The sequence below is a fragment of the Quercus robur genome, chromosome 3 (genome assembly GCF_932294415.1).
Source record: "Quercus robur chromosome 3, dhQueRobu3.1, whole genome shotgun sequence".
Classification (NCBI taxonomy): Eukaryota; Viridiplantae; Streptophyta; class Magnoliopsida; order Fagales; family Fagaceae; genus Quercus; species Quercus robur.
This window is the reverse complement of record NC_065536.1, coordinates 52738636-52809639: the sequence shown is the minus strand read 5'-3', so window position 1 is coordinate 52809639 and position 71004 is coordinate 52738636. Positions and strand designations below refer to the sequence as shown.

The 71004-nt window shown below is 35.8% G+C and overlaps 6 protein-coding genes across 6 annotated transcripts in view; 3 read left to right on the top strand and 3 right to left on the bottom strand.

The window, feature by feature from the left end:
- Positions 1-14543: 14543 nt before the first annotated feature.
- Positions 14544-15632, top strand: LOC126719765 (uncharacterized). Its single transcript, XM_050422285.1, has 3 exons — positions 14544-14768; positions 14848-15073; positions 15178-15632. Exons 1-3 carry the CDS (start codon positions 14544-14546, stop codon positions 15630-15632), a joined length of 906 nt encoding a protein of 301 aa, XP_050278242.1.
- Positions 15633-21330: 5698 nt separating this feature from the next.
- Positions 21331-24584, bottom strand: LOC126718325 (protein terminal ear1 homolog). The gene is made up of 5 exons (XM_050420455.1): positions 23600-24584; positions 22771-23491; positions 22514-22633; positions 22242-22383; positions 21331-22125 (listed from the first exon to the last, which is right to left on the bottom strand). Exons 1-5 carry the CDS (start codon positions 24360-24362, stop codon positions 21709-21711), a joined length of 2163 nt encoding a protein of 720 aa, XP_050276412.1. The 5' UTR covers positions 24363-24584; the 3' UTR covers positions 21331-21708.
- Positions 24585-36725: 12141 nt separating this feature from the next.
- Positions 36726-45835, bottom strand: LOC126718326 (D-cysteine desulfhydrase 2, mitochondrial). Its single transcript, XM_050420456.1, has 7 exons — positions 45689-45835; positions 44480-44806; positions 43794-43836; positions 43321-43665; positions 42669-42798; positions 38519-38695; positions 36726-37210 (listed from the first exon to the last, which is right to left on the bottom strand). Exons 1-7 carry the CDS (start codon positions 45782-45784, stop codon positions 36967-36969), a joined length of 1362 nt encoding a protein of 453 aa, XP_050276413.1. The 5' UTR covers positions 45785-45835; the 3' UTR covers positions 36726-36966.
- A 1892-nt stretch (positions 45836-47727) lies between these two features.
- LOC126718328 (eukaryotic peptide chain release factor subunit 1-1-like) lies at positions 47728-49485 on the top strand. The gene has a single exon (XM_050420459.1). It carries the CDS (start codon positions 47728-47730, stop codon positions 48301-48303), a length of 576 nt encoding a protein of 191 aa, XP_050276416.1. The 3' UTR covers positions 48304-49485.
- Positions 48466-49485, top strand: LOC126718327 (eukaryotic peptide chain release factor subunit 1-3-like). Its single transcript, XM_050420458.1, has one exon. It carries the CDS (start codon positions 48466-48468, stop codon positions 49183-49185), a length of 720 nt encoding a protein of 239 aa, XP_050276415.1. The 3' UTR covers positions 49186-49485.
- Positions 49486-70030: 20545 nt separating this feature from the next.
- The window catches only part of LOC126718324 (oxysterol-binding protein-related protein 1D), a 10201-nt gene continuing 9227 nt past the window's right edge, over positions 70031-71004 (bottom strand). The window contains exons 7-8 of the mRNA XM_050420454.1: positions 70848-71004; positions 70031-70428 (exon numbers count right to left, since the gene is read on the bottom strand). The exon at positions 70848-71004 is cut by the window's right edge and continues 188 nt beyond it. Coding sequence (XP_050276411.1) covers positions 70255-70428; positions 70848-71004 — 331 coding nt within the window. The 3' untranslated portion in view covers positions 70031-70254. The remainder of the gene's footprint in view (positions 70429-70847) is intronic.

Sequence of the window (71004 nt, the reverse complement as noted above, 5' to 3'; positions counted from 1 at the left end):
GTTAGGGACCAAATTAACATTCAGCCCAAAGGTTAAGGACCAAATGTGTAATTTACCCAATTTTTTTTTTTTTTTTTTTTGGGAGAAAAAAATACACACATGCACACAAGGAACAAGAATGGGATTCTAATACAAAGGCAAACCATATATCTAATCAACTTATTTGAAAATAGGTAGATAAGATTTTAAAAACCTCATAATGAATTTGCCTTGAGCACTCTAAAAAAGAAATTTTGTCCTGTTAATGTCCCTAATTTCTGCAAGCTTCTCAATTTGAATTATAGATTGAAGGAGAGAAAGACCTTGGCTTGGCTGCTGATCAGTTTGACTGTGATCTATGATTGGCCCAGGTAGAGTCTTTCTGTTAGATTTCTTTCTTTTTCTAGACCGGCCAAGCTGAATGACTTCGTCTAGGTTTAATTCTTATATAATCGAAAATCATAGGTCATTTGCATTTTTTTTTTTTTTTAAGTGAAACATGAAACACATAACTGTTGGAATTGTTTGTTTTGTTAATAAAAGGGAATTTTGCCTTTTATTTTAGAAGGGGCCGTTGCTTATTCCTTACAACCAAATAATAAAAATAAGCCTCTTCTATTCCCCATTTTCCTCTTTCACTCTTTTATTTATTTATTTTTTTTGTTGAGAATTCAATAATTTAAGAAAATTAATATAAATCATGAACGGTTTCATTGGAAACACCAAAAGATACCAATTAAGCTACAAAAATTGTGAAGATCAAGAATAATTTGCACAATCTCTATAATGTACATTAGGAAACTGGTTTCAAAATAATTTATTACCATATGAAGTCCCTATTTTTGAGGGCACTACCATATGAAAGTATAATCCAAATTATTCGTAATATAGCATCTACATATCTCTCTAGATTCCATATACGTAAGATTTATACACAAGTGAGTGGACTTTCTATAATCACATTATTTATTTTAAGAATAATTACCTTAATTTATAGCAGGCTATTTTTGCTCTATAATTCTATTTGGCGAATAAATTGACCGAAATAGCAATGTTTCAAACTTATTTTAAAAAATGATCCCTTTTGGAAACTCGACCCATGGAATATTACCGATATTAATTAATAAGAAGACTGTAGTATTAATGGTGGAGTTTTGAAAATGACAAAGTTTAACTAATTAGTTGCAGCATAAGATTACAATCTTATTCAATAAAATAAATATTACTATATATTTTGAGGGAAATTATTGTGTATTCCCGGAGTACCATAAATGCGTACTCCATTCTCTCACATGAATAGTGGGTCCCACTAATTAAATTCATGGTGAGAACCACCATTCATGTGAGAGGAGGGAGTACGCATTTATGGTACTCCGGGAGTACATAATAATTTTCCATATTTTGAAAGAGAGGTACTATGTCCACAATATTTTTACAACAAATCATAGGTGGTTGAATCCAAATCTTTTATCCCACTTTTCCTGCTCCACTCTATACTCCACCAATAAAAACTTGTCACGTATTCACCTAATTAATTAAATATTATCATTAATCAATAATGATAATATTAATAAGTCAATAATGATAGTATTTAATTAATTATGTTAACATGTGACAAATTTTTATTGGTGAAATATAGAGTGGAGCAGGAAAAGTGGGACAGGAGATTTGGATTCCTTTTTTAATACACATGTCAAATTTTGTGTTAATCAGATATTATTTACTATATGATTTATAAGCTTATATAAATATTTTATACATAATTTTAAACTACAAAAACTTGCAATTTAAACAATTTATTGATGACGTAGCTATTGATTTTTAATTTTCTAGAAATTTTGCAAGCATGGAGAATATAAGAAGAAAACGTAATCTAATAATAGATTTGTCAAAATTTACCTCTAATAAAAAGATATTGAGTAAGGTTGTAACCTTAAATTATAATTAATTTTGTAGTTAAACTTTCTCCTAAAAAAAATCGTGAGCCATGATTAACCTTCACAATATATATATAGGGTTGGGTTCAAGTTACACCTAGTGTAACTCTAAGTAATGTTACACCACCCAATAACTTGTTATTTAATTAATATTTTGAAAATCTAACCGTTGAATTATATATTCTATATGTTCTTAACATGCATGCCAATTTTTATATCAATCAGATGTTATTTACAGTTTGATCCATAAACTCATCTTTTATGCATTATTTTAAATTACAAAAACTTGAATTTTAACAATTAATTGATGACATTACTATTAATCTTTGATCACCTTAAAATTTTGCAAGTATAGAGAATATATGAAAATAATGTAATCTAACAGTGGATTTGTCAATATTCGAATTCAATTAAAAAATATTGAGTAGTGTAACTGTAACTTGAACCCAACCCATATATATATATATATATATATATATATTTGTTATAAATTGAATCTAATTAACCTACATCTGAAAAGAATAAAATTAGGCTAAAATGCAAATTGCACTATCTAAGCTTGATTAAAATTTATTTAAGTCTTTTAACTTTACTTTCATTCAATTGAATTCTTTAAGTTTCAAATTTATTCAATTCAGGTCTTTCGTCCAATTTTATTAAAAAATTGCCTCTAAAAATGTATTTTTCTCACATGAAAAAAAAATCTATAAAACTAATAAAAATATTTTTATGTGAATTTTTTTAAAATATTTTTTCATTTAATTGCATACTTAATGGAAACTTTTAAACTAAATTGGACGAAATGACTCAATTAAATAAATTTGAAATTTAGAAAACTTAATTGTATGAAAATAATTAAAGTTAGAGGTTTGAAATGAATTTTAATAAAACTTAGAGGGTATAATTTGCATTTTAACCATAAAATTATTTTAAAATTTTAAGAGAGAACAATGATCATAATTCACAAAAAGATAAGAGATTATTTTTGTCAAAATAAAGTTTATTTTAAAATAAACATATTAAACGGTATGATTTATTACATTACTTAAATTTTTTATATACATACATACATACATATATATATATAAATATATTCTTATTCTTACACAATAATTTTTTTTTAATAATTAAATGGTCACAATAAAAAAATAAAGTAGAATGTGCATTTTATTTTTATTTTTTTCCATGAATAGGAGATTTTGGATTGCTTTAAATACGAAATAATTTAAAAAGTTTTTTAAAATTTATTTTTTATTTTTAAATGTAATTTAAGATAATTATGTGTGTGTGTATTTTTCCAATTTCATGTCATATGCTCAATGATTTATAAGACATATGAATATATATGAAAAGTTTTCTTTAAAATTTTAAACATATTGGACCGAGAATGTAATAAAATCAACCTTAAATCGTAGAGACATGATCAAAAAAATTGAAAAATTTCACATAATTTGAAAAGAATCGAAGTCGGAGATATACTATTATATTTTACACAAAAACACTTCTACTAAACTCATAACCTCTATATAAAATTTTATGGAAGGGTTATTACTTAATTCATTTGGTTATTGCTTATAAATATACTTACAATAAAAAAAATAGAAGGGTTCAAGTGCCATATATTCTAAGGACCACTTGTAAATATAATTAGGATAAATTACCCCAACCTTCCTTGAGGTTCATCAAAATTACACTCTTCTAAAAGTTTATACAAATGATATTATGTTTATACATTCTCACATTATTACCTACCTAATTAATAATGTGTGTGTATATATATATATATATATATATTCAAGAGAAACTCCTATAATTTATTCATATATCTATATGGAGAACTAAAAATAAATATAAATAAAATGAGAAATTGGAGCGATGGCCCCTTTGCATTGCACGTATGATCTACATGTGTTTTCGCCACAGGACTCAGGACTCAGGAGGACTGGCTGGGGATTATTATGACTGGCTGGGTATTATTATGGCAGTAAGCACTCTTTGCATTGGATGCTGGATGCAAACGTAATAGCAATAATAATGTTATGATTTTGTTACAGTAACATTCCTTTTACCATTTTTTAGGGCTGAGGTTTTTAGCATGGTTTTTTTTAATTTTATCTCTTCCCAGACACTCCGCACCTGAAAAAGAAGTTATATCTCTTACTAGTTTCTAGTTTCTACAGCATATATAGCTAGTTAACAGTGATTACACAAGTAGCAAAATCTCACTATGTAGCTATATACAGAGGCTGTCCCACAAAATTGGAATTCTGGGTCCTTTTAATTTGGCAATTTTACTTTGAAAATTTCATGGAACTTAATTTGGTACAAATCATGCATAAGAGCACTCATGAGGAGACTGAATATTTTTGTCTTTGCATGATGAATTGGCCACATACAATAATAATTGTCAGGTAATGGACACCACAGCCACAATACGAGGTTTGAGTCGGGGCAAAGCAAAACACAAAAACCAGCATCATGGTTCGACAATGGCTTGGCAGTTGGCACAAATCTAGCCGGCCACGTGTCAAAACCCCAGACCATCAAAACAAGAGCAGAGAGAAATGAAAGATGCTGATGCTGACGCTGACAGAACAGGAAAAAGAAAAGCTACAGAACAAAGCATTAACTGTGTAAAAATGAGAAAGAAAGAAAATAAGATAGTGGGGAAGACTGTGCACTGTAGAGAGTAGTGGAGGAGCGTCATGGGCCACATAGTTTAGGCTTGGATGGGCCCAGAAATGGACAGAGAGTGAGACAAACAAAAAGACTTGTTTATTAATGTATATGTACACTGGTGAAGCCATGACCATGAGGTGGATGAGCGAGAAAAGTCACTGTGCAAAGAGAGGAATAGAGGGATGGTAAAGGAGCTTTCAAAGCCTTAAAGAGGGTTTTCAGCCTCTGCAGCCATGGTGATTTCAGAGGAGTGCGTGGGGTCGGAGATCAGGGTCAAAGCTTCTTCTACAGCCACAACTGCTCCCACATCAGCTTATTTTCTTACGTGGCATTAGATTCTTACTTGTCAGCAATCACGTGGCTTCTTGGACCTCTTCCACTCTAACTAAGAGAGAATAGAAAAGTCTGTACTAAAATGCTCTTCTTTTCATATTGGAGAATTAAAAATACTCTTTTTAATGACTTGAAAGTGATTAAACTTTTTAAGAAGAGATGGAAAAGAACCAGAATGTGAGTACACTAAAAAAAAAAAAAAAAAAGTACCAGAATGTGAGTAAGAGCATTACAGCATTCGCATTGAAAATTTTCAATTCTACTCTATTTTACCATTTTTAAAAGTCACTTTATTATTATACCATCCCATTTTATAATACCTCCGACATTCCAAAACTCTATTTTTATTAAAATATTATTTTTTAATCTTTCTTTATTATTTCTTTCCAACCATCACTTTTTTTCAGACTTGGTTTTCCTAGGCTTTCTAACAATCATTTTTTTTCCTCTCTTTCTCCCTCAACCTCTAGCACCGGTTCAACACACAGAGCCACACACATAGACCCATGATACACCGATCAACCTATCCAAACCCCTCACCACACACACAGAGCCATACACACACACACAAACATAAACCATCAAACCATCAACAAAGCCACACACACAAACACAAACCATCAACAGAGCCACACACACACAAACTATCAAACCAGTTGGAGCCAACAACGGCCACCACACCCACCACCCAAGCCACCAATCAGCAAACCCAAGCCACCGATCAGAAACCCACGCCGCCGATTTGAAACCCACCGGAGCAAACCCATTCAAAAAAAATCATCACCGAAGCCACCATCGGAACTACCGATGATCAACCCAACCGATCCACCCACCGATCAACAGATCCACTGTTTCAAACCCACCATCAACTGATCCAAACCCAGCTTGCCGATCCACAATGAGAGATGTGAGAGAGACCGTGTGAAGCTTTGCCGATCCACGACCAACAACCCACTTTAGCCACAACCCACTTTGGCCATAACCCAACCACGACCTAAACATCGGACCCAACCACAACCCACAACCCCTTTAAGCACCGGTCACAGCCCAAAAAAAAAAAAAACCACAACCACCACAGTGACCCATGCCAAAAACCACAACCACCACTGACCCACGTCGTCACCCACGCAACCAAAAAAAAAAAAAAGCAACCACAGAACTCGCCAGATCGTAACCCACCAGAAAAAATGAGCCACTGCAATGTGTGATGTTAATGTTGGAAGGAGAATGGTGTTTGGGTCTGAAGAGAGGAGAGAGCAGATGGAGAAACAGAGAAACAGAGAAGGAAGAGAAAGAAGAGAACTGAAATAATGAGACAGAGGAGAGAAATTTCGGGGGGAAAAGTGAATAAAATATTATAATTTTTTTTAGAATACTGTTACAGTACAATTCTAACTTTAGAATTGTACTGTAACAGTATTGCAAAAAAATTTGCAATAGTTGGGTTTACCATTCTCTGATGCAAAGTATTTTGAGGCTTAAAATGCCAAATGTAAGGGTCATTTGCCATTTGTAGCCCCAAAAACTCTTGCATCAGAGAATTGTAAACAGCAGTATTGCAAATTTTTTTGCAATACTGCTACAGTGCAATTCTAAACATAGAATTGTACTGTAGCATGTATTGTAAAAAATATATATATATTTTATGATGTTTTCCCCCCGAAACTTCTCTCTCATCAACACATTCTGCGTGGTCTCTTCTCTCTCTTCCTTCTCTGTTTCTCCATCTGCTCTCTCATCTCTGAAGCTTCATCGCCATCTTCGAAATTTCTCACCCATCTCCATCTCCAAAATTTCTCACCTGATTCACCCTCACCCATCTCCATTGCTGAAGCTTCACCGATTCGCCCTCACCCATTCACCCTAACCGATTCACCCTCACCCTCACCCATTCTCAAGGGTTTTTGGGTTTGGGTTAAGATTTTGCAAAAACGAAGCTCCGTCGGTGTTGGTGCTGACTATAAGGTGGGTTTTGATCAATGTATTAGAGTTTTTATGTTTGTGTTTCTTTTCTCTCTCTGCAAGAAAAAGAGGGATTCAGCTTGTGTTTGTGTTTGGCTTTTGATCAAAGAATTGTTGTTAATGTTTGCAGAGGTGATGATTTTTTTTGAATAGGTTTGCTCCGGTGATGATTTTTTTGATCAGTGGCCTAGGTTTCAAATCGGCGGCGTGGGTTTCTAATCGGTGGCTTGGGTTTACTGATTGGTGGCTTGGGTGATGGGTGTGGTGGCCGTTGTTGGCTCCAACTAGTTTGATGGTTTGTGTGTGTGTGGCTCTATTGATGGTTTGTGTTTGTGTGTGTGTGGCTCTGTGTGTGTGGTGATGGGTTTGGATAGGTTGATCGGTGTATCATGGGTTAGTATGTGTGTGTGTGGGGCTCTGTGCGTTGAACCGATGCTAGAGGTTGAGGGAGAAAGAGAGGAAAAAAAAATATTGTTGGAAAGCCAGGAAAATGTGACTGAAAAACGGTTGGAAAGAAATAATAAAGAAAGATTAAAAAATAATATTTTAATAAAAATAGAGTTTTGGGATGCTGGAGGTATTGTAAAATGGTATGGTATAATGATAAAATGGCTTTTTGGAATGGTAAAATAGAGTAGAATTGAAATTTCCCAATGCTAATGCTCTAAAGGGTTTTTATAGTTGTCAATGAGGTCTTGCCAATGCCTCCCCCACCCTTTTTTTTTCCCACAACAGTGGGTGAAAATGAAGAATTCAAAAACTCAAACCCCATGCATGTATAATCTACCCCCCAAAAAAAAGTGAGAGAGAAAAAAGTGGATGGCTCTTATTACAACTTTCATATATAGAATGGTCTTACACATGTTTATGTTTATTTTTGTTTGTTAATATGGGAAAACATTTTTTCCATTGACCAAGGCTTTCAATTGTGTTTGATGATGCAGTTGGTTGCACATCTAGCTCAAAGAATATTCTTGTAAAAATAGGAAAAGAATTTAAGACACCGATGTGATATCAACGTTGATACTTAAGAGTATGTTTGGATGCAAAAAAAAAAAAAAAAAAAAAAAGGGAGAATATAAAATTGATGAAGGACATGGCAACAACACTTAAACATATATTCAAGAGGTCCCAGAGTTTTAATAAGTATCAAGTTTCAACGATAATTTCATAATTTTTTAGATTTTAGGGATGGGATATGCTAATAGTCCATGAGTTTAATTACTTAATTTGGATTTAGTAGTAAAGCCAAAGGAGTCGAAGTCTACATCTTATTAGAAATTTCAAGAAGTCTTATTTTCAATAAAAATATTAGTCTTCAATTTAAAGGGATGTAATATTTTCAATTCAAAGAAGAATAAGTTTTATGATTCTTAGAAAAGCTACAAAGCTTATTTGACATTTGTATGATGCTACTTTCTTCATGATTTTATGCCATAGACTAATTCTCAATAAAAAGTCCTTGAAGTTTTTGTTTCCTTTTCCGTTTTAAATTCCCAACAACTTACACCATTGAAAATACACTAGATTTGTCACTTTTTAAAACTCTAAAATCCAAAACTACAAAACCCTAAAGAACCCATCAATCAAATAACCCTCAAACATCCCACAACAACCCTATCATTGTTCACAACATAGGAATGACAACTTAAATTTTTGGCTTTTCTCCTTTATTTCACCCTCAAATCCTATTATTCCTTCCCTCCATTAGAAGCCTTGAGCAATAGCAATCGGTGTGTAAAACTCCCTAAATTGCTATTTTAGCAACACACATGCTCAAATTGATACCCGAGTGTGTATTGCAACCATGAACAATAAGTTTGTTAAACATAAAAGTAAACATAAACGTAAACATAAAAGTATATAAAAGCACATAAAAGATTGAAGAGAGAGATGGGAGAGAAGAGAGAGAGTGAGTTGTTATATTAGTTTATATTATTTTGACGAACTGTATGTGAAAATAAATATTAGGATGTTGTGTAAGTTGTAAAATGGGTTGATAAAATTGATAAAATAGCTTCTTCTTTTTTGTAGTAAAATAGATATTTTTTTACAAACTCGGATGTGAATGCTTATAACCATTATTATTTTCCAACCTTTTCCCCACCAAACCCTTATCCTAATTCCTAAAAATTCAAGCTGTCTAAGTACTACTAGATCTAGCAAGAAATTATAAATCCAATTTTTCCCCCTTGTCTTATGTCAATTTTGGTATCATAGTGAGGTGTTGCATTAAGTCTACAAGAGTGAGGAGACATTTAGGGGGAAATTGAATGATGGTGATCTTGGTGATGTTCTTTTTCAAATCTTGGGACAACTTAATGGATTAAACCTTCAATTGAATGATATAGAGAGAGTTTAATTGCTAAATCTAATGGTCAAGCGCTGCTGGTCAAAAGGGGAAACATCTGAAGCCAATGATGGTGAGAATGATAAGAATGAAGAGAAACAATCAACAAATCACGTTGTTAACACTCATCAAGGGTCTAACTCGAAGAGTATCATGCCGAAGGAGTGCCACAAGATCCAATTCTTAAGTTGACTAGAGAAACTTTAGAAAGAATGCAATACAAACCCATCCATCTCGTGATATCACAAAGAAAGTTAGGATGAAAGTTCCACATGTTATTGATTCACATCAATTTCGATTTGGGCTTTTTTTGTCATGAAGCCATTTATCTAATATTTACGTACATGTGGAGTAGTATTTGAGCTCAACTATACTAAGCACCAAGGTTTTCGGATGATAATGTGAAATATTAAACAGGGTTAGATGTGTGGAACCAATTAAAAAGTAACACAATTAATAAATAAAAATAATTTATTTATTAAAATTCAAATGAATGTATTTAATTTGTTGAATTAAAAAATCTAAATAAATTTAGACAACTTTTAAAATAGATTTCATGATTTGTATAAGGTTAATAGAAAATGAAAAGGCATAAAAATTTTGTTTAATAATCCTTCAAAATAGAAAGCATTATAATTTAAAATAAACAACCATTTTTAAAATAATTTAGTAAATAGCACATTCACATGTAAAAGTATAATTCTTAAATTCTTAAAGAAAAAAAATTAGTAATATTTAATATATATATATATATATATATATATATATAGAGAGAGAGAGAGAGAGAGAGAGAGAGAGAGGTAATATAATCAAATAAAAAAAATTAAATATTGATAATTTAAAATTAAAAGAAATATAATAGTAGTTTAAAATATATCCCGCCGATGCCAATAAATATATTTAGTTTTAATGCAAGACATTATATTGAAGGCAAGGTCTTTGGTTCAATACCCCACGTCCTCCCTTTTCACCATCTTAAACTAATTAAATCGACAGATTGTTGCCAAAGGCCTTGTAACTGAATTGGCACCTCCCCATGTACAAAGTGCTTGGGGGTCTAAGTGGGAAAGGGTTCAAGCTGTCGGGTTAGCAGCATGTTGTAATTATTTCTCAAAAAAAAAATTTGACAGATTGTTCATCTGTTGGTTTAGGGGTCCTTAGGTTGCTAACCGACAAAGATTAAGGGAAGAGAGATGCAAACACAAGGACAACACAACAATGTGTTATCGAAGAGGAAACCGAAGCCCTCGACGTAAAACCTCTCTGCCGCCCTCCAAGCGGTAAATAATCCACTAAAGAATGTAGTTGGGATACATGAACCTATTTCTTCTTTAGCTTACCGGATTCCACTATAGCCCATAGCATCAACCAATATGAAATTGGTCCCTTCCTAGCTGCTTCCCAAGCATCAAATGGCCTTCTCACATATGTGGGTATGGTAAGAAAAGGTTTTGGTAATGTACCTCTCAATGATGTAACAATGGAGAGGGTGAGAGTAGAGGAATTTGAAGAGTCACTATGTGAAGATTGGGGATGAGTCAATCTTGTTTTTCTCTAAGGTTTTTCTCTCAAAATTCTCTCTGGAAGCTCTCTACATTTCGTGGGTATAAGGGGTATATATACTAGGGTGAGAGTGGAATGCGAAGAGTTAGTTTTTCAAAACAGAGCTGGCTGGCGGCTTGGCCTCGCGACTTGACCAAGCCATGAGTTCCAACTGCGAGGTAACTGAATGGCAAGACTAGATTTTTTGTCCTGTAGTGCTACAGCTGGCATGACGGTTCAGCTTTTCTGCATGCTTGGTACGTGTGCAACTTCTAGCGGCTTGTAAGCTGCGAGCTACCCGCGAGATCCAGTCATGAGTCCCTGCTTCTTTGCACAATCTTGAGCATTTCTTCACACTCTCACATACTACCCTTACATGATTCCCACCTAAATACAGGGTTACTAATTGCTAAAATACAAGCAAATTCGGCACGGAATTAGCCAACAAGATGATTGATAAAATTCAACCTTACAAGAGCAAATTCTCACCCTTGAGCATTCTCCTTGTGAATTCTTCTCAAAGTTTCGCATTCAAACCAAAAAAGTTTTTACCCTTACTTAAGACATCATTGGTGTATCACTCCATAGAGTTCTATGGACTAGAGGAGTTCTAGTAGTTGCAGATGAGTTTGTTCATATTGATTATTTTACTTAATTAGGGCAACCTAGACTATTGTTGCTGAAGGCTTATCATAAACTTGTCCCCAGGATATAACCAAATTGTTGAGTTCTACAAATAGCAATTTTGGAGAATGACCACAAGATTTTTTGTATTTCTTTGTAACTTACTATTTTGGGGAGATAGATATTTTTCAAGTGAACATAAGCCACTATTTATACCCATAGGGTTATATTTCACCAAAAGGCACGTATAGAGAGTTAAAATGTTTCATAAAACCATTCTCGATGCTTGAAACATTTTCAAACGTTCAGAACAGTGACCGAAAATTATGTAGAAAATTCAGTTTTACGAGTCTCTATCGATCGAGAGTTCCTTTTAATCGATCAAATGCTCTTTTCGATCAATTGAACAAGAATCGAGCATCGATCGAAATAGACAGAGACTTCAAGATAGATTTCCTTATCATTTCGATCGATCAAGCAAAAGTTTCGACTGATTAAAAATATTAAATTTCGAATTTTCACTTAGAAAATTTCAGAACTTGAATTTTCACTTTATCAACTTTATGAAACAATGTTCTCTAAACTCAAATATCACTATTACAGCCTATCCATGTATATACCTATATATACAACATGAAGTTGTGTGAAGATTAAGACAAAGGGATTAAAGGCTTGTTGTTTAGCTGTGATAACAACAAAGGCATGCCTAACTACAAGGACCCAATAATGTCATACGTGGTAGCAGAATAAGCAGCAGAATACACACAAAAGTGCAAAGAAGAGCATGTTATCACAGAGTGCACCCTTGGCCATGTTGTTAAAAATGCCCCATTAAAGCAACCAAGAAAGGTAAGAGGCCCCCCTCAAAAGAAAGTTAAGAGGCTTTGGCATTACATGATGCCCAACTCAGCCACCGAAGTGTCAACCATGCAGGGAATGGTGTAGCGATAAATAAGCCACTCTACTTAGCCTATAAAAGGAGAAAGATTAACCTCCATGCACAACACAATCGAGAGCCAGAGGGCAATCCACTCACTTCATTACGGTTCATTATTCTCCAAAGAATACAATAACTAGAAGAAGATCTCCCTCTACTCTGAACTTTGGTTTGTTCACCTCCTGTCAAGGCAAAGGAGTTTAATTTCCACATCAAATCAATGTGTTCCTTGTGTTCTATTTATTAACGCCTTAAGCACACCAGTAGCAATAGTGTAATTCACCGTCGATTCATTTCAATGACACCAAACGTAGTTAAGGGTGCGTTTGAATCGGCTTCAAACCAATTCCAGAAATCAATTTCCGGAAAATTCATGCGTTTGGCTGTCACGGAAAATATTATTTTCCGGAAAATGAATTCCTGTTGACCGAAAATGAGCCTTTGACCACGGAAAATGAATTCTGCCTTCATTTTCACTTCAATTCATTTCTGTGGCTTGTAAAACGCAGAGAGAGAGAGAGAAAAAACAGAGAACACAACACGAGAGCGAGAGAGAAAGAACAAAAAAAAAAAACAATCGAAGAACACAACGATCCAACGAGCGAGATCAAGTGCGGAATAGATCAAGCCAACGAACGAGATCGAAGCCAACGAACGAGATCGAAGCCAACGAGCGAGATCGAAGCCAACGAAGTGCGAGAGCTCCGATTGATCCAGCCACCCAGAGCTCCGATCCGGCCAACGAGCGAAGTTATTATTGAACGAGAGCCAACGATCCACAAACCCCAATCGATCCAGCCACCCAGAGCTCCGATCCGGCCAACCAAACACAGAAAGAACGAGAGCCAACGATCCACGAACCCCGATCGATCCAGCCACCCAGAGCTCCGATCCGGCCAACCAAACACAGAAAGAACGAGAGCCAACGATCCACGAACCGACACCGATCTACCTCACACCGGTCACGCCGAGCTCTGCCAGACGACCACCGCGCCAAACGCCACAGACCCACGGTGAGAAAATGACCTGCTCAAACTCACACCGATCCGCCACACACTCACCTCACCTCCAACCCACACGTCCGATCCACACACTCACTCACCTCCGATCCACTCACCTCACCGGTCCAGCCCATCCTCCCGATCCGATCTCTGAAATATATATATATATATATATATATTTATTTATTTATTTAGTTGTTTATTTATATAAATATTTATATAATTATTTATATGTTTTTATTTATTAATTTTTGTATTATACATTGTTTATAACTGTGTATTTGTCGGTAATGTATATCAAAATTTTGGGACTTTTCTGATTGCAGGTTATTTATTAATTTTTTCAATTATTCATTGTCGATTAAACTGTGTATTTGTGGATTATGCATATGAAATTTTGGGGCTTTTCTGATTGCAGGTTATTTATCAATTTTTTTAATTATCCATTGTTTATGAAACTGTGTATTTATGGGTGATGCATATATCAATTTTGGGGCTTTTCTGATTGCAGGTTATTCCCAATTGGTTTGTGGTCTGAATTTTTTTTTTAGAATTTTGGGGCTTGACTGCTTATGCATGATTGGTTTTTGCTGTGATTTTTATTAGAATTTGGTTAGTTGGGTTATGTGTAGAAATTTTGGGGCTTCACCCATGCTTGGTGTTATTATGTTCTTGCAGACCAATATGTGTGTGTTTAAACCTTCATTGAAGGTGCTTTGGGTATATAGGTGATTATAAATAGAATGTAATGTGATGGTATTGTACTATATCAATGTGCAGTTATCAATGTGATGGTATTGTTATAGTGTAAATAGAATGCAATGTGATGGTTTGGATGTTATATGTTTGTGGCTGATTTTATTTATGGTGTAATCAATAGCATACTTGTTTACATACCTCTTAGACTACAATGTTTGTGATTTTGTTAGATGAAGAAAAAAACCAAAGCCGCAATTCTTGCCTCAGTTGCATCTGTCCTCCTTGTGGGGGTTGCATTGTTAAAGAAATTACGACGTAGACGTAGAGAACTGCCTAGGGCGCCTCATGTTAACCATGCCGCCGAGAGAAAGGAATACATAAATAGTGTTTTGCATGGAAGTGAGAGACATTGTGTGAATCAACTTAGGATGAAGCCTATAGCTTTCCACCACTTATGTCACACCCTCACTGAGGGGGAGCACGTACGTCCGACTGTTCACATGTCTGTTACAGAGCAAGTGTTCATTTTCTTGCACATTATTGGTCATAATGTGAGGTTTCGTGTAATGGGTGGTCGGATCTATAGATCAACTGAGACTGTTCATAGATACTTCAAGGTTGTCCTTAGGGGGGTCCTGAAATTATATAGAGCTCTAATAAGACTGCATAGTGAAGATACACCTCCAGAGATAAGGAATAGCAGAAGATTTTACCCATATTTTAAGGTAAATATTGCGACTTGTGTGTTTTTGTAAATTGTGAAGATTTATGTAATTTTAAACCATTATGTTTGTCGAAAATTAGGATTGTGTTGGAGCAATAGATGGTACACATGTTCGTGCATCTGTGCCACCTGAAATACAAGGAAGATTTCGTGGTCGCAAAGATGGAACCACGCAAAATGTGTTAGCTGCCATTAGTTTTGACTTAAAGTTCACTTATGTGTTAGCTGGATGGGAAGGCAGTGCACATGATTCACGTGTATTAAATGATGCATTTGCTAGGCCAGGGGGATTTTCAATTCCCAATGGTATTACACGATTACTTCACCCTTTTGGTTTGTTAGTTTAATAAATATTATGTGTTTTCCTAAACATAGTAGTGATTTGGTTTTTTTTTTTTTAATATATGTAGGTAAATTTTATCTTGGTGATGCTGGGTATGGTAATAAAAATGGAATATTGTCACCGTATCGAAGTGTACGATATCACTTGAAAGAGTTTAGTGATCGTCCTCCTGAGAATGCGCAAGAATTGTTCAACCTCCGACACTCTTCATTGAGAACTACCATTGAGCGAGGGTTTGGAGTGGTGAAAAAACGTTTTCGAGTGTTGGATGCAGAACCATATTGGTCTTTCCCAACCCAAGTGAAAGTAGTGTTAGCGTGTTGTGTGGTTCATAATCACATTATGGGGGTTGAACCAAATGACCATATTATGGAAGATGCAATGAACCAAGTAGAGTTTAGTGACCACCAACAAGAAACACAATCCCGTCGGGAGTCCGTCGAAGATAGTAGATCATGGAATGCTAAGAGAGATGAGATATGCCAAGCCATGTGGTCTGATTATGTCAGGAGTGGAGAGTAGTACTTTATTTAGATTTCTATGATTGTAATGTGTTTTTTCTTTTTGTTTTTTTGTAAAGACAATGTATGTAATATAGACTTTTGGTGATGTAATGAAAAAGTATTTTTAGCATTACATTGTTATTTGATGGTATTACATTATCATTTCCATAGTTAGCATGTTCCATTCTGTTGTGCACATTCATAAGCGTGGTTGTATGTGTGTTTGATTTGTTATTCATGTTCCGAGCGTAATTACTAAATGCTACTCTCACTATACTATTTTCATATGCAGTAATGTCAAAGGGTAAAGAAAAAGTTAGCGGCAGCAAGCAATTTAGGTGGCTGCCACCTATGCATGAGATGATGCTAAAGATACTTACAGAGGAGGCTGGAAAGGGCAATAAGCCCTCTAATACTTTTAGGGCCGGCTCCTTTGCTCTTGTAGCGAAGGAGATAACGGCCCATTTCGGGGTTGAGTGCCACCCTGTATTTGTGGAGAACCGGATGCGGACTCTAAGGTCCATGTGGGCAACTATTCAAGAGCTTAGAAAGAAGAGTGGATTCGGTTGGGATGAAAATCTGAAAATGATTACTTGTGACGGTAAAACATACCAAGAAGAAGTTATGGTATGGCTTCCAACTATATTTTCTTAATATAGATAATAATATATGTTTTTGCCTTTTATATGAAATTTATAGTGTCATTCTTTTTAGGATTCCATTGCTTTTATAAGGTTTTTCAAACATAACTTTCATGTCACCTTACCTATGTATTATATCTATACATATCTATGCGTTTTCATATATCTATATGTGTATATGTGTCTGAGCTACAATTTTATTTGGTTCTCGGTTTGGTTGCTAATAAAATGTTGGGAAAGTAAATAAAAGATTGATACTTTCTTTTTAAGGTGATTCTTTTAATGGGTTTTTTTTCAGCTATGACTTGGGAATAATAGGAAATTAAGGATCCACTGTTTTCTTTGATCTTTCTATTTGGTTGCTAGGAAGAAGTGAATGAAAGAAAACAAAGTTTTTAACCAAAAGATTTGTGCTTGCTGTTCTAATTTTTTTTTTCTTTTTTTTTTTAATTGGGCTCTCTTAGCAGTGAAGTGTGCATAATAGTAGTGTGGGGTCCAATAATTAACGGGCCAGGCCCATTTGCTAATGAAGGGTCCAAAGGCCTAAGCCGAAAAAGGTCATGGCCAGAGTTCAAGAGTAGTATGGCCCAATTGGCCCGGAGAAGCAGCCGAGGACAGTGCAGTCCTCGGCTGACCCAAGAACAAGGGCCGAAAGGTAAAGGGACGTGCTTGAAGGGAAATCTAAAATATCTAAGAAAGGCTTCCTTTGCCACCTTCCCCATGCATATCTCTGTGCCTAACAGATCCTTATCCGTTAACTTTATCAACAACTCTCAACGACTTAGGTCTAGGACTGATGGGACAAGTATCAGTCTTGGAAAGGTCGACCCTACACGTGGACGAAAGAAATTGAACGCATGCTAATATAAAAGAAAAAATATGTAACCTAAAAAGGGGATTTTTTTTCAAAAGGTGAATACACCTGAACCAGGTATGAAAAGCTTAACAAAACCACCACCGGGTGAACACGATTTAGCCTTTCGATCCCACTCTCTACAAATGATATTGTATGGGCACACTCACGTCCTGACCCAACTACAATTTCGGTTCGTTCTGGAACGTGACCCTACAAGTAGCATAATGTATTGACTTGTTTCATCCTTAATTTTTGCATTACTTGTTTGATTACTGAGAAAATGTAGGAAAAAGTATGGAGTATTTGCTTTAATTGTTATTGCATAGTCTTTTATATTGAATTTATGAGTGAAGTTATTATTGCATTATTATATACGTTCTTTTCTCCCTTACAGGCACATCGGAAGCATGCCGAGTATCTGAACAAAAAAATTGAGTTTTACGATGAATTAGCGATTGTGGTGGGGAAGGACACAGCCACAGGTGCCTTTGCTAAGTCCGGAGTGGATATCAAAAATGAGCCAGATAATGGGGATAATGGGGATAGTGCAGAGTTTGTTGCAGATAATGTGGATGAATGTGTGGTTGAAAAGGGGAAGAACACAAATGAATCATCCACCACTGGGTCGAGAATTTCCAAGTCCCGCAAAAGAGGGCGTGCAGCTTCTAATGCTGATGATAGTGTGCTGACTGATCTGTCTGATCAGCTGAAGGAAATAGCTGTCGCTCTGAAAGAAATTAATCGGGGCCCGGTAGATTACACAACTTTGTATAATGAGGTAATAGCTATGATGGCGGATGGATATAGCGAAGATATGCTCGCTACTGCCTTCGACCATCTTTGTGAGAATGAGAAGACGGCACGTGGATTTTTAGCCAAGAATGCTACATTGAGGAAGCTGTGGTTAGATGGTTATTTTTTCTCACAAATTTGATTTGCTTATTTCATGTTGACTGTGATGGTAGATTTAGGAATTAACTTTTGTTGTAGTATTAATATTGACCTATCAATATATTATATATGTACTCTTTTGTATTATTGGGACGATACAATTGCCCAAATTATGTATTTGTACTGTTCAGATACCACAAATAGGTATCATTTTTGTATGCCATTGAGGTGTAATGCCAATGGTGAACGATTGATGTGGCTGTTTTTATATAAATATTATGGGTATATTCGAATGATTATGTTTGACGTTGAACCAAATGACCATAATTTTTGTATTGTTACAGATATGTATAGGGAATGCAGGTTCTTGAATTTTATCTATAAGAGCAAAATATAGCATTGATCTTCTCCAATTCGTCCAAAACTTCATTCAAGGATGGACGATTTTTTAGGGCCAGATTCTAGATCATTTTCCGTAAAATGATCCAAATTATTTTCCGTAAAGTATTTTCCGAACCAAACATGGGAAAACGTTTTCCGTAAAGTATTTTCCGTAAAATATTTGGACGAACCAAACACCGGAATTAATTTTCCGTAAAACGATTTCCATAAAATATTTGGACGAATCAAACACCGGAATTGATTTTCCGTAAAACGATTTCCGAGACAACCAAACACCCGAATACATTTTCCTTTTCCGGAAATTAGCATTTCCGGAAAGTATGTATTTTCCGGAAAACATTTTCCAGCAACCAAACACAGCCTAATTTACTAACCTAAAATCAATGCCAATTAAATTCTTAAAGGCCTAACTATCAAAATGATACACAAGATTAGATTAATTAAAACTAGATTTGAATTTTTTTTTTTAAATAAATTAATTTTCATGATTTTCGTAATCAACCTTTCAACCTTTAATATGCTACATATATGTTTAATCAGAGTAATTTTTAAGTATTCTTAAAGTAAAATAATATAATAGCTCATCTTTTTATATTTATGGTGAATCTCACTCATCAAATTCATTATTAAATTCACTATGAATATAAGAAAAATAAACATATCATTGTATTTTGATAGCACTTAATTACTTTATGTTCAATCAACTATCCCCACCATAGTTTTAAAAACTAGACTAAACTGACATATTCAATCGAAAACCAAACCATAATTCAGTTCAATAAAAATTGGGAACTGGACCCTTTTCTGATTATTTGGCTGTTTTATTTTTAAAACCATGTTCACTAGTTGAACTTAGATTACCAGATAAAATAAAGTAATATTTTAAAAATAATCACTAGTTGAACCAAAAGATGTCAACCTACCCGTACACCATGCCTACATTTTTTTTATCATCATAAACCAGGGCCTACGGCCTTCCACAAAATACATCAGATATGCATATATCTGCAAGTACCAATATGTATGTTTTGTTCATTGTTTCAATTGTTTGCTAGGATGATGAATTCTTTATGTAATTAATGGCGTACAATCTTACACAGATTCTGGTACATACTAATAATTAATCACGCAGAACTGAAGTACAGAATTTTCGAGAAACCTGGAAAATAAAGAAAATGGTAATGCATATATGGTTAATATAAAATGTATAAAGGTCATATTTGCAAAGATAGTGCGAGTTAATTAGACCAAAAGGCAAAAGAAAGTGGCAATGTGCACTAGGGAAGTAAAAAAGGGCGAGCCTCGAGAGCTAAAACATGACTGGCAAGGTGTTACTGACACTTTTGATAGAAATAGAAAATAGTGACGTACAAATACGGCTTTGACAGCCACCTGCCCAATCATGTATCGGCCGTAGAGGGTGGCTTCTCTTTACCCATTGGACTCTCCATCTCCCTCATACACAAAAAATAGACTATACATCAACGTCTAACTCACCAACAAACATCAAATTCAAACTCGTCCAACGTGTATAAAAGGTCTAAAATAAAAAAACTAAAATGTAAAACCCATTCTCTAATTTTATTAAGGCTGTGTTTGTTTCGATGATAAAGAAAATCAGGAAAACGTTTTACACCCTTAAGGGTGTTTGGGTGCGTATGAAAATTCAGTCAAATTGAAAATGAATTTCAGTTGACCGTAAAATAAAGAGCCTCACGCATGAAAACCAATTACAGTTGTATTTTTACCTTTAAATGATTTCCAGACTCACAAACACCTGAAGAGAGAGAGAGAAAGAGCAAGAAGAGAGAGTACAGAGAAAGAAGACATGGGTCCCACCGAGCAAGAAGACCCATCCTCGCTGAACTCACACCCAGAGAAAGAAGACCCATCCCTCAAGCCGAGCAAGGAGAGGGTACTTCACCGACCCATCCCTCATCCTCACCAACCCATTCCACTCTGCCGACCCATTCCTCATCGTCACCAACCCAGTGAACGACCCACCCCTAAGCCAATCGGATCGCCAAGAGCAACCCACCCCAGAGCCAATTTGTCCACCGTGTGAACAACCCACTCCTAGATCGGACCACCCAATGAGCGACCCACTCCTAAATCGAGCCGCCACCTTTAGATCGACCCACCATGTCCAAGTCGCCACTATCGTTGCCGCCACCAAGTCACCCACGAACCGATCTCTCTCTCTCTCTCTCTCACGATTGGTCTTGGGATTTTGATTTTTTTGTTTTGATTTTTGTTTCTTTGATTGTTTATATATTTTGATTCTCCGTAATAATATTTGTTTAGATCCTAAGAAAATGTGAGAAACATGATAAAAATGAATTTTCTAGAGCATTTTCAAGAACCAACCAAACACTAAAAAATATTTTTCAAAACATTTTTTGAAATATAACCAAACACTTGAAAATATTTTCCCCTAAATTTTATTTTACACTCGGAATTCGATTTACATCAAACCAAACGCAGCCTAAAAAATATTTTCCCCTGAATTTATTTTACACTCGGAATTCGATTTACATCGAACCAAACGCAGCCTAAAAAAAATTCATTCGCATTTTCTCACTTTTAAGTATATATTTAAGGATCTTCCATCAACTTTATTAATTTTTAAATTTTTAAAAAAATTTTAATATTAAAAAAATTCAGTTAATGATTAAAAAATATTTTATAATTTTTTTTTTCAACAAAAAATTGATAGAAAGACAATAAATCTGAAACTTAATTAATTAAAATGAAAAAATCTAAAAACTTGAAATTAATTTTGAAAAAACTTATTTTGCATTTTAACCTAAATTAAATAATCTTCAACGTTTTCAATATATGTGCATTTTTTAATCAAAACATTGAAGAAAACTTAAAACAAGATCATGATAAACAATCTTGGAAAAATATATATAATCTTACACTTGCTACGAATTTTTTTTTTTCTTTTTTCTTTTTTTATAACGAATTACAAACACTACAACTTTGGTACCAAAAAAAGTGAAGAAAATGTACACTAAAACATGCCTATTTTGCAAAAAGTACCAAGAGAAACATTAATAGAACACCAAACACCATCAAGAAAGAGAGAGTAAATGGAAGTGATGGTGGTCAGGTCTGGTTATGTCAGCGAACCTGATTAGCTGGGAATGACACACAGGCTTAGGCAAAAGAGATGGGTGTAGCCTATATATTATAGGGGAGAGGAGAGCTCGGTGCTCAACGATTACCTATTGGTTCGGTGCAGCCAGTTTTTTCTGCAGCTAATATTATGAGAGAGATATGATATTGATTTCTATGAAATTTTATTTTCTTTCTTCTCTACCTCGATCCTCGTCAACATCAATATCATCATCTTCATCACCATTAACGCCGCCATTTGGGTAGCTGTTACTGCTGCTGCAGCTGTTACTGTAATCCAAGAGTACATCGTGTTGGTCAACGTCAAAGTCATCACTGCCACCACCACCATCTTCTTCTTCTTCTTCTTCTTCGTCTTCTAGCCTATCTTGACCGTCCATCTCATCATCATCATCATCCTCAACAGAAGCTTTTGAGCTATGGAGACCGGTGGAGATGGGATGCTTATTGTGGCCAACAATGGGGAAAGGCTCCGTCAGTTGCTTACCCTCTCGAGGTGGCGAAAACACCACTGGCAAATAGTGGTCCATTTCGCACGGGAACTTCGAGTTCTTGAAGTGCTCTTTCAATGCTTCCAACCCCTTTTGTTTTTTTTTTTCCACATACGTACAATTATATAGTTTAATTAGGACAAAGTACTACAATTTTTTTTAGATATAAAATAAGACCAAAGTTCAAGAAAAGAAAAAAAAAATACCTGAACTCTAGCATAAGTTACTTCACAAATTTTCCTTGAGTTGAAGACTTCCCAATGTTGAAGATGAAACGCCTTGTAGAGCCTCCATGTTGCTTGTGGAGATGTCATGTTCACGAATCCATATCCCACATTGCACTTGTTGCTATTTTTCATAAAAAAATTTCAAACAAATTATACTACTATAGAAACAAAATCTTCATTAAAAAATTAAACTAATATGGAAATCAAAGGGTCAAATATACGCATTAAAGGCATAATAGTCAGAAAATCACTTGAAATCAATGGGAAGATATACGAAATCATAGGAGGACAAAGGCTGGTCATCGCCGTCGCCAATCTGCTCGTTGCAGTGAATACAGTGGTTGTCCAACATATTCAATAGCAGCTTCTGACTACAATAAGTTAAAAAATATAGAATTTATATACATATTCCCGAAAATAATTACTCCAAAAATACAGAAAGCGAGTATTTTTGGTGTGTTAAAAGGTGGGGAAGAAGAATTTCGAGAGAAGAAAGCAGAAGGCGAACCTGTACTTATTGGGTATGTTTTTTATCATGACAGTGGTCCTGGAATCTCTGCCATTACTGGAATCTTCGTTTATTAGAAAACGGGTATCAAACTTCTTTGCTTGTCTACCTTTCCATGGCCTATTGCTACTACTACTCCTTCCCAGCTTTGTCGTAGTGACTATTATAGCCGTATTGCTGCTTTGGCTCTTCTTTGCACCGTTCCTCTTCGTGGGCCCATTCATTTCCTTCTCTTCAATTCCATTCCCAAGATTCAAACTTGTCATCATTTTAGCCTCAAGTGAACCTTCAGAATTTGCACTACCCTTAGGGCTTCCCTTGCTGAAATTCGATTTCTTGGAAGAAAAAGGCGTTTGAGAGAGCTGTGGACGAGGGCGCACATTGGGACTGAACCGCCCCGAGAATTTACGAGGAGGAGGCGGAGGCGGAGGCGGAGGTGGTGGCAGTGAAGGGTATTTTGGAGATTTTATGTGATAATTAATGCTGGTGGAGTTAATCACTGGAACGTTGGCTGAGATTGCTGCTGGGTTAGCCGAAGTGAACGTATTGAAAAACTTCCTACTATGACCACCGGGGCGACTAAATTCTATAACAACAGCTTTTCCGCTTATTTCTTTCCCATTCATCTCTTTAAGCGCCTTGGCCGCATCTCTAACATCATAGAACTCCACGAACCTTTGGTGTTTCTTCGATGGTGTTTCTCTCAATTCCTTTACCGGACCTATAAATAAAATAAATTACAAGAAAATGTGAAGCGACAAAAAAATTGTAACAACTTTTAGATCTCAAGACAAAGAAACAAACAAAAAGAGCAAAATATTTATCATACCAAAAGCGTCGAAGATTTCTTTAAGACTGGTTTTGGAGACTTGAGAGTCCAAATTGAAAATGACAATCGTGCCCTGGTTGTGACCGTCGGGGAAGGCGTGAGCGAACGGAATGACGAAGTGGGCCCAGACGGGTCGACCCGCGATGAGTCCACGGGCACCGAAATTGTCCATGTGGGTCCCAGAATTGGTGCCCAAAAACGAACCGGTAGTAGTAGTACTAGGACAGTAGTGGTTTCTGAGCCTGGCTTGGTGTTGCATGTGCTGGTCCCGAATCTCTCTCAAGGCCTTGTCTGCATGTCTCAGATCGTAGAAATGAACGGTCACGATTCCCTCTTGGATTCGCTCCATCTCTATTGCTCTCACTTCTCCAAACGATTCCAGTTCCCGCCTCACCAACCCCTCGCCCACGTCACTCGGGACCGAGCTCAGGACCAGCGTCCGCGTCGCCGCCGCCGACGGTGGCAGAACTGGCGCCACCTGTACCACGTGGCTGCTAACGTACGCGGGGTGGGGGTGCTGCTGCTGCGGCGCATGGATATATCCTACACCCGCTTCGCAAAACGGCACCACTTGGAGTTCAGTCGCTGAAAACGGCGTCGTGTAAGGGTAGTACAGTGGTTGTGGTGGTTGTGGAAAGAGGCAGAGTTGGGCTTGGTGGTGGTGGTGGTGCAGGTGCTGGTATTGATTTGGGTTTCCGGGTCTAAACTCTTGAGCCCTAGGGTCTAGGTTTCCCGGAAACCGGCCAATACCGGTTTCTCCCATGGTCGGAAAACCACAAAAAAAAATTATGAGAAACTAAAATATAATAACTGGGTTTTTCCGGTCAGGTAGTGATTGGTGGTTAAATTCCCAGCTATTTTTCACTTCCCAAGTCTAGTCCTAGTAATACTTTTTTTTTCTCTCTCTCTCTCTCTGTGTTTCTATCTCTATCAAAGTCCAGTGGAAAGGCGCAAATGGTTTGGCTGTTTCCTTTTTTTCCCCTACTTTCTTTTCAAGCCCAGGTTGCCAAAAATGTCATTTGCCTTCTTATTATTAATGTTTGGGTAAAATGACGGGATTGCCCCCCTGTTGTCCTTGAAACTTGTTATTATCTTTTTGGTACGGTTTGATTGGGGAGAGGAAGGGGTGTGGGGTTCGTCCAAGTTAGATGGGTTTAGTGGTTAGCGATGTGGGCCGTACACGTGGCGATAAGAGTGAATTGTAGTAATAAAACTATATTAAAAAGTCTAGAATAAGATTTTTCTGCCAACAGCTTATTTTACTAAAAATTTAAAATGATAAATAAAAATTTAAAAAATAAATATGTGATTTATGTAAGACTCACAAATAAAGGAAAAATAAATAATAAGTCGGTTTAAAGCATCTTCAATCGGAGAGCTAAACACGAAATACCCTCTACTTTAGAGAGTAAACCCACAAAATAGGTTATTGTTCATTTTTCAATGGACTCTTTATATCCTGAATTTTTTTTGGCTCATGAACAGTAGCTTATCAAGTTTGATGAGCTACTGTTCATTCTTCAAATAATTTTTTCTATTATAATAATAAGACATTGAATAAAAAAATGTTAGAAGAAGTGTAGTTATTAAAAAAAAAATGAATGAAGAAATAATATTTAAATAAGATAGAAAATCTGTTGGAATATTTATTTAAAAAAATTAATAGTTAAAAGGTAAAAGTCATAGTACATTTTTCAAATGGTATAAAAATTTACCTATTTTATTGAAGATGCTCTTATAATTGGAGTAATACAAGTTAAGGTAAAAAAAACCTATACACAGCCAAATACTGGAAAAAGTAAGGGAAAGACAACTTGAATGTACAGCACCCCATACGGCATGATCCTCATCAACAGCTCAACAAGCAGGGTCTTGGTCTACTCCTGATATCTCATGGTACAAAATAAATTTTGACGGAGCTATTTTTGAAAAGGATAATTGTGCAGGACTCGAGGTTATTATAAGAAATTTAGTGGGTTTGGTAATGGCTTCACTGCACAACGTACTGATACCTTTACATTTCTCGTCATTGAGGTCGAAGCCTTGGCAGCAAGGAAAGCACTTGAACTTGTTTTGTAGATTGGGATTGGTAGAAATATTTTGGAGGGAAATTGAGAAGTCCTTGTTCACACCTTGAAGATTGGTGTCAGACCTCTCTCTCAAATTGGTCATCTCACAAATGATATTTTGTACCTTGCCTCACATTTCACAGCTATAAAGTATTTTCATGTACGTAGGTACTGTAAAAGGGTTGTTCGCTCACTTATTAGAGATGGTGACAGTTCGTGTTCACGAGTCGAATTTGTATTGTGTCAAGTCATGAGTATTCTGTTATATGGATTGACTCAAATTTAACTTGTTTAATAAACGTAACCCTAACCTAATTTATTATCAATTTTTATATATCTAAAATTAAAATATAATTACAACCATATATAGTAAAAAATATATAATTACAACAACAAATTAAGCAATAATAAAAAAATTTTAATACCTTTATAATCTATACAAGTCAAATGGGTTAGACTAATTCACATGTTGAATACGAACACAACCTGTTTATTAAACAGGTCAATTATGTCGACCCAAATATAACCCGAATTTATTTAACCTCAATCCTTGATCTATTTATAAACGAATTAGTCGTATCAGGTCCGCAAGTCATGTCAGATTTTGTCACCCTTACTTACTAGGCAAGCAACTTTTCCCTCCTTTATCAATCTGGATAGAAGATATATCACTAGATGTACCAACAACCTCCCTTAATAACATGTTTAGACTTTATTCTAAAACAAAAAATGGCTTATAAATGCATCACAAACAGATACTCACACATTTTACCACAACTTAGATATATGACAAATTGTGATTGAATTACTTTTTTTAATTTTATATTTTTTTAAAATTTACTTTTTACTAAATACCGGTGGTGATGATTACTAAATGATGTAATTTAATCGCAAATGGACACTAACACAAGTTATGGCACAACATATAACCAAGGTATCAGGTGCATATAAGGTCCTAAAATAAGTCAAATTGTAGAAGAGAACGTACAGTTGCTCGCAGGGTTTTTGCTATAACCGGATGGCAATAATTGCCCTGAGTGGCTGGTGCATGATGTACCTTTTTTTGGTGTTGGTATTTTGACTACTCACAATGGCCTCTATGTGTGCACTCCTCACCTCATTAATTAGTTTTTTTGTCCGACTCTTCCTCTTCTCTTCCTCTCCATTCTCGACTTCTCAACTGGACCCCAAAATTTTTAAACGTTGTAAATCTTCTTGTTTTGTTTGGCAGATATGGATTTTTCTTGCTCATACTAATTTGTGAAAGTCGTTTATCAGCTATCAAGTTTAGCAAAGCGACAATATACATAACGTAAAGTCTGAGTTTTGTGAATTGAAAATTTTTTTAGAGTTCTTTTTTTGGTTAATTTTTATTCCCTTTGATTGCGCGTATGTATAATTCCTTTCTTTATGTAAGATAATTTTTTTTTTTTTTTTTTTGGGAGGTGGGGTGGGAATAAATTAATCTTTTTACCACCTAACACATGAATTTACCACAAACTGCAAATTAATTTTTTTTTTTTTTTCAATAGGTCATGTGTTAGGTGGCTAGCAATTTGGATTTTGGCAAGTGTTGTGAAATTTTCTTAAATTTGTGGGTTCCAGTTAACTCAACTGATAAAGTCTCTAATGGTTGAATAAGAAATCCAGAGTTCAATCTCCACCTATATTAAAAACCAATTAATGTCTTGGTCTGATGATAAAGAGTATTATCAGAAACGGACGTCATAAATTAAAACTTTCTTAAAAAAAAAAAAAATCTTAAATTTTTGTTATGTTTATAAGTGGACTCTTTGAATCCATTTTAATTCAAATATCCACCCTTGCTATTACTTACATAGAGAAAGAGAAGACAATGTTTGAATTGAAAATGACTTAAAAGTTAAATATTTAGTTTGTAACTTATTAATCTATATGGTTTAATTTGAAACCTACCTAAACTACAAGATTCAAAATAAATTTTTAAAGGTTAAATCGTCTATTCTCTCTTTCTTCCTATTCAACCATTTTTGTTAAATGAGAAAAATAAATAAAATCTTTATGCAATTTTCCTATAAAACACAAAATTCTTGAAGTTTTAAGTCTATAACACTTAATCCCATGTTATATTGTATTATTTTATGTGTAAATTATATTAATTATATAACACTTAACTCCCAAAATTAATCTCAGCAATGTTTTATGTGAATATAATATGGATGAAAGTCATCCTATAAGCAATTTAGGGCTTGTTTAATAATGTTATTCTAGTAACGTTGTTTAAGTATTGTGGAAATATATGTAAGTGAAAAAATGTTGTAGAAATACGTGTTATATTGTTTAAACAACGAAAACTATTGTTTAAATACCACTACCAAACACCCCCTATTATTTGTTATCTTGGAAGTTTTAATGATTTATACATAAAATAATACTACTTTGAATTAAGTGTTTTACTCAAATTTAATAGATTTCCATGTTTTACCGGAAAACAACAGTAGTGGGGTTTTATGTACTCCTGTAGTTAATTTCAACAAACATCTCCTCAAAAAAACAATTAACAAAACCTTTATTGGAAGCAGTGGGTAAAATTACGAAAAAGCAAAAACCGACGAGCTGATTTATCCAAGCAAAAAAAAAAAAAAAAAAAAAAGGAGTATTTATGATTATTTTTTTGTTAAGTAAAGGAAAAACTGGCATGATTTTTAAACTCATATGGTGCTTAATTAGATGATTTTGCGTTAATGCCCCCACTAGTCTTCGTAAAGTTTGCAGTCAACTACAATCAACAGTCTTTATCATCTGTTTATACTTTATGGTCAGTCACAGTTTGTGGAAGAGAAAATGGAAGTGTTCGGAGAAATTTCCTATGCTCCACATGGATATTTCCTATTCAAACACTTCTCTTGACATTCATAGCAACACTAATTATGCTAGGGAAAAGGGGAGAGCGGGAGAGGGGGTATTTGGAGATCTTTTCCTTGAGATGAAAGATTTCCCCTTTTTTTTCTTCTCCATTTTTAGCTAATTTATCAAGTTCATAAATTTTCTTTTCCCTTTGATATATATTATTAAATTATTAATGGCCTAACCTTATTCAATTTATTCATTTCATAATAAATTAATACAATTTTGAAAAACTTCACTAGAATTGTGTATAAGATAATTCACATTAGTCTCCTCAAATATTTAGCTAAACTAATCTAAAAAACTCTACTTTTGCTAGTTTAGTTATATGTTATTTTTATACACATACATTAACCTCAATACTTTATCAACATTGAATTTAATGTAGCAAGGATAGAGGCGCACTAGTCACTACATGTAGAGATGAGACTATCCTCTTTAAAAACTTTAGTTAATTTAGTGAGGCTGATACACGTTTGTTTTAATTGAGTTTAGATAAATTTTTGCTGAAATACTAAATAGGTGAGATTAATGTGAATGCTCTAAGAACTCTAAAAAGATGAAAATTGACAAATATACCGAGTAGGAAATATAGTCTTAGATAGGGGGGCAACAAATTGTACTTAGTGAATGTCCTATTGGAAGTTTTGGAGTGAGTTTAGGATTTTTTTTTTTTTCCCTTTTTTTATGTGAGAAGATTATTTTATTCTCTACATTTTGGGTTATTGACAATTTAATATTTACATTTTGGAAATAGTCAATTTGATTCATGTTAATTTTTCTGTTAACTTACTAGCGAAAATCAAGTTTAAAATAACATGAACTAACCCTTTCATTTGTTTTGAAATAAAATATTTTTTGGGAAATCTTTTCTCATTTTCAGATGTTTGTTTGCATGTAAAACTAAGTCAAACTTATAAAATATTTTTTGTTGACTGTGAAATATTTTACAAAAAATTGTAAAACTTTTTACCTTTAAAATTTTGGTAAAAATTTTACAAAAACACATAGTGGCCTCCCCTCACCCCATTTGGTTGCTAGGTCACTAGTTAGGTGGCCTGAACTGTTACTCCAACAACTGGTACTGGCAGGAGAGGAGCCAAGAATTTTTATTTGGAGGGCCAAGTTACGTCATTAATATATTTATCAATACAACTCCCTCCCCCCCCCCCCCCCCCTCACACACACACATATACACACACACACTTTTTTTATTATATACACATGCTTTTTTATTTGATAAGTTATATATATACACACCCAACAAAAAGAAGAGTTTAATATTTTCAATCAAAATTATGTTTGATGTGAACTTTCATAAAATAAAATTCATTTTTACTATTTTCATGGTGAAATTCTTAAAAAGTTGCGTTTTCAATAAAAATCATCAAATTTTATACCAAAGTAAAAAATATTTCAATTGAACTAATAAAATTTTCAAAATCATGAATGATCCAAAACATGGAGGAATAAGTTATGCTCCAAACATATTTGAAGTTATCTTACTCTAACCCATTACGTGGTAACAAAAGAGACATTTCATGTATAGTTTTCGTGACAAGATTTTTTTTAATGAGTCAATGACTTGTTAATCGCCACATGACGGGTTAAAAAAGATAAATCCAAACATGTTTAATGCCAAACTTTATCAAATATTTAATAGATATAAGAGTACATTTTATAATAAAAAATAAAATTGTGAAAAATAAAGTTGTCTCTAAAACTATTAGACCAATTTTTTTTTTTTTTAAGAGCATCATTGGACTAATTCAAATATTTGAAGAGTCCAACTCTTATTTTTGTAAGCTAAATTTTGAAAACATTAAAATAAATATATATATATATATATATTAAGAAATTTTTCAAAATTTTGGGAGGGCCATGGCCCCATCCAAGTACATGCATGGCTCCACCCCTGGGTATCAGGGGTTTGATCACTAGAGTTGTCATTCCACTGACTGGTGTCGACAATCAAATCATCGGAGACACAGTTCTAACAACCAGTGCTAGAGGTCTAATAACTAAAGATGTCATTCCAACAATCAATTTTAGCAATTCGGTCACTAAAGACACCGGTCTAACAGTGGTCGCCAAAGCCACCTTTTTGATTGTCAATTCCAACAAATACAATCATCAAACCTCTAACACCAATAATGTAAAATGTTTACATATAAAATATTTTTCTTCAAAACAAACGGAGTGTTATATGCAGAGACTAACTAGACATTGAACTTAAAAGGTAAGAATCAAAATGATTTTTTCTTTTTCTTTTTGTTGAATTAAGGAGTGAGTTTAGGCTTATGAAGGGAGAAAAATAAAAGTGAATGTCATGATTAGCAATAAAGCTATCTAAATAATAACACATATAATTAGTTGATCACCCGTCAAAAAAAAAAGAAACTGTAGAAAGGGTTACGAGTCAAGACCAGCACACGTGCGCCGGAGTTTCCAGTCTAAGGTCCAACACGAGACTTCCAATGACTGAACCACCTTAATCAAAGTATATATTTAGTTTATGTCTTCGATACTTTGCATGCTATTGTCTCCTCTTCCACGTCTTCCATTGTCTATATTTTTATCGAAGTGTTTTGAGTTTTCCTTGGGTACCACATTCAAACCTTTTGATACTTCCTTATTGACAATTAAGTATGCCCTTTTTGATTTTGGTCTCTCTACTTTCCATTAACTCCTCCTCTACGTTTTAGTATTGCCATTTACTTAAAAAGAAAAAGACTTAGCAATGACCTAGTAAACTTCATCTAATCCAAATTAATGTTTCTTGCAATTTTTTATTATTATTTTCAATCTCTACATCCTATTAAATACAATTTTTTTGAAATAATACCCTTGACCATATTGTAGAAATTATGTCTTAATTGGTATAGAGTGGTTTAAGTCTTCAATTTAAGTACTAGAATATAAAAGATTCTCAAAAAAAAAAAAAAAAAAAAAAGTACTAGAATATAAAAAAGTAAACTTTAAATTGGTTTAAGTAGGATAGGAAATCCTGTAGTTTATATATTTGTTGAATAAACCGGTTCTGTTTTGCCTGCTAAAAGCCTAAAACATGTGAATGCCCATGAATTGAAATTCTTTGCACTTGAGCGAGTTAGACATAAAGCCAATATTATTACTGCAATGTGGGCTTGATTGATGGGTAAAACATCATATTCCACTACTATCAAAATCAATTTGATAATTTTATAGTTGTCACATATCACAAACTTTATATTTTATACCTAGTAGCATAAATGCACCATAGGTTCTGCTGTTGTGTTCCCCATTTTCTTCACATGATTCATGGGCCACCTCTCTCTCTCTCTCTCTCTCTCTCTGTGTATGTAAATGGATTCGCTTTTGTTTTGTGACCTCAAAAAGTAAGTGAAAGGGATGGTTTCCCTGCTCTCCACCAACCCTATATTAAGGAGGTTACTATATTGGGTTCCAAGCACACGGAGACATTCCATATGGCATATGTTGGTGACTACTTAATTCCAGACTAGCCTTTTTGTAAATTCGTAATAGTGCGGCATTGAGCAATCATATATTCCCCTATTCAAATCAAATCAAAAATATATATATTCCCCTATTAACTCATCAGGAAAATGAAATGCAAGCAGTTCAACTTCAAAATGTTACGAGTATTCTAGCATTCATAATCACATCAGGCTTATCAGCCAAGAGAATTGGATTTTTTTTTTTACCCAAAATCTTAAGTAAACCAAGTGTTGAGGACTCTTTTTTGGGTCTTTCGTCAAGCAGAAATTCTATATTGGACAATAAAATAATAAGCAATTATTGGGTATGGAATATTGGGCTCAAACAAGCACTAACCCATTTATTTTTCTTCATTAGCTATTACGTTTTTGGGTCACATTGGACGATTATCACATATTTTCTTTGCCACATGGGTTGAATTTCAAGGTTCATCAAGACACTACTCTTTTTTCTTTCTTTCTTTCTTCTTCTTTATTTTTTTTTTTTAATAATCAATAAACATTTAAACAAAGGAAATGTTAGGACTATTTTGATCCAGTGCAATAATAGTTAGGATTATTGCACCTTATAGTTACCACTTTTAAAATTTAGACCTTATTAACTTTTACGTTTTATAAACAATGTTCAAACGAAGCCTATAAACAATGTTCAAGCGTGAACTCTTCAAAAAGGTCCAAAAGCTTAAGCTCAACTTGGTTCAACTTAATTCATTAGCCAAGTCAAGGTCAAGCTCTATATCAAGTTCTTGAACTCGAAATCCAATAAAAGTACATTATTAAGCCCATATCAAGCTTATTATTGAGCCCATTTGGTATGGACGAGCGGGTTCCAACTGCTAATCAATTAAAGTTTTAGTAAGAAATGAGTTTATTTGTCAAGCCCATTTCTAGCTTCTTACCAAGTCCAAAAACGAGCCTAGACTCAACTTGTCTTTTATTAAGCTCTATTGTTCACGAGCCTATTCATGAAAATTTTTGTTTAGGTTTCACTCATTGATTAAACAAGCCTAAAATTAAGACTTGAACTTGGCTTGTTTATAAATAAACAAACATGAACAAATTATTTATCAAGCCAAACCCAACTATTTATGAACAACATGATTCATTCACAACCCTAATTGTATCACTATTTATTGATACCTATTTTCGAGACACATTTTTTACAAGCCCAATTCATGTATTGTAATTTTTTTTTTTTTTTTTTAAAGCATGGCCCAAGCCCCTGTAACATAAGGAGAATTTGAGGGAGTGTGGTTTGGAAGGTACGAGTATATTTTTTAAGGCCTTTTGCATGAGCCTATGCCATGCATTTTGCAAAGTGGGTTGGGGACACTTGCAACACCTAGAGCTCATGAAAAGGGTTTTGGTACCCAAAATTTTCACTCAACCAAAAATATACCGCTCTTGTTATATGTGGTTGAAGTTTACTGACTAGCCCATTTTAGCCTCTAAAGCCTTGCTAGCCTCCTTGGCCAGCTGCCCACTAAAAGCAACTTCCTAATGTTTTGAATTAGCTAGGGAAGAGCAATCAATGAGTTTTGGTCGAAGCTTTCCCTTATTGATGCTAAAAGTAAGCCAATCTTATCCAGACAAAAGCAAGCTCAACCAAAACATAATTTTAGCATGTTGGTAGTCAAAAGCTTCAGCCATTAGCTAAAAACCACTCCCTAAGGATGTACCAAGCTTGATTTAAAACTTTCAATCAGATCAAACACAACCAATTAACGGTTTGCCTCTAAAACCACAACTTCAGAGCAAAAACCATCTCAGTCACTTAAGATTTACAACATTTTGAAGTTTAAAGGTGAAAATAGTAGTACCAATGAGTCTTCTCTCTCTCCCTCACCACCTCTCCCAAATTCCTCCCCATGCTATATATGTAAACAGTTTTAGACTTAGTATATTATGCATATTTTCCATCTCTTAGTTGGTTTGCACTTTAATTTTGTTCTTGCGATACATCACTAGTCTCTATTTATGGAATACTAGAATTTTGGGCTTGAATTTCTCTGTTTAATCTCACTTTAAAGAACCCAAATAGAATTTTGAGCTTATTCTAATGGCCTTTTTTGCCAAAGAGAATAATTTTAGGAAAAATTTAGGAGAAAGGCATCCAACCAAACTTATTTAGTTCTGTAACACTTTTTTTAAACTCAAGTTTAAGTTCCAAGTATTATGTTTGATCAAATTGTCATATTGCTTAGAACTCAAGTTCCAAGCGAAACTCAAGTTTCACTTGGAACTCGAGTTTGACAAATTCAAATTCCAAAAAAATGCTACATAATTAAATAAGTTTTTTTTTTTTTAAAGAGAGTTTCAACTTATAGCGTCCACTCCTAATGATAGCTCTTTATCATCTTATCATCAAACCAAAACACCAATCAATTTTTGGTGTAGGCCGAGATTGAACCTCAAATCTCTTATACATCCATAAGAGATTTTACCAGTTAAACTAACTAGAACCCATAATAATTAAATAAGTTATTCTCCTAAATTTTTCTTCAAATTATATTATTTAACAAAATTAGCCCTTATTCTAACATTTTGGCCCTTGTCGGCCAAAACGTGCCTGCACTATTTTTATGAGATAAGGTAGACCAGGTAAATGGTGTTGTGGGTTGCCTTTTCTTATATTTTATTTTAGATCCGGTTAATGTGTGTCCTTAGGTTATCCATTTTTAGAAATATTTTGTCGGAAATTGAAAAAACTATCAATTGACAGTTTTTTCAATTTTCGGAAAAAAATTTTTCAAAAAATGAAAATTATTGTATACCCTCAAGGCACATATTAACAAAATCCTTTTATTTTTCAAATTATAATGTCATAATTCGTACTTATCTAGTAAGAAAAACATTTGGTTAGCTTGCAAGTTCGGTCGAAACAAGTGGACCATCCATTCTCAATGCTTTTTTCCCTTGTTACCCGGAGTGCCTTTTCCCTTGGCCAATAACCAAACCAAAACCAAGATACAGGTAAGGGAGTGACCCCAATATATGTTTTGGTTTAACAAGGAACTAATCTTATCTCGAAAAGCGTGAGCGCAATGCGGACCCATGTCGTCGTGTCTTGTCACCGTGGCGAATCGTTTCACAATTGCAACATGTGTTGAGAAAAGCAGAGATTTCCTAGACAATGGGCATTTTCGTATCTGGGTGGGAATGAGATTCTAGGTACCTTCAATTATATCTTGTGCTAACCCCACCCTTTTTTTTAATCAAACTTAACACTGTCATCAAGAATGTTAAATATATATTAACTATGCTTAGAAGCAACCCCATGTGAATATTATATTACTTCTTATTTCTTAACCATCCTGATTACAGACTCAGAGAGAGAGAGAGAGAGAGATTATATATATACAATTGATTAACACAAAATAGTTGTGCTTGAAGGCTGTAGCATTACTATAGCAGTCACACCTAGACGGAGTCAGAATCTTTAGACCAAAAATTGATCATTGGAGATGGCTATTGCAACCATGATTTTTCTCAGTTTCTGCCATGCGATGTGACATAGATGCATAGGGATACCTTTGTACAGAGAGTTCCGGGCTAAAATGGGTAAATACACTGAATCTTAAAAATATGCAATAAAATACCACTCTTTTCAAAGTATTTAATAAAAAATCTTTATTTTTTGAATTCGATTTGGTTAAAAATGAGTTATAAATGGAACTCAACATTAGTAATATCAAGATCTATGTATATTTTATCATTAAAATTTTTCAAAAATTTAAGTGAAACTCGATATTACTAATGTCGAGCTCTACTTAAAAATACACATTAAAACTTGATTATGAGAATATTAAATTTTACATGAAATTCAATTTTATTAAAATTGAATTTCAAAGCAGAAGCATCTCACTAAATACTTTGAAAATATGAGTATTTTATTACATGGTTTTAAATTAAAAGTATTTATGCATTTTAGCCGTAGTCTGATTGTGGGCCAGGTTATATGTTCAGGTCTGGGTTGTTTTTAGAAGATGCACAGCCCAAAACTGAGCAACAATCACATCCTAGCCAGCAATTAGTTTATTCTCAAAAATCAGTGTTCGTATGTACAATTTGAACACCACCAATGGTTACCTTACACAATGCACATGTCAGTCCACAGATGAATCAGTGGGCTTAATAGGATTTGAACTTGAAGCGACTGCTGTGATACACTCTTTATCATAACACCAAAATACCAATTGATTTTTTTTTTTTTTTTTAATCTGGATTTGAACTTGTAACTACAACTTCATAATACACTCTTTATCATAACACCAAAATACCAATTGATTTTATTTTTTAGGTCTAGATTTGAACTTGTAACAACCACTTCATGATACATTCTTTACCATAATGCCAAAATATCAATTGATTTTATTTTTTAGGTCGAATCTAATCTATTATTCGATGACTCATACAATTACGGGCACCATCAAACTCAGTTGGCTCACACTCATGAAAATTCCAGCATCAATCTTGGCTGTCATCAATACTATTTTTTTGTTTGTTAATCTCTTTGTTACGAGTCCCATAATTATTCTTGCCCAGGTTACATTTTGGGACTGTCAAGGAAACTGTACATTTTTCTTTTCCTCCAAGATGGCCATTAACCATTTGAGTCAAGACTAATCTTTACAGATGAAGGTAATTACTTGCAAACCACGTTCATGGCAAAAGTCTAGAGGAATGCACTGATTTTACATTAAACAAAGCAAATAAACAGAAATGTCAAGAATGGGCAGCAAACTAATGTGATACACTGACACACACACACTCAGTCAAACAACAGTGGAAGTACACTACATAATAATAACATTTTTTTTTTATCACACTTATCAGAGAGCAATGGAAAGTTTAAATGTAGAAAATAATATGCCTAGGGTTGTAGTGTATAAAATTAATTGTTTGCTATCTTCTTTTAAACCGACAATCCATCCTTGAGTGTATGGAAGTAAGGTCTGTACCTCTGTGCTAATCCAAAAATGCCCAGCGTGCCCCCAGTATGGAGCATAACCACTTTTACAGCCTCTTTTGCCTCCTTTTCACTAAGAAGTGCTGCCATTTCCCATGCAGCTAAAGTATACATGGGATCCACCAGAATACCAGTTTGCTGTGCAATTTGTTGGCATGCTTCTACTTCCCCGTCCAACACATTGCCAAACCTATAGAGAGAGAAAGAGTTGAGTTGAGTTTAGTAAGCCAAACAAATGCAGGGAAAAACAGAAGAAGAAAAGATTGGAGATAATTTAATGCAACTTATTGATATAGATATCAGATGTTCCTAATTGAAAATGTTTCCATCATCAGATAAAAAAGGCAAATTCCTCAAGCTCAAATTTTTTCAGTCTTTGGTCTGTTTGGATTGAGGGGGAGGAGGAGTAGAGTAGAGAAAAGTAGAATAGATTTGGCCCAAAATTAGCCTATTTTCAATAAACTCTACTCTACTCCCCTCCTTCCCCCCTCAACCCAAACAGGCCCTTAGTTCCTTGAACATCCTCATCCCCCCTATTTCAACAAGCTCATATTTTGTTGTTTCCATTTCTGCTGAAACTAACACTCTAACAATTCTCTAGAACACTACCCAAATAAAGAAATATCGATAGTTCAAAAGTGGGTTACAGTTAATGGGTAAGTATTTGCCATTTGGAATAAATATTGCAACAGTATACTAGAGAATAGTATTACATTAAATGGCATGCCAAAAACAAAATCATTGCAAGATCCCATCCCGTGCATTGTTGAATGATCAACCCTCATTGAAATAAGTATTTGTAATGGCTACATATTCACTATTGTTTTCTTCAGATACCAAATTTCTCTCTTATTTGTTATGAATTTATACTTTGATTTGTAGATTCCTCATAAATCTAACAGCTTTTCTTAGCAAACCTATATCCCCTTCCAGTTACATTCAGTCTTAGTTCTGCTTCAGACTACCAATAAGAGAAGCATATAGCAAGATTAAATAAGAGGTATGGCGTATTGGAAGGTGGGTACTAGCCAATGGCAACACCTATTCCTGATACAGCCATTAATAGCTATGACTCATCCTTACAAATATGACTGAAATCTAAAAAACTGACTTCAGCATGTTACATTAGTCTTCTCTCTTTTCAAAAAAGTGGAAACATACTCCTTACTCTTGGATTGTAAGGCTCTTCCTATTTTTTGATTTGGAAAAGAAAAAAAAAAAAGAAAAAAGGAAGAAAGAAAAAACCTTTTGTTATGACCGGTATTAAGTTTCAGTGGAGACACAAGGAACAAATTTCATCCTGCCATGTCTTAATTATTTTTTGACAATATAAAATCAAAATTCTTAAGAAAAAAAATTCCCATTTAAATTAGTTTAGTTGCTGGCCTCCTTTGCACAAGGACTAGTTCATATAAAAAACAGAGAGCATGAAGATTATACGAATGTTCAATTGAAAATGATGTTGACAATAAAACCAGGGAAGGAAATAACAGATTACTTTCTTGGATGGCAACGTTCTACCCACTTCACTATTCCATGATCTACTTCATTTAAGCCGTGGTCAATAAGATGAAAACCAAAACACCTCTTGAAATCAGAAACCAAGCGTCTCTCCTGTTGTTTGTACCCATCAACGGTATCAGCCAGCATTATAGCAGTTACCTCCCAAGGGAGCCTGACAGGAAGCAATAAAAGCATTTACAATGCCAGCCATATTGTACTTCAATAAAAACTTATTCCCATGAGAAAGTGGTGTAGAACAAGTATATGGAACACTAAATTAAGAGAAAGAAGTACAAAACCTTAGTTTTCACCACCAAAACACTACACGATTGGACAAAATCTCTGAAATATTTTTATAATTCAAAATGCACAACTAAAAAATGTCTGATGAGCCTCCTAAAATAGGCTCCCAAAATACACTCATAAATGCATAATGGAGTCAACTAATACCAAAAGGAAATAATAAAAATGCAAATCCGAAATACAGGCTAACAAAAAAGGAAATTAAAGCTAAAAGTCCATGCTCTGGTTCTGCATCAACTCTTCTGGGTGAGAAGGACTCGAACCTGTTGAGTTAAAAAATCCTAGGTGGTGCCCGAAGGTGTAAATCAAAGGAGAATGATCCATCATCATCGAGGAGGAAAGAGGGGGTGAGTTGACAACTGATTAAGTAACCAAATCCTAACTAGCTGAAACAAGCATATAGATCGACAAAATAATACATTGTACATAAGAACAAATATTTCACATATATCAAAAGTTATATTATAAACTATGGATTCCAAAAAAAAAAAACATAAGAAGTTTCATGGACATAAAATAGTTCAAATACTCAAACAGATTCATAATTTTAACAATCATAACTATGGTCATGCTATATCCCTGTGACTAGGCATCAAGTACAAATGAAACTAGTTTCGTGCCAATGTATATCCCCCATTAGCTGGGTCCAAAAACACAATAGGCTCGTGATGCCCCAAATGAAACCAATATTAGTACCAATGAATAAACCCCATTAGTTGGGTATTAGAGATTCAAAGTATAGTTAGATTGTCCAAATCATATATATAAAATCGTAATTCAAATAAATATATATCTTATTCAAATACACATAAAAGTCATATATAGTAAAATTCAAATACATTTATGATGTTTCTTTATAGTAGTATAAAATTGTAACAATTGCAAATGCAGTTGAATAAGCAAATATATAATCAATTATGATAAAGGTTACTTACTTCAACTAGCACATCACACTCACTCTATTATTTCCTCTAAAATACCACCTAGAACAATTCACATGTACTATTTACTCAACAATCGGGTAATTACAAATTATATAAATCTTGCAACGATAACCGGCCAAAAGTAAAGCTTCTAAATATACAATGAATTTTCCACATCATCTCTACTACGGTTTATTGTAAGGCTATATTTCACATTATACTATGCAACAACTCTGCTTATATTTATTTCATGCCTCCTCAATTGTATTGTAAAAATCACCCCCATCAATTTACACACCCAAATATCCATATTTTTATAAATACCTTTTCTTTACTTTTCTGACACAATTAGTTCCTAGATATAAAGCCTATAGAAGAAAAAGGTCAAAGCCAAAATCCTTTGTACTATACAATATAGGACTCATGCTAGAAATCCTTGGCCCTATACAAGTGATGCTATTTTGTCTTTTCTAGCGTGGGTCCTACATCATATAGCGCCAAGGATTTTGGCTTTGACCTTTTTCTTCCATAGGCTTTAAATCTAGGAACTAACTATAACAGAAAAGTAAAGAAAATGTATTTATAAATATATGGATATTTGGGTGTCTGAATTGATAGTGGTGATTTTTACAATACAATTAAGGAGGCATGAAATAAATATAAGCAGAGTTATTACATAGGACTTGACAAATTTTATGTTTTGTAGAAAGTGGAATATAGCCTTACAATAAACCATAGTAGAGATGATAGTGGAAAAATCATTGGATATTTAGAAGCTTCTCTTTTGGCCAGGTACCATTGCAAGATTTTCTTTAATTACCCTATTGTTATTTAAGGTTTTCTTTAATTACCCAATTGTTGAGTAAATAGTACATGTGAATTGTTTTAGGTGGTATCTAAGATTCTAAGGATTTTAGAGGAAATGATAGGGAGAAGTACATATTGTGGTGTGCTGGTTAAGGTAAGTAACATTTATCCTAATTGGTTATATATTTGTTTATACTACTGTATTTACAATTGTTAAAATATTTAAAGTAAAGAATAAAGAAACATCATAATGTATTTGATTTACTATATATGACTTTTATATGTATTTGATAATTTGTTTGAATTATGATTTAATATGTATGATTGGGACAATCTAACTATGCTCTGAATCTTTGATACCCAATTAATGGGGGTTACTCATTGGTAATAATACTAGTTTAATCTAGGGCATCACGAGCCTATCGTGTTTCTGGACCCAACTAATGGGAGATATACATTGGTACGAAACTAGTTTCATCTAAATTTGATACCTAGTCACAGGGATATAGAGTGACCATAGTCATTAAAGATTGTTAGGAATATGAATCGGTTTAAGAATTTGAACTATTTGAGTGCATGAAACTTTTAATGTTTTTGGAACCTATAGTATATTATAACTTTTGATATATATATGAAAGATTTGATCTTATCTACAATGTATTAATTTGTTTATCTATATCCTTGTTTTAGCCAGTTAGGATTTGGTTATTTATTGAGTTGTCAACTCACCTCCCCCCCCCCCCCCCCTCCTCTTTCCCTTTCAGATTATGATCCTGAAGAGTAGCATGTTTATGGGCTTTCGTTGGGATGTGTGCATGAGTGAAGTTTAGGAATTGTAAGAATAAGATTTGGACTTTTATGTATAAAATTATCTTTTGTTTAGACTCATAGTCTTTATGAGATTTAGTCTATTTTTAAAGATGTTGGGAGATTATTATTATTTTGGACTTTTGTACTTAATTGGATTTGATCTAATATGACAATTGTCAAGGTTTATTATTGCTCTTTGAAGGCCTTTGCATGCTTGTAAGGTGAAAAACCTTGTAAGTGTGCAGCCATTGTCGCGTGCTTAGCCCTCTTGGTTGGGTTTGGGGCGTGACAATATTTACATGCAGACACCAAAGCAGGATTTTTAGCATTTATTTTTTATTCTATTTCCTTCATTTTGTGTTAGCCATTATTTCGAATTTGCATTTGTATTATTTCCTTTTGGTATTAGTAGACTCTATTATGCATTTATGAGGGTTGAATTTTGGGAGCCTATTTGAGGAGGCTCATCAAACATTGAAGTGTCAGATACATTGCCCATTGTTGAAAAGGATATCCTTGATGAAGAGAAGGTTCCACAAGGAAGTGTAACATTAGAGGGTGCACATGATTTGATAGTGGAAGTTGATGAATCTGCTTTTGATCAGCCTTCCATGGTGCATGATGACAAACAACTTGACAAAATAGAGAAAGTGGATACCGTGGTGCTTCCTATGGTTCAAGACAAGATTGCGGTGATTCCACACATTGATTTTGTCATCCTAGAAGAATTTAATGATGCGATGGAATGTAAAATTTCACTATCCTCCGTGCTCCCAACGGTGGTTCCTATATTGACGCAAAAACTACATGCTAGAGTTTTGATCATTCTCCACTATAAAACTCGAGGTCAAGTTTTATCCAACCAGAGAAGTATGATGCAGGGAGCATTAAAATCAAATTCCTTTAAGATTTTGTTTCTAAATTTGAAATTATTTTTGAATTTGAATTTTGAATTTAGTTTTTAATGTTTAGGGTTTTAAGGGATTTGATTAGGTATTTCCATATCGGTGTACTCCCTAAACCCTATTAAAATAGTGCTCTTGTAATTGTGAAGGGATAGTTGAATTTGAATTTGAATAAAAATAATTACGATGAGCAGAGAATATGTCTCCTCCCTTGTTCTCTCTATTTAGTGGTGATGCCTAGGGCTTGCAGGCAGATTCTAGGTGGTGAAGCCTAGGATTTGTTCTATTTTTTCTTTTTTTTCCTATTTCATATTGTGTTCCACATCAGAAAGTAAAGCAATCATTCAAATATTTAGTAATGTAAACCAAAAGAAAATAAAATACATATGGAACACACCCGAAACATAGGGCTCCAAGTCCTAAACCAACAGCAGTTGTCCCAGTACCAGCATCTACAACAAATCTCATGGCCCTCTCTTTTCCAAGTAGATGATTTTGGGATAAGTACCACACAAGGCGAATGACACCTATCAGAAGAAATCATTTTTAGTAAAGCAATTGTAGCAATCAATCAGCACCAAATGAGTTATACAAGAGCCAATTCATATAAACAAAAAAGTTAGGGATACATAAAAGCATAGTTTAATGTAATCCAAGTTAGCTTTTTAAAAAGGATATTCATCCATTAAATCATCAACTGACAGCCTTGGCCTTCAATCAAAGTCAATACCATCAAGTACAATAATATTGAGCAAAAGGTGTCAAGGCAAATAATAAACTGAAAGTAATACCAAATCTTCAAAAAGGAACGCAGTAAGAAGAAAACGCATATATGAATATGCAATGTGGCATATAAAAATAAATAAATAAATCATTAGTGTAATCATAGGGGCCTGCATAATAGTGCTCTTACTAAACCCACCCACATCAAGCCATTACACTGCCAAGACAATGAGAAAGAAAAAGTTATCCTCAAAAGGACATGGAAATATGCACACATGCAAACACAAATACAATGCTTCCTTTATATGAAAATCCACAACATTTACCTAGTAATGCTGCAGCATCCCCTGCACCTTCATTGAGAATTGCAACCTTTCTTGGAGAGTTTTCAGCACTTCTATTTGCATCCATTTGCACAAAAGAACTAGACGTCTGAGTTGTAAAGGAAGATTCAAAAATATCATTGAACCATGCAACATGACCACTATTGCTTGACACCAAATTATTAGCATGGGTTTGCAGCATTTTTTCCCTATTGGCATATAGAGATCTAGGAACATATGTGACATTCCCATACATTGTTGAAATCAGGTTATAGCCTGTCAGAATTTCAGGCTGCTCCCCTCGTAGAAGCAAATGTGACTTAAGTCCTCTCTCTGCACACGAGACAGCTGCAAGATATGCAAATTGCTCGTGAGAAACAACCCCTTTTATAGCTTGTTCTACCAAATGAAGTGAAAAACTTTTTGTGTGTGTGTGTGTGTAAAAACAAATGTAACTGCAGCAAGAAATTTCCTACCAACAGCTGCTGCATGTGCACTTTGACAACCTCCACAAGTAACCTAGAAAATGTCCCATTTGAATGTTATTTGGTCTAGAGAGTTGACAGTTCCTAGAGGTAAGGAAGATATTATTTGGTATTAAATACGACATTGTTCATATTCATGGCAAGAAAAAAAAAATAGGGAAAGATTCCTCCTATGGTTCACCACTCAGGAAGATTTCTATGGCAAGAACCAATAGACTCAGACAATTATCTGCTCTAGATGCAATGGCATATCCATCCAAGGAAATGCAAAAGTTTACTTATCAAGAAGGAATTGCAAAAGCTCAAAATAATCAAATGCCTAAAACCATCTGCTCCACATAACTTACTGAAACATATCACACATTGTTCTGGCTGGCTCTCTATCAGCATAGAGCACAGATGCTAATATCCAACAGATTATCATCTGGTTATCCTAACTATGCGTGTAAGTCCAAGAAATAACAATGGGTCATATCATAACTCCACAAGTTAAGTTTTCTCATTATGTTTAGGTATCAATAAAAGAGTATTACACTTTTAGAAGCCAAAAAGGAAAATCACAAATATATGGAAACTAAGGAAGTGCCTGTATTCCAGTTTTTTTTTTTTTTTTAAAGGTATTTTTGACACACAATTGCAATCTTATATTCAAAAGAATATAAAGTATATGATCATACCACATCAGTCACTGAATGATCTTCAATTATAGGAAGCAGTCCATCCAATTTTCTAGCTTTATTTCCATTTACAAATGGATGCAACAAATCATCCCTCACAATATAGAAGGATGGGCTTTGATCATTCTTTGCGACCATGTCATCAACAAAGGACGGTTGAGTATTGTTTAACATGGATCTATTACCAAATGGTCCACCTCTATCTCTTACTCGTGCTTGAGAAAGCATTATTTGGTGAATTTTAGTATCAGGGCTGGGCAATGCCCATCTTCTATCAAGTAATTTGAACGCGAATTCTTCACTGCTCAGTTTCACTTTGGGAACACCCTGGCAATAAGGGGACAAAATTGATCAACGAAAAGAATAAATTCTGTGAAACCCACATACATCTGAATCAATTATAATAAATTGTAGTATTTACAGCTGGACTAAAACAATGCATCTAAGAAAACATTGTGAGCCAAAAAAAAAAAAAAAAACAATGTCAGACCAGAAATGGAAGAACTATTAGTACCAAAAACAAAACAAAAGAAAGCCAAGCAAACTTAAAGGGCTCTTGCTCTGAACCATGGTCAATGGTGTCTGGACTCCAGACCAAAGCATCCTTTATTGATTTCATAATTTTCCTATTTTTCAATCAGCCAGTTTAGAACATATTCCAACAACAAAGCCTTGGTCTCAATTTTTTTGGCTTACGTAATGAATCCTCAACAAATTAGTCAGGTCACTACCGTGCATCCTTGGTGTGTTATTTACTCCACAACTAGTGTTTGTGGGTTGTGAGATGCAAAGGCCAAGGTTCAAGTTTCTAATAGGGAGACTCATACGTATATGCATTTAGATTAAACTAAAGTAGAATTTATATCTTGTAAAAAAAAAAAAAAATAGTCAGGTCGCCACATATATTAGATACACCCCCAACAAGTATTTTTAGTGGACACATTAATCATATAGTGACTAAATTTTAGTCTGGCCATCAACCTCAACATATTCCACAATATATACATACAGATATTTTCAGCAAAATTTTGCAGTATCTGATGTATAATAAACCTCGAAATGCTCATGAATTCGTAATTTTTAAAAATATTTTTTATCGTAATCATCCTAGCAGTCAAGCAGAGCATGGACTTGGACTTGCAATATAAGAAATATTATTTGAAGAAAGACATTTATAAAAGCACACAGAGAGAGAGAGAGAGAGAGAACCTGAGGAGTTGTTTTTAAAAGCTGGGCTGAGTGAAACCCATTTTTCATGGCCGTAATGGCGTCTCTGCTAGATAAAACCCTGGAGCTTCGTATCATATCAGGGAACAGGGGTTATAGTGGTCTAGTTCTAGTAGATATATAAATGGGTTTAACTCACAACTCTAGTTAGTCAGTCTAAACTCTATAGTATAACTGTGGACCCACAAATTTCGATGGCCTTGAGGCCCTCTTTCCACAAAAGCCCAACTCTACTTTTTTCTATGCAAATTGTGTAACTTTGAGCCCACCGAAAAGCAAAGTCCACAAAGCTCGATGGGGACACACGGGCCGTAAGAGGAAACCTAGTTATAATATACGTGATACGCAAGAATACAACAAACGTGAAACACAAGTTACTTAGTAGGTTAGTTTGGCACTATAAATTCAGTTTGTCATACAACAAAATTTATTTACTGCTCATCTAAGCAAAACCTCCTTCAAGTCAGTTCAGCTCTTTTTCAATCTCTCTCTTTCTATCTTTCTTTCAATCTATGGTTGATGATATTAATATTAGGCTTTGATTAGGGTTTTATATTATTATCTTTGGTTTTTCTGCGTTTGTTTTTTTTACGTTTTCTACTTTGTAGAATTGATTGTTTTTCTCTTTGATTTTTCCTGATTTCTAATGATTCGAATATTCTTCGTTGATTTTTTGTTGGATATTTCTGATTATAAATTGTGTAAGACTAAGTTGCCGATTTTTCTCTTAGGGTTTTATATTATTGTTGATTTTATTTCCCTAGTGTTTAGGACCAAATTAGCTTTAAGGGACAAATTAGTCGTTTTTTTATAATATTATTATTATTATTATTATTATTATTATTATTATTATTATTATTATTATGGTTTGCAAAATTGTTAATTTAAAATTGTTGTTATATTCTTGAGCGTGTTATACTTAAAGAAATACATACATTGGGATTTTGAACATCAGTTTTTAAGATTGTTTGTTCTGCTTTAATTTGTTCTAATTAGTTTTTTGGTGCTTCTTTTTTTAATTTACTTAAAGAATTTGCTTTTATTGTTCTGTGGCTATTGTGGACTTTTACTAAACTGGCTACCTTTATTTATTTAGCTATTGGGTTTGGGCGGGCTAGCAACATGTTTTAATTGCTTTGTCACTTTGCCATAGATGTATAATAGACACAAGTCATTGTTTTAAGTTTTAAGGTTACTCCATATTCTCAATTTGTGTAATCTATTGGAGCAATAACATATCTAAATTATATTTAGGAAATGCCCAAGTCTTTTATTAAAGCATTTTGGCCAGTACGAATTTTTGAGATGATATTTTAGTGTTTCTAAAGGATAATTGACAAATTAGTTTAATTTATACTAGTTTGGCATTGAAGGAATGTTTTCATTCTCAAGTGCAGTTTAGCAAGATTTGTTTCAGAATTCATGTGGTGGTAATTTGTTTATATGTAAGCATATATAGTATTGTCAAGTAGACACAGTATCAATTTCACTAGAATTTTTTGCGAAGCTTGAAGTAGTTCTAGTATTTAGTAATACCTGTTGTATTAGTCTCATGATAAGAGTGCTACTGCTATATTGTTGACTCTCCATGTATCATAATAATACGTATTAGGTGATATGGTCTCATTTTGGCCAGTAACATGGCTGAAGAGTGAAGATAGACATGGTTCTTTTAGTGCATGTTGACGGGTTCTTGTTGGGAAGATTTGAGCTTCACTTGGAATAGGAATTCTGGATAGTGTCTCCTCGTTGATAGTTGGTTCATGTTGAACTAGTGTTTTGGAGTTTCCAGACATAACTTATCATTGGTTCTGATGATGCTTTTTTGATTCTCCAATTAATACACCGCTGCCATGAGTTACAATATCTTCTGTCCATGCATATGTGACCTTTATTTTGTTATTTATCTTTTACTTTTCTTGTTCATCATCGAGTTTGGAATCTTAGCCTATATGCTCCTCTCTTTTTGTTCAGAAATGTGAATTGATTTTTTTTTTGGTCCTGTTTTTGCAGCTTTTTCTATGTCTACTATCATAATGGCAGATGGACAAGAAGCTGATAAGAACATTGAGATGTGGAAGTTCAAGAAATTGATCAAAGATCTCGAAGCTGCTAGAGGCAATGGTACAAGTATGATTTCTCTAATCATGCCTCCGCGTGATCAAATATCCCGGGTTACCAAGTTGTTGGGGGATGAGTTTAGTACTGCCTCAAACATTAAAAGTAGGGTAAATAAACAATCTGTGCTTGGGGCAATTAAATCTGCCCAGCAAAGGCTTAAACTTTACAACAAAGTTCCTCCCAATGGGCTTGTGCTCTACACGGGTACAGTTGTAACTGAGGATGGGAAGGAAAAGAAGGTCACAATCGATTTTGAGCCGTTCAGGCCAATCAATACTTCTCTTTACCTTTGTGACAACAAGTTTCATACTGAAGTGCTGAATGAGCTTTTAGAATCTGATGAAAAGTTTGGTTTTATTGTCATGGAAGGTAAAGGGACCCTTATTGGGACTTTGAGTGGTAATACCAGAGAGATTCTTCATAAAGTTAGTGTTGACCTTCCGAAGAAACATGGAAGAGGAGGGCAATCAGCCTGAAGGTTTGCCCGTCTTCGGACGGAGAAACGCCACAACTATGTGAGGAAGGCAGCAGAGCTTGCCACTCAATTTTTCATCAATGCTTCCACCAGCCAGCCCAATGTTTCAGGATTAATACTAGCTGGGTCGGCTGACTTAAAAACTGAGCTCAGTCAGTCAGCCATGTTTGATCCCCGTCTTCAAGCCAAAATATTAAAAGTGGTAGATGTCTCTTATGGAGGGGAGACTGGTTTCAATCAGGCCATCGAGCTGTCCTCGGAAATCCTATCCAATGTGAAATTTATTCAAGAGAAGCGCTTGATAGGCAAATACTTCAAGGAGATTAGCCTGGACACTGGGAAATATGTTGTTGGTGTAGATGATACACTGAAAGCTTTAGAGATGGGTGCTGTTAAGATACTTATTGTATGGGAAAATCTGGATATTAATAGGTATGTTTTGAAGAATAGCACTACTAGTGAGATTATCATAAAGCACTTGAATAAGGAGCAAGAGGCTGATCAAAGTAATTTCCGTGCTCCTGTTGGCTCTGCTGAATTAGAGGTGCAGGAAAATATGCCTCTTCTAGAGTGGTTTGCTACTGAATACAAGAAGTTTGGTTGCACACTTGAAATTGTCACCAACAAATCTCAAGAAGGATCCCAGTTCTGCAGAGGTTTTGGTGGGATTGGGGGAATACTCCGCTATCAGCTCGATATAAAATCATTTGATGAGTTTTCTGATGATGGTGAAGTTTATGATGATTCTGAGGATGATGGTGAAGTTTTTGATGATTCTGAATTGGAATCAATCAACAGTTTCCCAATGCTGACCCAGGAGAATGGGGCAAAAAGGACTGCACCAGTGCAGGAGATCGAGGAAACACCAAAAGAGATTAATTAAGTAATTTAGATGTTAGATTGTTCCAAAAAAAAAAAAAAATTACAGGAGATATGTTTCCCGGATTGGAGCAGCTGGGTAAGAGTCACATGAAGAATAATGTGCTATATCAGGTGCTTCCATTGCTTTGGGAATTTGATAACGTGCAAAGTTTATTCCATTATTATGACTTTAGTTTATGTTTTTAATTCTGTTTAATACATTCATTATAATCCTGGTCATTTGTGTTAATGTTTGATGGATATCCTTGGAGGTTTCATCCTAGTTTCGATACTATAATAAAATGTTACTAATATTAAGTTTTGGGTGTTGTTTCTTTCTGAGTTGTGGATGGACTGCTGCTGCTTTGGTGCTTCTAAGCATGTGTGTCATGGAAAAAAAAAAACAGGGACTGAAGCCAGTTCCTTTTAACCACTATCAAATAATTGCATGAGTATGCTAGTAAAAAATTAATTGCAAGTGTGCAATGAAGTAGGTTGCTTTTTCAAGTGAGTTTTGTGTCAGTTTGGTTTAGCCTTTTTTCATAGCTTTTTAGTTACAGTTTAGCAAAATAAATCAACAAAAATAGGCTATACCAAAAGACGCTAACTTTTTTTTTTTAGATGAGAATGCTATCCAATTCAGTAGATAAATTAAATTGGAATGTATGAGATTTTTAAATGGGCAATTGTGCCAGCTAGAGTAGATTAGTTTAAACCCTAACACTATGGGATTTCTAGACTGGTAATTGTGCCAACAAAATGATCAAATGTATTGATTAATCACATCCTTTAAGCCAACCCTAACACTATGTTTTCACTCCCAGGAAGTTTCTGCAACAGTTGTTATTGATTTAAACCCAGACTCTCCTAGATTAGTTTGTTGAGTTTCCAACAATACTAACCAGTCTACCCAATCATATTACTACAAGTATTCAACTGTAAGTAAAGGGTTTAACATCAAAAGTAGTATTTGGTCTTACAAATAATAAGATCTGGGCTCCCTTGTACCATTTGATTTCCTAAGTGCTAATCTGGTTGCCACACACACACACATATATATATCTTTTATACAACAACAGGTACACCCTAGATTGTACCCTTCAATTTTTTTTCCCTGGGAAATTTTATAACCATTGTTTTTTATTGACAATAGATATAAGACAACATTTTGAGGAGACCCCCAAAAAAAAACACATTGGTGGAGCTAAATCAAGGATTTATTGACTTATAATTTACCAGTTTTCTAGTTAACCACCTTTTACCACCAAACAGGTAAAAACAATACCCGAAGCAGAGGTCAAATTCTGAAACTAAATCACTGTTTGCAGCCAAACACTGACCAAGAGGTATATTGGTTAGAGTAAATGGAAGGTGCTAATACATGAACTGATCAAGCTACAACACATAGACACATAGTACTCAAATACAAATCTTTAGGGAAAGACACATTGGATTGATTATTTGATTGAACCAAAAAGGTCTGTGGGAAGATTTTCCCATTGTATTAATTTATTCCATTTCAAACAATCCAATAGCAGACCTATCAGGCTTTAAGAGATGCCCACCACTTTTACTAGTTCTTCAAGTGCCTTCAAGATCTGTTCCTCAGTGAAGCCTTCCAAATGAATACTCCTCTCGACACCCATGTTTGTATGATAAACACAAGGTTAGTGGAAGAAACTAAAGCATAAAATTCAAGTTCAAAGCACAGGGCCGAAAGAATAATTGAAGATTAGAGAACATACATGTTTTATCAAGCAACAATTGATGGGATTGGAAATGTCATATGTTGAATGTCCATAAATGTAGATGCAATATTAGGTGTCCCCCAATGGCATCACAATTTGAAAATAGCTACACTTGTAAGGAATGAAGATACACTCTTCACATATTAATAATCCAATACCATATCTTCCACAGGTTATTTGTGTATATTCTTGTATGTAGCAAACAGTTTTGCCTAAAATCTTTTAGGAATAACAGATAGCCTATTCGCTGTCAAACATCGATAATCTTCTATTTATCAATTGCCCACATCAGATGTACCTGACCAAATTAATAGATCAACTAAAATCAGTCAGCATATGAACCTTAACCATGTAACCACAAAGTAGGTCAAATAGCTATTAGACTTCCATGCTTCTTTTTCTTTCATTGTTGCATTTACTTGTGGAAATCCTCTTTCATTCATCAGGTTTCTTATCAAAATAGGGGCACAAGCAACCGATTCATGTTTTCTTCCCAAACGGAACCATTTACATTAATTTGACACATCGTATGAAATCAACTAACACATTGAGTATGATAAATAATGAACAGATTAGATGCAATTACTTAAAATAATCAATGGATATTGATATTTCATGAATTGAGTATGATAAATAATTTTACATCCCCAAAACAGAAAAAGAAATTCACTACCACTTTTTGGTCATCCGGCAAATATCAAGAAGAGAGAGAGAGACTACATAAAAAGGCCTATAGTTTATACAGCATTTCATATTACGTTTCAAATTTATGAACTCATTTCAATTTGAAGCCTCGATCCATCTATTTTATTTATTTCCATTATTCTTGACAATAACAAAGCAAAAAAGAAGAAGCAAGAAACCATTGATGAAATTTTGTATTTCATATGGAACATATCATAAATCAAGTTGGCAGCTATTGAACATAGATGGTAAAGAAAGGGGGAGTTTTGCTTAGAATAAGTGAAAATGAATTTTCTATGCCAAAAAATCGAAGTTAGTTATTTAGGTGAAATACAAAATTTTATCAACGGTTTCCCTTTTTTATGCCCGCGCTGCCCACAATAACATAAATAAATAACGGGGATGGATAAAAGATTCAAATTGAAATAGTTTCATAAATTTGTGGCTTTAATTGACAAAATTTTAAACCTATGACCTAATATGAATCAATGTATAAACTTGGACCTTTTTATGGAAAACAAAAACATAAGGGGAAAGAAAATACTATAACTGTAAAGGTAGAAAATGCAATGACAGTGACAAAAATCCTAATGGCAGAAACTACAAATGAACATTGCCCTATCCTTTATGTTAACTGACTCACTAATCCTTGGCTTCTTATCAACTCCTTTATTTCCTATGTGTGTGTGGACATGCAATTTGCAAAGTTGGTCGTTTCTTAAAGAGTACAAATCCTTTAAGAAACCACCATCTTTGCAATCCGCACAGCAAGGGTCAGTGAGTCACATAGAGATGTATAAGCTTTGGAACCTACTGTGTAAATTTTATAGTTTCAAAAATATCAAATTAAACTTCAAACACAACGTCATTTCACTTAAATGTACTGAAGTTTAATTTGTTACAATCTATCCACAAACTAATAGCATAAAAGGAGGGTATAATGGCAAAATACTTGGTTTAATTTTCCTTTCCTTGATCTCTTGAAAACCTATGCTTTACTCTCTTCTTCCTCAAGGTGTTATTTGACCAGCGCCTTGGCTTCAGATTCTCCTCTCTCTCTCTCTCTTTCTCTCTCTCCCCAATGCTATCTTTGTTTCTTTCTTTCTGTTCAATAATGTTACAACTTTAACCTACAAGATAATTAAGAATCGAGCACAGCGTTGAACATCTTGTCCTTCTTCTTTTTATGACTTATCGTGTTCGATCTATGATAAGTATTATATTAGGCTATGATGCCATCATATAGTTACCTTATTTGAATTTTGCTTACGCCATTTTGTCATTGGACAGACTGGTGGTCTGAGCAATAGGCAGAAGGAGCACAACAAAAATATGCCTATGGCAGCAAAGAAAGCCAAGGTAGCAAGGACTCAACTAGAGAAGAAGAAAAAACAACAGCGTGCAGGCAAACAGTTTCGTGGGAGGAAAGCATGGAAATGACTGGAAACATTTATCGCTTTCCTATACAATGTTATCCATTATATTTTTTGAATGGCGATTATATTATATTTCAAAGAAAATATTACGGCAACTTAGTACAATACTTTAAAAAATCTTCCTGGGACAGCCAACAGCTCAAATAACCAATTTTGTCAGAAATTTATTGAAAATGATCCTAGTTTTTAAATTTATATCAATAGGTGGCTTCTCATTTGTGTCTCAAATTATCTGTTTACTCAAGCATATTTGAAGTTCGAAATGTAATTGAGTTTTGGGTAGGGCTTAGATTTAGCATTTTAGCAACTACAGTATATCCATTCACAACCCAGTATTTGATTTCAACTGCAATGAGGCATTCGCATTACCAAGCAATTGATTTGAACTGCACTGCTGCAATAATTATTACCAGTTACTTTAAGTAACACTCTTATGAACTATAGCATTACCAATTACTCGCTGCTGGTGTTTCTGGACTTGCCAAATCATACAACATGCATTTAAAACTAGAGTTGAAGAAATACAATCGGGACAATATTACTAGTAATCCCTCAGCCTACGATACCTGCCATGTGTAGGAATTGGCCTAATCCAAATTTATCATGTCAATAAAAATTCCAACCCAACATCATGTTAGAATCACTTTTGTACCAATCTCACTTTTCCTTTCTTAGTTGGGTGATAAGGATGTTCTTGCAAGAGATTTAAAGTGACACAAGGAACTCGACGGTTCCTCCATACCCGTCAGACTTCCTGTGAGTAGACGAGAGGACCAAAAAGCAATACCATAAAGCTGATGACCTAACCCCTGTACCCAATGGGCGCCTCCATAAGCCAATGGGGAACTTTCGGACGAGGCAAGTGGTCAACGAGGGAGAAGAGGCCAATAGGTACGAAGAAGTCGACGGGTCCAGCTTGGCTTAGCTTGTCCTCCATGAATGCCTATATATGGAAATGTCTTGTACCCTAATCAGAGGAATCTCTACAAGGAAAAAACCCTGTAAAATACGATCATTAATGAGAATCTTCTCTACAAGGAAATACCTTCTCCGCCAATAAACGAATGTCAGCTCCACACTACTATAAAAACCCTAAAACTCTCACAAATCAAGATACACGTAATTCTCCTAACTCTAGCACTCTAGAGTTGTAGAAATTCTCTCTAATTTAACCTTCGAAGGGTATTTGGCCGGTACCACACCGGTACTCTCTGCAAGGTCTTCTTTGTCTTTGTTTTGTAGGTTCTATCTAGAGCACATAAGGACAATGCAGCTCACTGACGATTTTTGGCATCATCAGTTGGCGCCGTCTGTGGAGAAGAAACAATAGCAGCCATATTACCACTTCCCAGACAAAGAATTGTATGGTATTCACTCGCTCGATGGCAACCAACAACAATAACGGAGATGAACCACGCACTACTGCCCTTGAAAGATAGGTACAGACCCTAGCCACAGCTGTGGAATGCCTTACTAAGCAAAACCACGACCTGGAGGAACAGCTGCACCAAAGGGATGCTGGGCCCAACAGTCACAGAAAGGAGTAGGAGGGCACTAGCACCGAAAGGAGGGACCTAGAAGAACCAGAAGGCAGCAATGCCCCGAGCAGACAAGAGCGACAAGTACCAACCATCCATCTGTCGCAGATATGCCCCTACCACATATGGTCGTAAAGATGTAGATGATGAAGGAGGGGATGGACTTCATGATGAACACCCTAAAGGGGCAGGTGTCAAACAACCTTGACGAGTTGGTCCACCGGACAGACTTGCCATTTACAGCACCTATCACTTCGTTCCTCCTTCCTGCAAAGTTCCGTATGCCGCAGATAGAAGCCTATGACAGGTCAATGGATCCCTTGGACCACTTAAAGTCGTTCAAAACCCTCATGCACTTACAAGGTGATTCGGACGAGATTATATGCCAAGCCTTCCCAACCACATTAAAAGGTCCTGCTAGGATATGGTTCAATAGATTGACACCCAACTCTATCGGTACCTTCAAAGAGCTAAGTGTGCAGTTTGCATCGCACTTCAAAGGGGGCCATAGGTACAAGAAATCTACTGCGTGCCTGATGAGCATCAAGTAACGAGAAGACGAGATGCTAAAGTCCTACATAGCACATTTCAACAAAGAAGCTCTTTCAATAGACAAAGCTAATGACAAGATACTTGTTGTTGCATTCACTAATGATCTGCGGAAGGGGAAGTTTTTGTTCTCCTTATACAAGAACAATCCAAAGACCATGTCAAATGTGCTTTATCGAGCTACTAAGTACATGAACGTAGAGGATGCGTTGCAAGCCTGAGAGGAGAAACCCAAGAAAAGGGAAAGACAAGAAAATGCACGGTAGGATAGGGGAGTGAAGATGACTAAAACCGGAGACCGGCGGGAGGGTAGGCGCTCCAACACCCCACTGGAAGGTTCACTAACTTCACCCTGCCAACTACCCCGATTGATCAAGTATTGATGCAAATCAAGGACGATACAACCTTGACGTGGCCTAGCAAGTTGAAGGAAGATCCCAGCAAAAGGTCCAGAGACAAGTATTGTCGTTTTCATCGGGATCACGGTCACGACACATCTGAATGCTATGACTTAAAGCAAAAGATTGAAGCTCTTATCAAATAAGGGAAACTACAACGATTCATCAGTAAAGAAAGGGTAGACCCACCATAAGAGCAGGCTACTAAAAGGGATAACGAGTGCCCCAAGCCACCTTTAGGGGACATAAGGGTGATTGTAGGGGGCACCACAGCTTCTGGTTCATCCAGAAAGGCACGTAAGACTTACCTTAGGATGGTTCAGAACGTCCAGCTGACAGGTTTCATTCCAAAGATGTCACGGGTCGACAACCCCATAATTGTGTTCTAGGAGGAAGATGCTCGATGTCTCCACCACCCTCACAACGATGCGCTCGTTGTTAGCATACAAGTAGGGGACTACAACACTCACTTATTTCTAGTTGATAATGGAAGCTCTACTGATATCCTCTATTACCCGGCATTCCAACAGATGAGAATCGAAAGAGAACAGCTCGTACCGACCAATGCACCGCTCGTTAGGTTCGGGGGAACAAGAGTATACCCCCTCGGTGCGATCACATTGCCATGACGGTTGATGATTACCCTCAACAGATTACTAAGGATGTTACATTCCTTGTCGTTGATTGTTCGTCCGCTTACAATGCCATACTAGGCCGACCTACCCTTAATTCGTGGAAGGCCGTGACTTCAACCTACCACTTGATGATCAAGTTCTCCACCGAATATAGAGTGGGAGAGGTACGTGGAAACCAAGTGGCAGCACGCAAGTTCTACATAGCGATGTTGGAAATGGACAACCACTTGTAGACTATGAGCATAGAAGAGCAATGGATGGTTGCAAAGCCTGTTGAGGGGTTGGAGGAGATACTTCTCGATAACTCCAAACCTGAGCAAATGACTAGGATCGGTACCCTCGGTATCCTCGCCAATCCGCCAGTCCATCAAGCACTCATAACATTCCTGAGGGAGAACTAGGACGTCTTTGCTTGGAGCCACGAAGACATGCCCGAGATCGACCCTTCAATCATGGTTCACAAGTTGAATATATCACCCTCTCCCCCTATCCATCGGAAGAAGCGAGTGTTTGCCCAAGAACGAGACAGAGCTATAGCGGAAGAAGTCCGCAAATTGTAGGATGTAGAATTCATCAGGGAGGTATACTATCCCGACTGGATGGCCAATGTAGTGATGATCAAGAAAGCCAATGGAAAGTGGAGGATGTGTGTAGACTTCACGGACTTAAACAAGGCGTTCCCCAAAGATAGCTACCCACTCCTACAGATCAACGTCCTGGTAGATTCAACAGCAAGACACCAGTTGTTAAGCTTCATGAATGCTTTTTCTGGTTACAACCAAATCAAGCTGGATGAGGCTAATCAGGAGAAAACTTCATTCGTCACCAACCAAGGTCTTTTCTGTTACAAAGTGATGTCGTTCTGTCTCAAAAACACGGGCGCAACATATCAGAGGCTCATGAACAAAATGTTTGCACATCAGATTGGGAGGAATGTCCAAGTCTACGTGGACGACATGCTAGTGAAAAGTCAACGGGAAGACGACCATTTGGACTACCTCAAGGAGACCTTTGATACCTTCCGCTCTTATAAAATGAAGCTTAATCCAAGCAAATGCGCATTTAGGGCAACGGCTGGAAAATTCCTAGAGTTCATGGTATCTCAGAGAGGCATTAAAGTCAACCCAGACAAGATTCGGGCCATAATGGAGATGCCACCACCTAGGAACATAAAAGAAGTACAAAGCCTCAATGGCAAGGTAGCAGTGCTGAATAGGTTGGTGTCAAGGGCAACAGATAAATGCCTGCTTTGCTTTCGCACATTGAAGAAGTCCTTCAAGTGGACGACCGAGTGTCAACAAGCATTCGAGGAACTAAAAGCGTACCTTTTTTCCCCACCGTTGCTAAGTCCTTCCAAACCTAGGGATGAGCTATTTCTCTACCTAGCCATCTCCCTAGCTGCTCTCAGTATAGCCTTAGTCAGAGAAAAAGACAAGGTGCAGAAGCCCGTGTATTACACTAGCTGGGCACTTCAAGGCACAAAGGAGTACCCCCTGATGGAGAAGTTAGCCTTTGCCTTAGTGACCGCAGCTCGTAAACTCAAACCATATTTCCAGGTCCACACTGTGGTCGTTCTAACAGACAAACCTCTACGGAGAGCAATGAGTAATCCTGAAGCCGTTGGACGGATGGCATTATGGGAAATTGAGTTGAGTGAATTCGACGTACAGTACTGCTAGCATAATGCCATAAAGGGACAAGTGGTCACTGACTTCATTGCGGAGTTCACTAATATGGAAGGCCAGGGGGTAGAAAAGCATCCTCAGTGGAGTATCCACGTGGACGGGTTGTCCAACAGGCAGGCTGGCGAAGCAGGTATAGTACTCCACTCTCCAGAAGGGAACAAGATCGAGTGCATGGTTCGTCTCAACTTCCCTACAACTAAGAATGAAGCAGAGTACGAGACTTTAGTGGCAAGACTGGATCTCGCCAAAGCAGTAGGGACCACAAGTATGGTTGTATATTGCGACTCTCAAGTGGCCACAAGTCAAGTGAACGGTGACTACGAATGCAAGGGAGAAAGGATGAAGAAGTACTTGGAGCAAGTAAGGAAGCGGGTAGGCAACGACCTTCAGGCCAAGTTTGTTCAAATATCAAGGGAGGAGAACGAGCAAGCAGATCGACTTGCCAAGACCGAATCAGTAGAACACATGCCAGTCTCTAGTAAGGTACTTTCTTTTATTCAACTTTCACCCTTGATAGATGACGTTGGTATGCATGAAATAGGCTCGAAAAGCAATTGAACTACACCGATAGTGTTGTACCTAAAAGACGTCACGCTACGCAACGATAAGGAGGCCACAAGAAAACTAAAAGTCTAGGCAACACAATTCATCCAAATAAAAGATGTCTTGTACAAGAAAGGTTTCTCCCAACTGTACCTAAGATGCCTAGGCCCCAAGGAAGTAGATTATGTCATGAGGGAAGTTCATAAAGGAATCTACAGGAACCATTCAAGGTCACTATCGCTAGTGCATAAGCTAATTTGGGCAGGATACTATTGGCCTACCATGGAGAAGGATGCCCAAGCCTATGTCAAAGCTTGTGACAAGTGTCAGAGGTTCAACAATATCATCAGTTGCCAACAGAAGAGCTCAATCCGATGACGGCCCTATGGCCTTTTGCTCAATGGGTGTTAGACATCATGGGCCCATTACCAACAGCAATAAAGCAACTAAAGTTCCTAGTGGTCGGCACAAATTACTTTACCAAATGGGTGGAAGTTGAAACCTTGGCCACCATCACGGAGAAAAACATACGAAGTTTCGTCTGGAGAAACATCATCTGCAGGTACGGGATCCCTAGAGTCTTGGTCTCGGAAAACGGAAAGCAGTTTGACAACGAGTCATTCAGAGATTTTTGCTCACAATTGGGGATCAAGAATCACTACTCCTCACCCGCCCACCCTCAAGCCAACAGACAAGTTGAGGTCACAAACTGATTCTTGCTCAAAATCATCAAGACTCGGCTCGAGGGGGCAAAGGGTATATGGCCAGACGAGCTGCCAACTGTACTATGGGCATATAGGACGACGGCCAGAACACCTATAGGAGAAACACCCTTTCGACTAGCATATGGGAGCGAGGCCGTTATCCCGCTGAGGTTGGACTCACAAGCTACAGGGTGGAGAACCGTGATGAGAACAGGAATGAAGAAGCCATGCGCCTACAACTGGATCTAGTAGATGAGGCCAGAGCAACAACCAAACAAAGGTTAGCACGATATTAGGACCTCATGGCCAAGCACTACAATTCTAGAGTCAGACACAGGGACTTTCAAGTTAGAGATCTCATCTTGAGGAAGGTGACGGGTGCTACAAGAGATCACTCCCAAGGGAAGCTAGGACCCATTTGGGAAGAACCCTACAAAATCACTTCATGGCAGAGGAAAGTCACCTATCACTTAGAGACACTCGACGGTCAAAAGTTACACCATTCATGGAACACCAAGCACCTAAAGAAATACTACTAGTAGACGACGGCATGCAGACCACTCCTCATATCCAGTTTATTTCATTCTAGTTAGTACTTTTTAGCCCAAGGGGCAACTTTTTATTTTTTCAAAACAATTTTTGGCTTATGCACATATTTATCATAATAAGAGGAGTTATTCAGATATATCATGCGCATATATATATCTCTACAATTTATTAAAGTCCTTAGGTGGACAGATGCATTAACATTTATTAAAGTCCATTAGTGGACGGATACATCCCAAGGGATGGCTTAAAAATTTATACAAGTCCATTAGTTGACAAGTGCATCCAAGGGATGCTTTACAAATTACTAAGTCCTTAAGTGGACAGACGCATCCCAAGGGATGCCATGAAATTTGCCAAGTCCTTAAGAGGATGGATGCATCCCAAGGGATGCCCTGAAATTTGCCAAGTCCTTAAGAGGACGGATGCATCCCAAGGGGATGCCATGAAATTTATTAAGTCCAAAAAATGGATGGACACATCCCAAGAGATGCCTAGAAATATACAAGTCCTTAGAGTGAAAGGACACGACCCTAAGTGGACGGACGCATCTCAAGGTATACCTTGACATGTATACAAGTCCCTAGTATGACAGGCACGAGTCCTTGAAATGGACGGATGCTAGAAACCCCCAAGAGATAGCTTGAATTACGTATAATTGGGTTGCGAAAATTCCTCAGGAGGACGACCCATACCGTCACCAAAATATCCTTACCAACAAAGTAGATAGACAGCCAGAAATATTGACAAGTATCTGGTTTTAAGAAATAGCCTAAGTATTACTTATGAGGTAAAACAGACGACCGTGGAGACCGACGAGGTCCCTAGTCTATAAAATCTACACCAAGACTTGGCTTAACTAAGAGGCAGACGACCAAGGACACTGACAGGTGCTTGGTTTCAAGATTTCTACTAGGTCCAACCCCCAAGTGGACGGGTAGCCACATGTACCAAGGGGTGCCAGGGCAGACGGATAAATTAGAAACCAACGCACGACAAAAGCATATTCAAACAGTGAAACTAAACACAAAGCAACGAATACAATAAAGAGAATAAATAAAAACCCATAAAAGGCAAAATGTTTACAGTGAAGCCCCAAAAAACAAAAGGGCACTTGTTGTTGTCTGAAAATAAGACGGGGTACATAAAAAAATAAAAAATTATAAAAAATTATAAAAAAAAAAAAAAAAAAAAAAAAAAAAAAAAAAGCTAAGTAGAAGGAGCATCTAAGGCAGACGGGTTCTTAGCGTTCTGGGTAGAAGGGTCTTCAGCAGACGGGACCAAAGGAGCGACGGGGCCATCAGGAACGGGTTGAGCAAGAACCACACTGTCATATTTTGGATCCTGCTCCTCTATATGAGTGGAATCATCAAACTCTTCGTCGACAATGTCGCTACCCCTCGGAGTCGTCGGCACAAGATCGTCAAGAGTGACCTTAGACAGGTCAAGGTCTGGGTAGACGGATTTGACTTGCTTTAAGTAGTCCTCGAAACCGACACCATAATAGATGCCGCATGCATCGATAAAGGGTTGGGAATCCCTGAACTCCGCCACGGTGTCGGCCTTCGCTTTCTCCATCTGTTCACAAAGAGAGGCCAATTCCGTCGCCAAATTGGTCTTCGCCTTCTCTGCTTCCTCGAGCCGACGGGTCTCTTCTGCAAGCGCTTTCGTCTTAGCTGTCAGCTCTTGGTTAAGGGTGCGGACGGCCTAGTATTAAGCTCGCTCCTTATTTTCAATCTCCTAGCGCTTGAGAAACTGTCGGATCATCCCCTCACTAGCCACGTACCTATCCTGAAAGGCCTTCATGCGCACTCATGCTTGGGATCAAGATAACCGCCAATAAAAGAATGGACAAATAAAATGTAAGATAGTCTAAGAAAAAGAATATACCCTAGACAGATCAAAGAGACCCGACACCCCTAAGTCCTCAGTCGTCTGATTATCACAAGGGTCCAGATCTGTCTCCTTGATGATTAAGTCAACCATCTCAACAGCATAATCCTTATGCATAAGCAGACGATGGACGGCTTCTTAAGCGATAGGACCCTTCCCCGTTATCAGCCCTTTGCGAACCCCATGGCTAGGTTTAGGAGACGACGGCTGCTTCGGTTGCTTCTCACCTACGGGTGTGCCCATCCCTTTCTTCGAAGGATGGTCCTCTTTGCCGTCATTCTTACGTTTCAACGTCCCTTTAGCGACGACCTCGAAGGCTGACACCGAAGACCCTTCCTTTTCATGTTGCTACTTGCAGGCCACAGCAGATTACCTCACCAATGCCCTCTGCCTACCTGCCTCCATTTCTAAAAAAGACAAGGAAAATTAAAAATATACAGGCAAGATGTAAAAAGAGATTTAATAAATTGACGGGCTAAGAAACTTACAATGACAGGAAGAAGTGTGCAATCGTTGAGCTACAAGCGTTGGCTCCGGACCACCACAGAAGGCGTGGAGGGTGTCAAGTGTCACCAAGTCCTTTCACTTCCTTTCTTCAAAGGGAATGGCCCAGACCCTCCTAAGGAAATTTTCTTGCTCGTCAGTTATATCAGGAAGGACGAAGGCTGAAAAGCAAGAAAAACTAGTGTTAGACACGAAGCTAAGGCTATCTAGGGTACAAAAGCTGACAACTCACCAGACTCCTTGATGATTCCCCAAGTATTATCAAACCCATCGAGAATACTTGCCCATTCGTCAGGTCTGCATACCCATTCCATCCCTTGGACGAAAAAGTACCTATTTTTTTAGTTCCTATTAGAATCTAGCATGTCAGACACAAGCTTAAGCTTCGGTTTTCGAGCCAGAAAGTGATAGATACCCTTTGATGAGGATATTTTTTGGGGCTTGTAGCACTAAAAGAACTCGTCAAGCGTAAGTCAACAGTTCTCTCCACTCAGTTGTCCCCGTATCACTTTAGCACTGATAAAAATCCTCCATGCATTTGGGGCAATCTAGCTGATGAATAAACCTAGGTAGTTGGCAAGTTGACGGTGTAGTTCCATCAAATGCAACCTCAACCCTACAAACATCGCGTCATACATCCCTACATCCGCCGTTTTACCTGAATAACATCTCTCAAATTTACCTAGCAAATGGATGGGGATGTTGTCGGGGATTTGATGACGGTCACGAAGGGTGTTGAAGACCCTTTGGGACATGGTTGGATAAAAGTCATTCATCGTCCATATTTTTGGAAAAATAAAGGGCCTACTACCCATTCCATCCATCTGGTCAATTGACTCGTCACTTTCTTCGTGACCCCCTTCATCACTCTCTTCCTCCTCATCTTCCCTCTCCTCTCCTCCTTCTCTTTCCTCTACTTCCTCTCCATCCTCTCCCCCATCTGCTTCATAATCTTCCTCCTCTTCTTCATCTGGAGAATGAGCAAACAATTCCCTTTCTGGGGACCAGGTTAAGCCCTCCTCGGGCCCACGACCTGACAGGTAGACCTCGTCGTAGCCCGCACCCTCACGAACTAACGACGATTGTTCACTCATCGCTTCGCTACCACTTGACATCTATTCACCTACAAGCGACGAAAGTATTCTAAGTACCTATTTTATGGTTTCTATAGAGGCGACGACTATAAAGGCTACGACTAGACAGAAAATAAAAGGAAAACAAAAATGATGAAGATGACTTACAAGATAAGCAGACACTGCAAAGGTGACAAAATCTACAAAGTTGACGGAAGTACAGGCGATAGATGCTTGTAAGAGATGGTTTGGCGTGTATTCTTTGGTCTCAGAGGATGAAGAATAAACTAAAGTAAAAGAAATAGTGAAAGGGGGGAGAACTATTTATAGAGAGAGGAGGCACGGTATACAAAGCGACACTCATGATTGGAAATGAGACCAACTAGCAAGCACCACGTGTCACCTCGCGTGTTCACCAAGAGATACCTACGCTGTTTAATGGCACGGGCTCCAATAAAATCTATTAATGGTCATAAATGCTCATATACTCCATGGCCCGTCAGCCAAGGCCGACAGAACCCCGGAGTAGGAGGCAATTGATAAGGATGTTCTTGCAAGAGATTTAAAGTGACATAAGGAACCCAACGGTTCCTCCGTACCTGTCAAACTTCCTATGAGTAGACAGGAGGACCAAAAAAGCAATACCGTAAAGCTGATGATCCCACCCCGATACCCGACGGGCGCTTCCATAAACCAACGGGGAACTTTCGGACGAGGCAAGTGGCCGACGAGGGAGAAGAGGCTGACGGGTGTGAAGAAGCCAACGGGTCCAGCCTAGCTTAGCTTGTCCTTCACAAATGCCTATACATGGAAATGCCTTGTACCCTAATCAGAGGAATCTCTACAAGAAAAGAATCCCGTAAAATACGATCATTAATGAGAATCTTCTCTACAAGGAAATACCTTCTCTGCCAAGAAACGAATGTTAGCTCCGTACTACTATAAAAACCCCAAAGCCCTCACAAATCAAGGTACGCGTAATTCTCCTAACTCTAGCACTCTAGAGTTGTAGAAATTCTCTCTAACTTAACTTTCAGAAGGTATTTGGCCGGTACCACACCAATACTCTCTGCAAGGTCTTCTTTGTCTTTGTTTCGCAGGTTCTGTCTAGAGCACATAAGGACTATACAGCTCACTGACAATTTTTGGCATCATCATTAGGCATGGCTGAGCCTAGCTGCCAGTGGATCGGACTTGTTTTGGGTATGTCTCACAGATTCGGATGGGGTTTGACATTAAATTCGATTTCACTATGGGTAGTAATGGTTATCTAAGAGCATCTCCAGCAAACTCTTTATCTTTTTGTACTGTTTGGAGAATAAACAGTAGTTTTTACCTTTTAATTACCTATTTTTTTAAATACACTTTCTAACGGATTCTATCATTTTTCTATCCCTTTTTTTTTTAGAAAGAAAGAATAACGAAATAATGAAAAAATAATGAGTAAAAGATCACTAAAAAAAAAGACCACACATTTATTTCTATCGCATCATAGAGAGCATCACCGAGAGACAAAGATCGGCGTTTCAAAATCTGCAGAAAGAGTCGCTCAGGGACCCAGGCCAGTGGAGATCGGGGTTCATGCACCGTGTAAAGCCACATCATTCGCTCCACCCCACTTTCGTTCCCTCCCCATAGCTGAATGGAACTGCTACCTAGATGGGTTGGATCAGCTTTTGTTTTCTTCTTATTTTTTTGATTTTTTTTTTTAAATTAGTTTCATGCACCGTGTAAAGCCACGTCATTCGCTCCACCCCACTTTCGTTCCCTCCCCATAGCTGAATGGAACTGCTGCCTAGATGGGTTGGATCAGCTTTTGTTTTCTTCTTATTTTTTTGATTTTTTTTTTAAATTAGTTTTAAGTTTATGCTTTGTGCTTTTGTTTATGTTTAGATTGTGTCTCATCTTGAGTTTAGAGACATTTGAGAGAGAGAGAGAGAGAGAGAGAGAGAGAGGAGTTTGGTTGAGTTGTTAGCCGTTGTGAATGTTGAGTAAAAATTGAATATTTTAATTAGTTGGTTGAATTTTTTTATTCCAGTTAATTCTTTTGCTAATGAACAATAGGTCATCTAACCAAGAGAGTTATTGTTCATTAGCAAACAATTTTTTGCTAATGAACAGTAACTTAAAGTCTATTGGAGCAACATTTTGTGGGTTTACTCTCCAAATTAAAGAGGATTTTGGGTTTAGAGAGTTTGTTAGAGATGTTCTAACATAGGTTAAGTATGCCTTTAAAAATTTCATTTCTCGTGAAAATCTCTCGTGTGTAGTAAGATTGTAGAAACTCCCATTAAGACTAATGCACGACTCACTCCTCCATGACAGTGAACTACTCCATAACATTGTTATTGATTCCATTCCGTTCTGGCCGAAACGGCCGGAATATTTCGTACCGGCATGCAAACCGGTACCATAATACCCTCTATTCCACCTCGAGTCAAATTTTGGCCTATTTCGAGGTGTTCCGACCATTCTAGCCAATTTTGGCCGGTACTAGATTTTGACTTAAAAAAAAAATCATACCACCTTCTTCTTCTTGGTTACGAACCCTTCTTCTTCTTGTTTTTTTTTTGTTTTTTTTTTTCTTCTTCTTTTGGGTTTCAGACCCTTCTTCTTCTTCTTCTGGTGGGTTTCGGACCCTTCTTCTTCTCTTCTTCGCTTTTTGATTTTTTCTTCTAGTGTGTTTTGGTTCTGCTGCGGGCTGCCAGTCTGCCTTTTCTTTTTTATTTATGTGCTGTACAGGTAATGTATGTTACTATTTGCCAGCCTTTCCTTTAAATGCTATGTCCTTTGTTTTAAATTTTTTATTTGTTTAGTTTTTGCCAGCCCACATACTCCTCTTTTGTCACTTGTGTTTTAAAATTTGAATTTTTTTTTTTTTTTTTTTACTCTCAAAATTTGAATTTTTTCTTTGTTTTGTTTCTGTGAGCCCCACGTGACTAACATCAAGTTTTTTTTTTTTTTTTTTCATATTATTACTCTTATTATATTTTATAAATGAGTGAACTGATACTTATTATTATTATTATTATTATTTGGGCTTAAAGATTACATATTAGTTGAAATATGTAATTATAACTTCTTTAAAACCCTTAATAATTTATATAGGTTTTTTTTATTAATAATATATATTTTTTATTATAAAATAACGTAACTCCGAAACACTCTGAAACGGTACGCCAAAATAGGCCAGTACCGAGATATTCCGTTTCAATGGACAAACAAAAACAGGCTCTGAAACGGTATTCATAACATTGCTCCATAATGCCACATTGTATCAAGACTCAAGAGTAGTTAGATGTCTTACTATTAGTTGGTATCAGAATCAGGTGTGGTATTGCACCTGGTGCAATTATTCCTTCACAAAAACTTTTTACCACTTTCACTTTTTTACTTACTCATTTTTTTTATTCAATGGTTGAAATTAAAAATTGCTTTTTAAAACTCTCAATCCTAGCCATTGGAGACTTAATATCTCCAATATTGTTCATCATGTCAATCAATTGTCGGCCCCTTATTCTACACTTTGTAAGAGAGTCCTGAAGAACAAATAAAAATAATAATGTTAAATACATATCACCTTTGTTTATTTTCACATGGGCAACTTGTCAACCACCCACCCTAATTCCCTAGGGTAGGCAATATCTCTTACCCTTGTTCATTGTTCACCTTGTTAGCAATCCACCCTAATTATTAAGAGTATAAAATTAGCCACCCAAGTTAATGCCTTGTCTCCTGCTCCCCTTACCACTATATTCTCATTGTACCTATATTCCCATTATAAGAGACGGATAGAAATGGAGAAGCACTGAGAGATAGAACAAAGAGAAATATATGTATTCAGTATTGGAAATAATATGGCGTAGTTGATGATCATTAGAAAATAAGTAATTCAAGTATAATCTTACTCTCATATTTCCTTTATTTTACCAAAAAAAAAAAAAAAAAAGCTTTGTTGATGAAGAGTAAATAAATTTATTGAGATGTTGTTCATGGATTAAAAAAGAAAGTTGGAAAAATTGTTGAGGCTAACGCAGGGTGGTTTTGGTTGAGTTTAGCAATTTTTTTGCTAAAATGAGGTTTTGTTAAGGCTGATGCTAGTGCCCAACGTCTCTTTCAATCTCTCCACCAGAGCTCTCAAACCAGTTCAGGAGAGGTACAGAAGCTTGCTTTTGCTACTCTATACAAGAGGGTCAGTGCTCTCCTCTCATCTTCTCTTTCAAGCCATGGTTTGGATTTCTCAAGGGAAGACACAATTGGGTTATCTTCTTAACCAGCTTTAGTCCTGGTTCTCTACTCTGAGGTTGGCTTGGCTCATTTTTGTCCCTGTTTGATGATCTGAGACCTTGTTGAGAAAAGCATTCTATGATTTTCTTTTACTCTCACCATCCATACATGCCCAGGAAAAAAATAATTAAAAATTTTAATAATCTATATATCTATATAAAACCGAAACGTCTGAAACTCTCACAATTTCTCACGTCAACACAATATTTAAATCAAATTATTTTTGCTTAGTCCAAACTTAACAAGGAGTGAAACTCTATCTCTCTAATAAGTCCAACTTAAACTCAAACTCAAACATTGATAATCTATATAAAAACAAAAATTCTGATAGGACTAAAAAAAGACACATGTTAGATATTTGTTTATATAGTTATTAATGAATTTTATCTTTTATGTCGAATTTTTTATTTGCTTTCATATGTGCCTGAAATTTTCTTTCTATCTTATTCTATTGTTATGTTTAAAATCGATTTTCTTTTGAATATTTGGGTTAATCTCCATATTCATATTGACATTGTTTTCGTGGATTTGGTTTTTAAGTTGAAATTTCTACTAATTATTTTTTTATATTGTACATGGTAGATAGAGCATCTCTATTTTTTTTAGAGAAAAATCAAAACTGCAACCATATAAAACCGAAACCTCTAAAACTCTCACAATTTTCTACATCAGCACAATATTTAAATAAAATTATTTTTGTTTAATCCAAACTTAACAAGGAGTGAAACTTATCTCTCTAACAAGTCCAACTTAAACTCAAACTAATCATTATCATTTTTTTAAAATAAAATTATTTTTGTTTAATCAAAATATAACAATGAGTGAAACTCTATCTCTCTAATAAGTCCAATTTAAACTCAAACTCAAACATTGATAATCTATATAAAAACAAAAATTCTGATGGGACTAAAAAAAAAGGACTCACGATGAATATAGGACTAAAAAAAAAAAAACTTCACGTTAGATATTTGTTTATATAGTTATTAAAGAATTTTATCTTTTACGTCGAATTTTTTATTTACTTTCATATTTGCCTGAAATTTTCTTTCTATCTTATTCTTTTGTTATGTTTAGAATTGATTTTCTTTTGATTATTTGGATTAATCTCCATATTCATATTGACATTGTTTTCGTGGGTTTGGTTTTTGGGTTGAAATTTCTACTAATTATTTTTTTAATATTATACATGGTAGATAAATCATCTTTATTTTTTTTGGAGAGAGATCAAAGCTGCAACTTATGTCTTCCAACCTAGGGAATGATAAATTTTTATTTGGTAGTGTTATATATAAGTTTGTTGAATTTGGTTTAGTTTTGATTTAGAATTTGGGGATTTTATGAATTTTGAAGTTTTAAGTTTTAGGTATTTGCATCTTAGTAGATTAATCTTAATTTTTCACCTTAAATGTTTTTTATTTAGGTTCATGTGATTTTTTTTTCTTATTAAAAGTTATGATTTTTGGTTGATTAATTATTTGTTTGGATTCAACATTAAAGATAATGGAATTAGATATTATAATTTTGATATTATTTCATATTTTGAATTGTCTATATTGTTATTACTATGAGAAAATCATATTGCTACTCAAATTTAAAACTTGGTGTTTCTTCCTCATATTATGGTCTTTGTTTATATATTTGCAGTTTATATTAGTTTTGAGTGTGTGTGTGTGTGTATATATAGCTATTGGGAGTTTTACTTTATTAATTTAAGAATTATAAATTACTTTGTAAGTTTCGGTAACTATTCATTTGCAACTCAATAACATTTAATGTTAGGTAACACTTCTAAATTATGGAAAAGTATAGAAATTAAATATTTCTTCATTTTTTTTTTCAAAGTCAATAGTTTTTCCGTACAGCAACTAGTATTTAAATAAATTGGAGAGAGACTAAAGAGCCTGATAGAAGAGTTTGAGTAATGTTGTTTGTAGTTTTTTGAAATACGTGTGGATGAAAAAATGTATAATGTTGTTTAAAAACTGAAAATGAGTTGTTTAATAACACTACCAAATGAAGCCTAAATAGCTAAAAATAGAAGATGAGTTCTTTTTTTTTAATCAATTCAAGCTAATAAGCATATTTAATAAGATGCGACTGCTTTAAGTCACAAATAAGTCTCATTCTAATGCAATTATCAACAACAACAACCAAAAAAAAAAAAAGTCATATTCTAGTTCTAATGCCATATAATGGATCCAGCAGTTTCCTTGTACAATGCAGCAAGCAAAGAAGGTTTCAACATCAAAATGACTGCCACACCAACCATTAAAATATGCTGAGTCTATAAACACAACTTTTGTGACACAACTCAGATGTGGTCAACTGAGTGACGGCGAAAAAAATAATAAGAAGAAAAGTGATTGTTCCATGTTTAAGCTTGTCCATCACTCACAGTCAAGTACATCAAAATTGTGAGGAACCACTAAAATACTCCACTGGCTTTTGGAAGTTAATCTTTCGACTAAAGAACATAGAGGTTAAAATATTCCATTGGCTTTAGTTAATCTCTCGACTAAAGAACATCTTAGAGGTGTCTCTTTCACCTTTTTGGGTAGATTAGAAGCGAGGTTGTGTGCGCATTACTCTCAAACACAGGCAGAAAGAATGTAAAAGGTAGTCACTACAAGGGAAGAATGCACCATGATAAATACTGCCCAGCACGCAATTGTTAAAACTATGCACCAGATGAGTATAGTAGATTACAAAAACCTTGGAAATCAACACGACAACAACTTATAGGAGCTTATAACTTAACAGACCTAAATCTAAACTCACGTTCAGTACAGGGAAATGGGGTAAAGATATGGAAATGGAAGGAAATCATGAGAACAAAATAATTTAGAGCGACCTGGGCCACAGGACAACTCATGCTTCTGCCGAGCAAGATGGCAAATCACTACTCTGGCCAAATATGTCAGAAATTCCATTCCAGTTCTTTTTTTCTCTTGCTTCCCAGTATCCACCCATATACCGATAACAACCATCCTCATCCTTCTGAAACCATCTTGGCTGCCACCCTCTCTCCTGCAACTTCCTTGCCTGTATCACAAAATAAAAAGGACCTGCTCAAGGTGCTTGTTTCATGATGAAAGAAATGGAAGGACTTAATGTTTAATGAATTCCACTCATCAGCATGAACTTCGGAAGTTCATTCCCTGATAATCAGAACTGCAGAATATGGTCATTTTCTACCAAAATGCAGTCAAACAGTGGACACCCAAAGTCCACACTTTAGGTTCAAATGCTTATTTTTCTTACGTTATTTAGGCTACTGCAGAACACATTCTCATAACTAATGATCAAAGAACATCAAAATATTACAAGTTCACTCTAGTAGCCAATTATTATAAAAATTATGATTGGCTAAAGAATTTTGAAAATATCTGTAAGTATTGAGGGACGGGAAGAAATCCACAACTAGTAAATACACATACAGCAGAGGATGTAAAGGTGAATACCTGTCTCTGCAACTGCTCGAGTCTTAATTTCTCCGCATTTCCCAATTCATATTCTCCATTCTCTAGATGTCTTTGATCTGGCCTCAGCCTTGAGTCAGTTGGAGGCAATTTCTCTGATAAGCCAGGTGTCAGTTCATTTAAGGTTATCGCAAAAGGA

Excerpts from the sequence above, each read along its gene's own strand:
- LOC126718327 (XM_050420458.1), top strand. The coding sequence starts at position 48,466 with ATGTTTGATCCCCGTCTTCAAGCCAAAATATTAAAAGTGGTAGATGTC.
- LOC126719765 (XM_050422285.1), top strand. The coding sequence starts at position 14,544 with ATGTCTGTTACAGAGCAAGTGTTCATTTTCTTGCACATTATTGGTCAT. Across the intron at positions 14,769-14,847 it reads GATTTTACCCATATTTTAAG|GATTGTGTTGGAGCAATAGA; the intron begins GTAAATATTGCG and ends GTCGAAAATTAG. Across the intron at positions 15,074-15,177 it reads GGGATTTTCAATTCCCAATG|GTAAATTTTATCTTGGTGAT; the intron begins GTATTACACGAT and ends TAATATATGTAG.
- LOC126718325 (XM_050420455.1), bottom strand. The coding sequence starts at position 24,362 with ATGGGAGAAACCGGTATTGGCCGGTTTCCGGGAAACCTAGACCCTAGG. Across the intron at positions 22,634-22,770 it reads AACATACCCAATAAGTACAG|TCAGAAGCTGCTATTGAATA; the intron begins GTTCGCCTTCTG and ends AACTTATTGTAG. Across the intron at positions 22,384-22,513 it reads TATCTTCCCATTGATTTCAA|CAACAAGTGCAATGTGGGAT; the intron begins GTGATTTTCTGA and ends TATGAAAAATAG.
- LOC126718328 (XM_050420459.1), top strand. The coding sequence starts at position 47,728 with ATGTCTACTATCATAATGGCAGATGGACAAGAAGCTGATAAGAACATT.
- LOC126718326 (XM_050420456.1), bottom strand. The coding sequence starts at position 45,784 with ATGATACGAAGCTCCAGGGTTTTATCTAGCAGAGACGCCATTACGGCC. Across the intron at positions 43,837-44,479 it reads ATCATTCAGTGACTGATGTG|GTTACTTGTGGAGGTTGTCA; the intron begins GTATGATCATAT and ends GACATTTTCTAG. Across the intron at positions 37,211-38,518 it reads GAACGTTGCCATCCAAGAAA|GTTTGGCAATGTGTTGGACG; the intron begins GTAATCTGTTAT and ends CTCTCTCTATAG.